Source organism: Glossina fuscipes, unplaced genomic scaffold, assembly GCF_014805625.2.
Source record: "Glossina fuscipes isolate IAEA_lab_2018 unplaced genomic scaffold, Yale_Gfus_2 111, whole genome shotgun sequence".
In the NCBI taxonomy this organism is placed as follows: Eukaryota; Metazoa; Arthropoda; class Insecta; order Diptera; family Glossinidae; genus Glossina; species Glossina fuscipes.
Window position 1 is genome coordinate 3,041,751 of NW_023998454.1, and position 72,089 is coordinate 3,113,839.

The 72,089-nt window shown below is 33.9% G+C and overlaps 4 protein-coding genes across 7 annotated transcripts in view; 3 read left to right on the top strand and 1 right to left on the bottom strand.

Moving 5' to 3' along the window:
- Window positions 1–23,543: 23,543 nt before the first annotated feature.
- Window positions 23,544–29,037, top strand: LOC119638909 (eukaryotic translation initiation factor 2 subunit 3). 2 transcript variants are annotated; one of them, XM_038036010.1, is made up of 5 exons: window positions 23,544–23,774; window positions 24,243–24,417; window positions 27,129–27,583; window positions 28,144–28,799; window positions 28,860–29,037. In XM_038036010.1, the coding sequence occupies exons 1-5, from the start codon at window positions 23,709–23,711 to the stop codon at window positions 28,936–28,938; spliced, it is 1,431 nt and encodes a 476-aa protein (XP_037891938.1). In that variant the 5' UTR covers window positions 23,544–23,708; the 3' UTR covers window positions 28,939–29,037. The 2 variants fall into 2 exon arrangements, with proteins under 2 accessions (XP_037891938.1, XP_037891937.1); XM_038036009.1 differs by lacking the exons at window positions 27,129–27,583; window positions 28,144–28,799; window positions 28,860–29,037 and adding an exon at window positions 24,869–27,096.
- A 168-nt stretch (window positions 29,038–29,205) lies between these two features.
- LOC119638908 lies at window positions 29,206–42,363 on the bottom strand. 2 transcript variants are annotated; one of them, XM_038036008.1, is made up of 8 exons: window positions 41,191–42,363; window positions 32,288–32,414; window positions 31,895–32,048; window positions 31,638–31,828; window positions 30,989–31,577; window positions 30,737–30,918; window positions 30,076–30,254; window positions 29,206–30,019 (listed from the first exon to the last, which is right to left on the bottom strand). In XM_038036008.1, exons 3-8 carry the CDS (start codon window positions 32,015–32,017, stop codon window positions 29,364–29,366), a joined length of 1,920 nt encoding a protein of 639 aa, XP_037891936.1. In that variant the 5' UTR covers window positions 32,018–32,048; window positions 32,288–32,414; window positions 41,191–42,363; the 3' UTR covers window positions 29,206–29,363. The 2 variants fall into 2 exon arrangements, with proteins under 2 accessions (XP_037891936.1, XP_037891935.1); XM_038036007.1 differs by lacking the exon at window positions 32,288–32,414 and having other exon boundaries at window positions 29,207–30,019; window positions 41,191–42,359.
- Window positions 38,273–40,970, top strand: LOC119638911 (nuclear transcription factor Y subunit gamma-like). Of its 2 annotated transcripts, none has more exons than XM_038036011.1 (3): window positions 38,273–38,615; window positions 38,686–39,937; window positions 40,005–40,970. In XM_038036011.1, exons 1-3 carry the CDS (start codon window positions 38,590–38,592, stop codon window positions 40,317–40,319), a joined length of 1,593 nt encoding a protein of 530 aa, XP_037891939.1. In that variant the 5' UTR covers window positions 38,273–38,589; the 3' UTR covers window positions 40,320–40,970. The 2 variants fall into 2 exon arrangements, with proteins under 2 accessions (XP_037891939.1, XP_037891940.1); XM_038036012.1 differs by having other exon boundaries at window positions 38,689–39,937.
- An 11,945-nt stretch (window positions 42,364–54,308) lies between the features above and the next one.
- LOC119639051 (putative transcription factor capicua) overlaps window positions 54,309–72,089 on the top strand; it is a 29,857-nt gene continuing 12,076 nt past the window's right edge. Inside the window, 5 exon segments of the mRNA XM_038036221.1 lie at window positions 54,309–54,745; window positions 69,957–70,767; window positions 70,825–71,209; window positions 71,276–71,422; window positions 71,497–72,089. The exon segment at window positions 71,497–72,089 is cut by the window's right edge and continues 432 nt beyond it. Of these exon segments, the coding sequence (XP_037892149.1) occupies window positions 70,145–70,767; window positions 70,825–71,209; window positions 71,276–71,422; window positions 71,497–72,089 (1,748 nt within the window). The 5' untranslated portion in view covers window positions 54,309–54,745; window positions 69,957–70,144.

Below are 72,089 nucleotides of genomic sequence, written 5' to 3' on the forward strand. Positions count from 1 at the left end.
ATACCTATAATTAACGTAACTAAATAATCGATCATTAGTTGTCCACAGACGGAACGGACGACTCGGCCCCTATATTGTGAGATCCTAACGGATGATGCCAGATCTTTCCTTACTTTCACGTCTTACCTCAACGGCGATTTAGTCAAAAGGAAGGAAATCGGAATCCAACTTCTTCTTGCCTATGCTTTTGTTCGAACACGAATTGGCGTTGCCAATCGCTCAGTTGATCACATTCGAAGTCAAAATTAAAAATATTCAATTATTTCGATTGTCTCTTTCTCATTCGAAGTATGTCAATTAAATTATTTCGATGTTCCCATTCCTTTTCGTTTTTAGTTATACCGTTCTTACTTATTATAGCATACCTATTACAAGAGAATAACAAACTATACAAGTTTGCTATGAAAGAAAAGAAAATAAGTGAAAAATAAAATATAGTTATCGTACTTTGAGTACATAAGAATAATTTATAACTACGTAATTTATAACAACTTCTGTTATATAATGTTATTTGCTTTTATTATATAATGACAATGATACCAATAAATTTGTTATGTTTTAAATGTACATTCATTACATAAGCTTATCGATTATTTTTGTCATAATTAGATAAACAAAAAACAATAGCAAATTAAACAAAGCTTAACAGCTTATTGATCTAGAACTTAAAAAACATTTGAAGCCATAAGAAGACAGCATATAAGGTTATCAGCAATTTTGCATTTAAAGCCTTTTTTGTCCGTTAAATTAAACCCTCATTTTAATCGTAATCATTTAGATTTCCATTTTTCAATTTTTTAAATGTGGTTCCTGGAGCATAAGTAATCAGGGGCATTGACACTGTATCATCTAGTTAAATAGCACTCATTTAAAAGACGTAGCTTAAAAGCTGGTTGGTTGAGTTATGGTTGATGTACGGCTTTCGTCAATCGAAACTTATTTCGAAAAAATAATGGAAAAATAAGTGACAAATTTGACGATTGTTTACAATGATACAATGAATATAAAAATCATACGAACGTATATAAAAACAAAATTATGTAAAATTTTTGACAAAACGAAATGAAGTGAAATAATTTATTTATTTATATTGAAAGTGCTTAGCACTTTTAATAGAAAAAACAAAAAAACTAACGTCAAAATCAAAAATTTCAGCCAGCGAGTTGCATGGCTTTTCGAACCGACGCACATACACATATTATACGGCATGGATTTACCTGGAATTCCAATGCAGCCATTTTGAATTTTAGTATCTATATATTTGTTTTATTAATTATATTTATACATTAACACAGAAAGTAGTATGTTTTAAAATGAATTGCAAAACCATTGTAGTTTTTTATTATATAAATAAAAGCAAGCGTTTTAATTTTCACAGTCATCTTAAAGTGGATTTATTTTTTATATCTTTTATTTGAGTACAGTTCAATTTGAAAGTGAATCATCTATGAAGAAGGAAACAAAAAAAGCAATAGCACAACCAAATCTGCAAGGGGATGCGCCATTCGAACCTGGAGATGAAAATATCGATGTTCCATATCTCCACAGAGGTCTCACTGTTGGACAAGTAACACATTAGGGCTGGGACGGTGTCATGCCAAGCCTCCCGAGACCTCAAATGTACAAACTGAGAATTATTTTGTTTTATACTTTCCGAAAACACGAACGCATTTCCGTATTTCCACAAGTGCGCATGGGATACTGAGCTAGAAGCGCGCTCTGTTCGAACCTAAAGGAAGTGCACCTAGAAAGCTGTCCTCAAAAAGCAGAGATTACACGAAAACCAGTCGTCTCGTGTAGGATATCTACTTTTCTGAATGCCTGTAGGAGACGAGACCTGTGGATCAGACGTTTCCAAGAAATACAAAGTTCTAAGTACCGCAGTCTCGCTAATAAGATCTTTTGCGCGGAACGGAGCCGAAACTAGCAGGGATAAGTCCACGCCTATTGCGGCAGGGCGCAGAAGCTCTGGTCCTACAACACGTTGGATTTTACAAAGGCAGCCTTCTAATAAGGTAAGTGATCTTTGACTGGAACAAAGCCAAAGTGGTCTTTTGCCTGAATTCCTTTCTCCTGAAAACAATGGAAAAAACCTTAGACGACTTATCAAAGAAGTCTACTTGGGATTGAGGTCCCTACACGAGTACCAATTTGTCTATCAAAGCGGCAAATCCATCACGATAGCAATTCATGGGCTCACTGGTATCATCAAGAGGGTAATAGGAGCCAAGCAAATGGCTCTCGTTGCCATCATTGACATACAGCGCGCCTACTATAATACGCCGTAGTCCGATATAGAAAGCCCTGAAAGACAAAATGATTCCAGACTTGATTATAACCTGGAAAATGAACATGCTGAACTCCAGGCTCATAACGACAGCGCTAGCAGGGACGTCCGTGATTACCAGGGCCAGGGCTGCCCTCAAGGGGTATGCTCTCTTCTCTAATCTATACCGCAGCCGTAGATGAACTGCTGATGGAACTAAATGACATGGGTTTTAATACACTGCGATAGGGAGACGATTTGATAATTTCCGGAGCGGACTGGCACGAAGAAACAACCATTGAACGCATGCAAAGAGTCCCGAGCATAACCCACAAGTGGCGATAAGACAAAGTTTTGCACATTAATCGTCAAAAAACCATCATGGTGCTATTCTCGAGAAAGAGAAAATCAACACTGGATAACAGTGACTTATATGATGTTGTCCTTGATTATTGTATGAGGCAAGGTATCCCGGGATCAATTTTGAAAATTCTAACTTGGAATCCTCGTTTAAAACTGCTAATCGAAAAGTCGAGCAGAGCATTCTTTGCCTGTCAACGCCTATACGTTAAAATATGGGGTGCGAAAGGATTCACTGGTGTTGTATAACCATAATTCTTCCTACGCCAACCTATGCCACCTTTATGGACGAAGTTTTTGCCAAGACACCAGGCCACTGCTTTACAGAGCTGGTACGGCCCCATCGGTTCAATGAGGCCATACCGCCTAGATCGGACTGAAACGAGCAAGCTTTGAACCCAGTGTAGAAGCAAAGAAATAGTACCCCAACGTTTCAAAATTGGAGAATGACAAAACTGCCGAAGGGATATACGGGTCGAGGTTACAAAGGGCCTCACCAATAGAATATCATACCTCCATATTCCAAGCGTATGTCTGTGTAAACTCCGCATGTGCCTCCGAATGTCTGAGAAGGCAATGCAGGGGAGAGCTGATCTGCATTTACCCTAACAGTCAAGCCGTCATAAATAGAGTGAAAATAATAATATAGGCTTGCCTTAAAGTAACTTCAAACATTGCATGAGTTAAGCAAGCACAATGACCCAGGCTTCTCTATTGCTCATAATTCGCTCAGGTACCACCTGAAAAGCGTGGGTATTTCTGATATCGATTCATGCAGATTTTATCAAGGGACGATTGAGATGTCCCATCACATTCTATATGAAGTGTTTGGAGAGCAATTTATAACGGCGGACAAAGCACGGTTCTCCGAACCAAAGCAAATAGCACGTTTCACAAGACGAGCTCGGGCGAGTAAAATAAATCTTTTAGGCTGCGGTATGAATTGCTTACTCTAAATCTTAATTTTTTGTTTTGGTTCAATTGTGTCTGAGTAAGCAATTTGTTTCGAATTTATGTTATATTTAATTTACACCGTTCTTTTTCATAAGTGCAGCTCTAAACACCTAATGAAAATTCATAACAATGAACACCAACACAAAACGCGAGCAATATTGCTTATGCTTAAATTGATAATTTTGAGACACCGTTTCTCCCACCACTTTTGTTTACATATAGTAAAAAAGTGGAAACTCGAAAAGCAAACCTAATTAGCGCCATACGTAATCATAAACCCTCGCATAGCAGCTTATTTAGATGAAAGCCAAAGCTTTGCACAGGTTTGTCGCAGGACTGCATTTTATAAGAGCTGCCACGAAAGTGTTTTCTAGAGTTCCATTTATAATAAAAAACAGCTGTAAAAGAAATATAAAAACAAATCAGTATTATTCGTTCGTTTGACGCCAATAAAGAAATCGATCATTTTACTAACGAACTTTGAACTTAAACTATTGTTAGCTTAAAATCGAAAGTCGTCTGAACGCATATATCCACTGAAGTTGTATTTGGTAATCTGGACCTATAAGCCGTATATTATTGCCACACTTACTGCATGACCAAAAAAGGTTAATATTATACGCCCGAAATCGAACCATGACTTACTTTTATGAAGTCACAGCAATGGAAGAGTCTGCTTATAACAGTATTGGAAATAGTATCAAAGTAATGCTTGTCTCCTTGATAAAAAGCGATATAATTTAAAGCAGTAAGTATCTTTATTTTCTAAATATTTTTAGGTGATAGTGGGTACAACATATCGAGTCCATATCAAATGCATAAATAAAAATATATAAAAAAAAGATGTAAAAAAAGTTCAAAAGCTGCCAACATTAACCAAGAAAAGCATAGCGTGTCTTCCTTCATGTTCTTTTGTAACAATTGGTTTTTCTCCCCTAAATAATTATAAGATTTTCTCTTGCAATTGTTTTTTATTAATTTTACCAAGGAACAAATGTTCAACATTTTAAATGTTGTAATAAATCCCGCAAGATTGTGTCAGACGTCACATCTATTATTTATGGTTACTAAATATGTAAGGAACAATCAAAAATCAACAGAAAATTGCACATTATAACTTTACTCATCTCACCATTCCGCAAGGAGAGGGAAATCACTCTCACTGGAGAACTAAATTGAAGCGTCGGCTTCACTTTATCGACGGCTATCCCTATCATTGAATTCTTTCGGGTCGAGCAATTATTTTTATTTATAATTACTTCACACATATCATACTTTGCCTGATATTTTCAAAACTTTCATAAAACTAGTCGATCGTTCAGTATATAATTTTTTCCACACGTCGATTTATTTATAATAACTGCTGTTTTGTTTGGTGTCAATTTTTGAAATTTAATAGCTGTCATAGCATTTATGGTAACTGCTTCCGTAAGTTTTTCATAAATTGTAGTTTTGATTTTATTTACTTTGTACTTTTTTAGTTTGGTTTGTTTCTTTATTTACCCAGAAAGAAATATCGACTATTATTTTTTAGGATTCAACAGCCACAAATAAACAAAACAAAATATGCTTACTTTTTTTACTCTTTCATTCGACGTACAATGGTGGAAAGAAAAGCGATTGCGAAAGCGAACGAATAATAACTTCCGTCTTCGTCGCGAAAGAAAGTTGTAAGCACCAAAGTCGCAGGACCACTTTTGGTCCGACACGTATTGCGAGGACGTTTCGCCCCTTTCCTATGGCTGGGACAGGCCCAGGGAGGAAAGAAAAACGCAAAACATTTGTATTCGCAAGGACTCTTTATATTATTATTAACATTACTTCTTCACTTTATGTTTTTTTTATTTACTTCACTCTTGAACACGACTCGCTTACTTCGACTAACTGACTTCGACTGTCTACCTTCGAATGACTACTCTGATCGAAAGTCTGACTTCGACTGACTTAACTAAAACTAAAGCTACCTTATTCTATTCTTATTCTATTCCTACGCTATCTTGATCTCTTCTTATTCTATTCCTATGCTAACTTAATCTATTCTTATTCTATTCCTATGCTACCTTAATCTAACACTCCCTTCCCCGCACCAGAAACGGTGAATCCGTGAGGTAAAAACGAGGGACGACTTTGGGTCCTCACAGTATATTTAAGTTGTTCCTATGTATTTAAAGTTTCTCTTATTTTCTTTTATAGCAAGCAGTTTGTTATTCTCTTGGAAGTATTATAGGGATGCTGTAATAAGTAATAACTGTATAAGCAAGAAAGGAATGGTATGGGACATATTTCGAATGTGGTCAAATAGCCGATTAGCAACGCCAATTCGATTCCCTTTCGGATTGAACCGCCGACTAGGGAACCCACCACCGTCCGAAATAAAATCCGCCATCATCCGCGGAGACTATACTATAGGTGCCGAATTAGGGGTATTTCAAAAGAAGACAGTCCGTTCTGTCCGGCGAGCATTAACGATCGGTAAGTTAAGTTAAATATAGGCATTTAAATATTCTTTTTTAGCGGCTAGGCTAGGTGCTTTGTGGGCAAATAAACCCTTTTCTTTTTTTGTTCAAATTACTTGTTTTAGTTAGTGTCATAACTTAATTAATAAAAGAAAATTAAATTATAATCTCTAAAGATATTAGGATTTTTATTCAGATGAGGAAGCCAAGGACGACTGGAGAAGCCGTTCAGGCATTTCCTCGCAACAGATGTAAAAATAGTTTTACCAAATAGGAAACATTACAAACCCCACAACATTAACTAAAAAATATGCAAATATCCCTCGCAGAAACTTTAATTAACGCAATTGGAAGAAAAAATACGCAATAAAGCATTTTGTTTTTAACCAGCTAATGTTACACTTTTGAAGATACCGAGGTTTTCACTTCTGGCAATACCATCAATATGAACGGCTGACGTATAATATGTGAAGAAGCCGCTGGCTTATAGGATAGTATATAGCAAACATATTGTTATAAAATTCGCTTTTGTAAGATACACTCCGCATCACTAGATCGTGGATATTTTGATCAAGAGAAATACATGTCTTTTCTTTACAGTTCTTTTATTTACAACTATATTGCTTAACTGTAGGACTATTCACAATTCATTTCGACAGAACTCTCGTCTCAAATGTTCTTGTCCGACTAATTCTGCCTTCCACAAATATTCTATTTATATACATTTTAACAATCATATTACTATAACTTATTTTATAGTTTCATTTTTAATACGTTAACCTGCTTTTCTAGTAGTCGTTTTCCTCGGCCGGCAGCTGCATGACGCGCTGCGAATGTGTATTTAATTTTTCCCTCTTTAGGAAGTTTATTATTAAACTGGAATGAACAGGATTTGGGATTTCCGTAACAAGTATTAATTTAAAAAATCAATCTAAAAAGAATACTATAATAATTTAGATAGAGCACTAAATATGTATGGTGTTAACTAGGTTTCACCTTTGAGTTTCGAGCTATTTAGTTACATATATGCACGAGAAGTGTAAGAAATTTTCTCCCAAAATTCTCAAAGCCGGCGTAAGCTAAATTGCTGACGCTTTAGCAGGCAGACAACAGCTGTAAACTGAAAATAAAATAAACGAACGAAATTGTTATTGAATTCTTTTCACTTCAATTGTCTTATTAATATTTTTAATTCGACGAAGCTTGTAATCAATTGTGTTTCATCAGTCTTTAATACAACATCATATAATGTCGCTACCATTGTTACATATAGATGTCTACAAAGGCGTCGAGCGTCAAAAGAGGCCTTTGAATATGTTTTGGGAAAAAGTCATGTGAGTGATAGTATAAGAAAAAACAAGCCTTCAATCATCCATTTAGCCTTTACTTTGGAGTTTCTGCGGTCTGGACGGTTTGAAAGACTGGCGAGCAACCCTTTTTACTTAAGCGTTACACAAAGCATCATTTCTGTTGTTGTATCAAAATGGATTCGGTGGAGTACTAATGTCAACACAAAAGAGTTGTTGTATAAGAAGTTTGGTATACCTGATGGCAAATAACCTCTTGTTGTGCTTTTCTTGTTCTTGTGACACGTTGTGGTACAATAAACGATGATCAAAACATTCTTGATATTTATTGACGGGATTGGACGCGTGGATGAAATCCACTAATAACGTAGGTCCGCACAAAATGAGGTATGTTTCAAAAAACCAAAGAAGCAAGCGTACCCAGAATTGTGTGGAGAGTTAATCTACATACACATATGTTTACATTTAATGTCTACATATAATTACATGTGCACAATATATGCATACATACACAAATTTTGTTCGTAAGGTTCACCTGCTCGCGAAATTTACGGAAGTAAACTTTTAATTTCCTCGATCAAACCGACTTATTTTGCCGAGGGTGTTGAAGTTTCGCTAGAGATCTCCCACTTGAGGCGAATAACTGAGGAAATAAAAAATGGCAAAGTATTTGCTCTTTCAAAATGTATTGTAATGAAGTAAAAAGTAATAAACCCGTTTTAAGATGTTTTGTGAAAATTAAAAAGTTGAGTGTTATTTGTATAATGCAAAAATATTATACCACCTTGATAGGTAAATTCATAATTTATATTACATATATTATACAAAATAAAAAGAAATGTGATATGTATTGAAATTCATTGTTCAATTTCACAATTCAAAGTTTTCCTAAGAAATGAAAATATGAAATTATATGAGTTAAATGAATTATTTTACTTCGTTTTATCTCTTAAAGAATTTTACACAATATTAAGTTTGTATGATTATGTTATTGATTGAGTTATTCTAAACAAACAAACGTCAAATTTGCCCCTTATATACCGATTAATCTTTCGAAATCAATTTCAAATAATGAAAGCCATACATAACTCTTAACCAAATGGTTCTCAAAATCCGATTTTCAAATAAGAGATGGCTAACTAAAAGTTGCTCAGTTAATACTCAGGTTTTGCGGAATGTCTAAGAACTATCGACGAAAATAATACATATGCTGCTATATATAGCATATGATTCCGCACTTCGCGCTACAATTTCTAGGGGGTAAGCACGACGAGGTCGCACTTATACTACCAGGCCTGGGAAAAATATTAGTTCATAACATCTAATTCTTTTATGTATAATATATATATAATTTATTAATTTTATGAGTTTTATATACGTATACTGTGCATACATAATTTAAAAAGATATAAAAGTTCTAAATTCATAAATTAATTTCTCTCTCAGACGTAGGAATATGGGAATATTTCTACCTTTTCGCTAACAAAAAAAAAAATATTATTTTTCCTAGTCTCTGCTGTATGTATTTGTCCAATTTATTGGGCAATTGTGTGCTATTTTCCATGGAAGATTCCAAATAGTTTCGAATTCAAGCGCGATTTATTGAGCAAAGACATATAAAACGGAGCAAGAACATCCCATAAAACTCGCGATGTTTCTTGAATGATGGATCGTACTGTGGACGCTCCCATTTTAAAGGTAAGTGATAAATATCTAACACTTTCTCCTTTAGCCAAATATCTGCTAACACCACAAAATAAATTTTGTATTGAATTGACCAACCAAAAAGGAACTTACAGCAGCGTTAAAAACAATCTACACTTGGCAAATATAGAAGGTCTACACGAAGACTTGGTTAATTTCTCCTCGGTCAAATTTAAAAGAAAATCAAATATTACGAGATTCATTCGAACATTTACTTTAAATTGCTCAAAGTCTTTATTGTACATATGGTTAAACGCAGTGACAAAGAATCCATTGACATCTCGGTTTTTATATAAAGGGCTTACCCAGAATCTTTTTTTGTATCTGCGGCGACGATAATACTCGCACATCATTCCCGATATCATAACCAAAATAATTAAATCGTCGTTATTCATCATTTTTTATTGCTCAAACTTACAAATCAACAAACATGGTATTAAAGATTGCTAATTAATTATGAATACTATGTTATTAACTACCGTGTGAAGTTATTAAAAACATTCACGAAAGAAAGGTCGAGTTGGTGAAAACGCATGACTTTCGCAACCGAAATTCGATAAAATCAAAAAATAGTGATTTCATGAAGATTCTTCTTTGATTTTCACTACTGATCGATTTATGTTTTAACTATTTAAGTACTTTTAATAAAAAAAACACAGGGCCCAATTTGCTCCAACGGACAAAATATTGGCAAAAATTGACAACATGACACTGACGCCTTTAATCCATTACTAATTACAAAAGCTGACGTATATTTGAACGGTCTTTGTAAAAAAGCCATCGATGCGAGTATAAGCGTATATATTCTCAATAATTTGCATACAAATTCCAAACAACTGAGAAAATAAAAATTCTATACAATTGAGAATGTTTGAATACGTTTGTTTACAATTCTTGATAAGTTTGCATGGATTGTACCACTTTTAAGAATAAGCGTATACAATTATCAAGAATTTTGCATGTATTGTACGACTTTAAGGAATAAGCGCATAGTCGTTCTCAATAATTCAACAGGTCTTTGTAAAAAAGCCATCGATGCGAGAATAAGCGTATATATTCATTATAGATAGTTAAACAGTGTCTTAGTTATTTAATAAAAATTCACATAACACAAAAACTGAAGCCGGCTGACAATACAATGCCTAGAAGATACGCTGATTGGTTGCCCGAATAACAGGATCGGATCGAATTTTCTTCAGCCATGAGGTGAATTTTTCGCTTTGTGGATAGCAACCAAAATTGCCGCACCTGGAGCAGTGAAAATCCACAAGTAAGCGTCGAAAAATAGCTCTATTACCAAAAAGCCACGGTATGGTGGCATGAAATTATGGATATGCGAGAGCGAGACACCCAACACGTATCGTTTTGATACTATCAAACGGAGCGATTTCTGGCTGGTATACTTTTTTGTGGGATTATGCAAAGGTTCGTGTTTATGGGAACAGTCCTCAAGCAACAGTCCTTGAAGCATTGGAATCGAACATCCGTCAAATTATAACCCGAAATATTCGCCGCAATATCAAGTCAAAGTCGTCAAAAATTGTCTTAAAAATTCAGTCATCTAAGATGTCCTGTTGAATGATGCTGTATTCCCCCAGCAATAATGACAAGGTCCGAACAATGTTATTATTATTATTATTTTAATTTTAGACTAATGAACTGAATTCTTAGACTAAAAAAAAAACATTGAGCACTAGCAACACAGGCTATCGGATCTAATTTAAATAAATGGATATTAGATAATGAGCTTAGTAGTATTAATAAAGTAAAATATTGAGTTGATATTCTGTTCTGAATGTTCAAAGGGTTAATCGAGGAAAAGTTGAGGCAGTCGGAGAGAATATTCTTTATAGTAAGAGTTTGTCCACAACAGCAGATTGGGGAAGAAGACTTCTTCAGGATCCATTGGTGAGTTGCAATTGTATGACCAAGGCGAATTCTCGAAAATGTTTGGATCTTGGTTTTCTCAAAATTTGTTGGATAGAGAGGTGGAGTTAATTGAGGGTTAATGCAAGAGTAGTGTTGATCATAGTATTGTAAATTTTCTTCTGCAATTTTCTCTTTAACTTTTCTTCCAATGTATCTTTGAAGATCCAACTTTTCCATGACATCATCCATAATTAGAGGAGCAGAAGCAGCATACTTTGCCGCTCGATCAGCCTGCTCATTTCCCAGTAAACCGATGTGACTTGGTACCCATAACATTTTAATTTTTCCGTCGGGTGTAGTAATTATATTCCTTAATTTGTTGATGGTGCTTCATCTCGAAGTTGAAGGGTTCCGGGTAGCTTGTAATACAGACAAACTGTCAGTAACAACGACGGTTTTGAGTTTGTTTTTATGGGCAAGATTGGCAGCGTGAAGGATAGCTCTGGCTTCGGTTATGAAAGTTGAAGTACTTTCGTGAAATATGTGGTTGAGAAGAACCTGTCCTGTAGCATCTACCACCGCACAAGCAGGAGGCAGACCAGGAGATTTTGAGCCGTCTGTGTACAAAAGATTCCAACCAGTACTGTCTAATACTTGGGTTTTTTCAGCTATTAGATTACTGAAGATGTAATTTGGAGTATCTTCTTTCTTGAGCGGAAAATTTTTAAGGGAATGTTCAATTCCTTTGCGATGCACAAACAATGGTCAATTGCAGATGGTGACTTTGGAATTTTTTTCGCAATAATAATCTTTCTTACGTCATCACCGAGAATGGATTTGTTTGAATTAAGAAGCTTAGGGACTATTTTAGCTTTTAAATCATACAGTCTATTTTCAAAAGTTGGGAGACCAGTTTCAATTATAATATTATTTATGGGCGTCGTCCGAAAAGCATAACAACTTGCTCTAACGGCTTGGTGATAGACCGGTTTAAGGATGTTGATATTAGATTTGCAGCTATTGCCATAAATTATCAAAGCATAGTCAATCTTGCTTAACACAAGCATTTTGGTAAGATAAACAATAGTGTTAATATGCGCATGGCTTCTCCAAGCAACGTACTGTATGAAATTCACCCTTGTTAAAATACAAGTTTTTAACCGAAGATAGTGTGCTTTCCAACGATATTTGTTGGAAAACGTGAGCCCGAGAATATGCGTCTGCACGTTTAGTACTGGTAAGTCGTTAATATGCATCAGTAGGTTTCCTGCATCGCAGATTTTTGTATGGAAATTGTAGCTCCTGACGAGTTTCCCCATGTGGAGATCTCACATGCAATAGATTCGAGGATGTTGATTGCTTTCGTGTTGTCTTTTTCTTTTGTAAAAATGTATACATCGTCCGCGTAGAGACAATGTTCCACTCTTGGTACACGGCAAAGAATTTCGCTAATTTCGTTGAAAGCGATCTGGAAAAGCGTGACAGACAGAGAAATGTTAAAAAATTAAAATGTGAGCCATATTGTTACGGCATTCTAACTCCACATAATATAAAAAAGTATATTTAACTCCATATATTTTCACACGTATTCCTATATTAAAATATCTTTAGAAATACACAGTATAATATAATTCATTCACATGTTAAATTATTCAGAATCATAAACGCAATTTTTAGACAAACACATGTTCAATTATTGAGAAGTGTAAACAAATGTGGACGCTTACTCTCAGATAGACGCAATTTTTATACGCTTACGCTCAGATGGACGCAATTTTCAGACCAATACATGTTCAATTATTGAGAAGTGCAATCAAATATATACGCTTACTCTCAGATGTTGGACTTCTTGATAAGTTCGTCTGAAACGAAAAGAATAAGAACTATAATTAAAAATAAATTATTACAACCTACTGATATTTTAATATTATTATCCATAGCGCCGAACTCAGAATGTGTTGCCAGAATAGTGCATTCAGATTGTTGCTTTTCATTTTTCTGCTCAAATCTGCATGCATAACGGTATTATGTAGTAGTACATACAAGTATATAAAAGTAAGGCGGCGCATATCGTATACAATATGAACTATCGCAAGAGTTGTAAATCTAAGTAGTAAAAAAACCAAAAAAAAGTTATTATTTAGATGCATTATAAGATCATATTTCATTAAATTTTTTATATTAAACATGTTTTTGCCAAATAAATTTATCAAAAATAAAAATTATTATTAAAGTTCATATAGTACGATCATTAAGATCATCATTATTCACGATGTTTAAACGCAATTCATACATAAAGTAGTGAGATGTTATTATTTATAGGAAAGCAACTCTGTGCTCTTTTCATATATGCTCCTTTTTGTATATCTCTTGAAAAGAAAAAAACCATCCAACGACTTTCTGTGAAATTTCACGTTTACAACGAATCGAAAAATTTTGCAAAAATATCGAATATACAAAAAGAAATTACAGAAAAATTCAATTTATTGAAAAGTTAATTATTTTAAATTCACGAAAATTGTAATATTTAATTTTGAGATTCTTATAGTACTATTACAACAAAATTGTGAAATATTTGATTTACTAAAATATTAAATTACAACATTTCAAATATAAATAATTTGTTTAACATTTAAATAAATAATAAATAGTTTAGTGCATTAAAGTCATTATTTAATTTTGACTTAAACATTGACAAGTAAGTGATTTTTAAAACTTCATATATTTTATTTTCGACAAGCAGACCCTCCAGAGATACGCATAGTTTTTCTTGGGATCTCGTTGTGGTCTCCTTGATTATGATAATGGAATTAGAAGTTGTATATATTATATTTTGCAAAATTTATGTTTCTATCATCACAAACATTTGCGACGGATTTAGTATGTGTGGTATAGTTTCTTCTTTTTTTTTCATTTAGCCGTCATATAATTTTTTTCAAGTTTCCATTTTTCATATTGGCGGCATACAACAACAAGTATGTACAAGTGCTTCGCGATACTTGTACATACTTGTCCATACTTGTTATATTAGCCATTTCTTTTTTGAATTCTGCAGAAAGTTTTTCTGCTCGTGGTTGCAAATGCAATAGGTACAGATTTTATCGATAACATCTTTATACATAACAGCTTACTATACACATTATATATTGTCAACACTGAATTATCGAATATATCACGTAGAGCAGCGCTCGTTCTTTTTTATTTTTTTTTTCTCAGTACTTTTTGTTACTTCTTTCGACATTTGCTTTTATATTGATTACATGTGACACACAAGTCATCCTATTTCTTGTATATAATATTACAACGCATTTGTGACGCATATTCCAAATTGATTTCAATACTTTGCCCACAGTGTTTATGGTAAAATGAAATTTTCTAACACAACGGAAAATATAAATTTTCTTAAACAGGTAAAGGGCTCTTGCTGCAATGTAATGTAATAAGTTTATCAGCGCACGATTTGAGAGTGACTAATGCATTGCCATTAAGACTGGCAAGCCTCAAATATTTTATTTTCTAAAATGACTTTTAAATCAAAGTAGAAAAGTTGCTGCAACGTTAGGTAAGGAAGCGAGGAGAGCACAAGCCACAACATGATATGTCTTCATTTTTCTCCACATTTTCTTGTAAACACGAAGCGAGTTCTCAAATCACTTGCCACCCATAAGCGTAGCGAACACATTCCTAAAGAGAACTTCTTTTACACTACGGTTATAAGGAATCCGGGATGATGAGAATTTAATTTTAAAACCGTGTTTATTGGAGTTCAGGCCATTAACATCAACGTTCATTCACGGCAACGGAATCTTTACTCTGATTCTTAAAGAATTTATTGTTATTATTGTTATTATTAATTACGCCAGAGAAATAAATTCTAAGACTAAACTCTTAAAAGCAGTAGCATCTAAGGCTATCGACTTTTATTAAAAACTCTACCGCACTTGAGATTCAAACACACGACCATTGACTTGCTAGTCGACATTCCTTGCTTTCGGCTCAGGCGGACAAAAGAAACCTTCTAAAGCCCCCCAGATATATAAGGAGTATGTTGAGATTAGCAAAAAATTGATAGAATCGGGCATGCCTGCTACGGATTGTCGTAATTTCTATCGAAAACAATTTAAATTAGACGGCGTCGAAAGTTATGGGTTTACCTCTTGGATCCACCCCATATAAGATTTCTCATGAATTCTAAGCCCTTCAGGAAAAGAAAAAGAAAGGAAAAATTGGTTCATACTCGCAATGCAGGAAAAGAATGAACAGTGGGCTTGGATCACATAGATATATTTTTTAGACGCGTTAATATATAAGGAAGTTATGCTAAATTGAGAGCACGCCGTGTGATGTTTTGGGCATGCTCCAATAGAAGGGCTTTCATGAAAGGTATGCCTTTGCACGAAAATAATGTGTGTTTTGTGATATCTTATTACCAAAACGAGCGAAAAAACTATATCACGTGAACTGTTGTAGGGTATCTAAAAGTCGGCCTTGCCCGACTATACTTTTCTAACGACCAAATGTAATTATTAGCTCATTAAAATGTTCCTTATGTTACTTTCTGTGCTTAAGCTTGGGCGGAAGAAACTATATTTACCCGAAAACTATCGTATTTGAGTTGAAAATATAAACTTCATAAGATAACGAAATTTATTTTTGATGATTGTCTACGAAATCGAATCGATAGGTGATCACACTAAACGCCGTTGCAGTATGATGATCAAATTACTTGTGCGTAAATAACTAGATAGTGATATGGACATGGCTCACAGCCCAAGGAGAACACAACTACAATGCCCACACGCCTATTGCGACAAGAACTAGGAACATCTTTTCTTTCCAATTTTATGGAGTATAAAAATTCAACCCTTTTTTTTCTTTTCTGCCTTTTTAAGGTCACAACCGAATGTTATTTGCTTATTTGTTAATTAATAACTTGTGTTTTCTATCAACTTCTTCTACCACTACTTATTGCGTGAATTTTGGACACATGTCGCTTTGTTACGCATTATTGAAAATATGGAAACAATAGCAATGAGCATGTGGTTCTTAAAAACATTAGCCAATAAGAAACCAAATTAACTATAGTTTGCAAAAAAGTAAACAGGAAATAAATCTTGATTTAAAATTGGACTCAAAATCGTTTGCTTTAAAGGGAGCTTTTAGAGGTTGATGATAGTTCTCAAGTGTTCCTTTGAAAGCAGAACAGTATTTAAAAATTAATAAAAAAAGAAAAAAAAACAAAAGACGCAGTTAATATCATTTAGTTGATAGTTATTATTAATTTAAAATTTATATTTAATTTAGTTATAATTTGAAATTATTAATTATAATTTGAAGTTATTGTAAAAAGATATAAAAAATATGAATTTAATAAATTGAATTTAAAAAAGTAAGGGCGTTTTTTCATTTTTCAGCATATCAAAGACGTCATTAATAAGATAGCAAAAGCAAAATATCATTGTTTTGTGTAGATTTAGAGCTTCACCTTGTGAATTGGTCAAATTTTTTAAAAAGACAATGGGAAGTCATCAGTACCCCTATTGATCAAATTCAATTTGATGAGTAAGGAATATGAAATTTGCTTATGTTTAAAAGCGGTTTGTTCAATTGTTATGAATAGAATAGAAACAATAATTTCAATTTTATTAAACAGAGATATGCATTCGCGTGTGAGAGAAAGTTCTCGACTAACTCAAGGAACTTATAATTGTACGTAATATCCTCCGGTACGAGGTATCCATTGCCGTGTTACGTAGATAAACCGGTTAGACTATTCAGGTCATAATGACTCACTTATGCCTGCATCAATTAGCCGACACATGTCCATCTCAACTAGCATAACACTGATGTCATGCCATTCTAGCGAATGGTATATGACATCGTTAATTGTAGACCCATTTGAGCATTTTCAAACTGGGTAAATGGCCACATCAGATGTGTGTTTTATATAAATAGATTTAACATTTGAACGGATTTTAAGAATTTCTCCCTCTTATGGAAAGTTGGAAGATAGACAAGTGCCTAAAAAAAGTGGTTCAAAATTAGGACTTTATTTGATTAATTGTGTTAAGATAGTGTAGCATACTCAAAGGGCTTTTAACAAAATTAGATTTGCTCGCCGTGATTGGGAGTCCATACGATAAATTAGCCCTAGAGAATTTTTATAATTGTTATGTGTTGTAATTGGAAGTGTGTGTATTAGCGTGTAATGAGTACACGTTGTTTCTTTTCTCAAGCTGCAATCTGTCACTCTTTCAGATAATTCAGTTTTTTTTCTGAATATAATTCACTTTTTGCGACAGCTTTCTCTTTCTATTTTCGTCAACTTTCTTCTGTTTCTTCTTTAACCAATTTTCTTTTAGAATCTTGAATTTCACAAGCCCCTTTTTGTATCAAATTACTTTTTCACTTACTTAGAAATTATTCCAACACTCAAAACAGACTTTATGGTTTTCGTCGTTTTCTATGGCTCTGAATCGTTCTGGAAAAACCACTAAATCTTTGCAATTCTTGAGATCTGCTGCGCAGATCCGCGCAGTCGTACAGGAATTTGTGGTGTCCGCAGACCCTCTCTGAAGAGTTTAAAACGTAACGTTTTTCACAAATTTTTCAACCCTTTTTTTTATTTTCTTATTAATTGATATGAATTAATTTGAAAATCTTTTTATGCAAAAAATTACTAATAACAATGTATAAGTTTTTATTCCAAAATTGTAAATGTCCAAAATTTTTCTTTTCTTCAGCCTTAAACCCGCCGTAAACCCAGATGGCCAGGAAGCAGAAAAAGGCGAGAGAGTGGTGCTAGACGTTGAGGCGACAAGATCGTGCAATTACACTTCGATGAAGTGTACACCGACCAAACATCAACATATTGCAGAAGATAGGCTCTATAGATGCGGGTACTTCCTCAATCAAAAATTAAAGGAGGTACGATGGAGTACCGGACGGTACTCGTATTCGAAATGCGGAGCTTGCTCACGGCATTTAGCATGACACTCAAGGCATATCCCATCACCCGCTACAAAGGGAATCCAAAACTATTATTACAAAACGTGAGATTCGCAGAGGAGATCGGGCTCGATGTAAGAGCGGTGGTCTGCGACAGGAGCAGTCAAAATGCCAAGATAATAAAAAATTCCGCAAACAGCGTATTTTTTAGGCAACGTGCGAATGGCAGCAAATATAAACTTATACAGATGTACGACTATTTACATATTTTAAATGCAGTATTTAAGAAATCTCAGGACTTAAACCAACGATACGACGCCAAGATTGTCACGAAATTGACTGTGAAAAACTCACCCATCTAGGAATATTGGAAGCGGAGAGGCGCCATCTTGCTAATTACCTCAGTTAGAAGTATAGGCGATTCAGCCCAATTTTTTACACCAGCTATGCCAGCAATGTTGAAAACGGGAATTGAACGAGGAATCATCGGTAGTGAGGTAGAAGTTCGGACGTACGAACTCTCTGCCGCCATTATAAAATTCAACTCAGTTTTCCATGACGGCGAAATCAACAGCACCAAATGGCAGGCCTAAAAAGCGGTGCTAGAAGAAGTTAGAGAACACCTCAACACCACCCTTGGGGCGGACCTGCTAGCGGGAGACACCGTGCAAACAATCAACAGATATATGGAATTAATGGATGGGCTGCTGGAGGAGTACCCTGGTGAAACGATTCAGTCCTACAGGACAAACCAAGACATGCTGGAATATTTTTTCTGTAATTCGGCGCGAACGCCCAAAAAAAAGGACTAAACCAGTGATAAAGCTTATCAAATGTCTAATTGAACTTCAAAAAATTTTTTGGGAAAGCAGACGATCTACCACAGACGATTACCATTTTGTAAAATTGTTGGACTACAGCACGGAAGACCAATCCGAAGAAGATTTGGCCTAGATGGTGTGATATTCAACGATGTAGTCACTGGCCAACTAGCAAGGAGGAGGACTACATCTGTCTACTCACGGGCTATGCACTAGACCAGTACATACGCGAGCATCTGCGTTGTCAAGAATGTTTAGAAGACCTCACCAAAAGAATAGAAGATGCAAATAACCCAAGAGACTTGGCCAGCGAAACCCACCAATATCTAAAACCAGAATTTGCAAAGCCCGAAGTATATCAGGCATTTCGTGACGCCTGCAACATATAAAAGTTCGTGATGATGTAGCATACGGTAGAAGAAAACATCGACAAGCGCCTGCAGGAAACAATACTAGCACGGGTTGCCTTCTTCAGGGACGCAGGCTCCTGTCCCGACGGAAGAAGCCACCGAACAAATCTGCTAGGCTTGATGATCAATTTGCAGCTGACGGGGGTAAACTGGGTGCAAAAAACTGTGAAACATGTGTCTTCGTTTTAAAGGAACATAGGGCGGAAAACGTAACAAAGTAAAGATAATTAAAATGTTATATGAATTCTTGTAAATTACTTATTTTTTGTTTTCTATTTCAGAATAGGATAGGTACGCCCACGAAATCGGAATGGGATGGAGAATCGGGCTCGAAGAACCGCAAGTAAAAGGTAAATCAAATATAATAGATATATATTAATATTGTTACGAAAATGCCAAATCCAATTAATTTCAGCTAAGTGACTTTCCCTAATATTAAATTCCCTAAAGAAGGAAAAACCAAATAAGCGTTCGCAGGCGCCTCATGCAACTACAGGCCGATGAAAACGATTAGAGGAAACGCAAGCTGGGATTAGAAATTAAACCATAAATTTAAATAAAAATGTATGTAAATAGAATATTTGTGGAAGGGAGAAATAGTCGGGCAAGAACATTTGAGATGAGAGTACCGCCAAAATAAATTGTAAATAAATTATCCTACTGTTAAGGAATATAATTGCAAATCAAAGAACTTTGAAGTGTATTTCTCTTGAATAAAATATCCGCGATCTAGTGATACGGACTGTATCTTAGTAAAAGCGAATTTCATAACTATAACTTACTTACTTATAACATGTAACTTACGCTCAAATTTTTTTCTTTAGACTAAGATGTCCGCCATCAAAATGAAATCAATGGACAATCGGGCTTGAAGAACCGCAAGTAAAAGGTAAATCAATTATAATAGAAATAATTAGTATATTTGTAACTTGCATTCAAAAACAGAAGAAACCGAAGATCTTGAAACAACCAAAAATGCTATTGAAAAGGATTGCGCAGACGATGATTACACAAATGCTGAGAAACTAGAAATGCTTACAAGTTCCTTAATATCCTCGGTAGGCATGCGATCTTGTGTTCGTTTTTACTGCGTTGCTGAGGAAGTAGGTGCCACCAGTTTATTAGAATATTACTCGGGTTTACTTTCGATACATTGGGATGATTTGACGCCACAAGACTTTGAACATATGTCCGGACCTTTGCTATTTAAAATGTTGAAGAGTAAAACAAAATATCCATTGCAAGCTGCCGTACGTTTACAGAAAGAAGATGTTGTATTTTTGTGTTTAGTGGAAAATGAGGCGAAGGTAAGTAATCAAAGTTGAAATATGCATGCAAGCCGAATCCAAATATCGCTACAACATTACACCTTATAAAATATTTTATTTTATTTCAATTGTTTATTACTAGAAGTATGGAAAATGTCGTAAGTTGGCATAACGGTATTATCAGCCGTTTCGCTGAATTACATAAATCGCTTCCGCAATAGCAAAGTGTTTTTACAGACGCCGTCAAAACATTTTCATTCCATTAGCATAGGATCCTTTTGCTTCAAAAAAGTCACTATGTAAATGCCTTATTATGCTTACACATGTAAAATACAATAAGTTAGTTTTTGAACCCATATGATTTTGCTAGAATAGTACGATGCAAGCTATGTGTATCTTGTTTAAGGGGCTGCCACAATGGCAGCTGACGCAATCTATTTTCGGTTTAAAAACTTCCAAGTGGAAACACAATGATCCGGCTTTCCTACTGACAGCAATAATCCGCCGATACAAATTTTCAACAACATATTGATCGTACAAAGCGAAGAAAATATAGGGCGGGAAAATGTCCTAGAATACGTCGGAAGATAGCTGAACTAACAAAAGCCATAACGAAATTTGCTGACACTTATTTTAATCCCCACGGAAAACCAACTGGAGATGCTCTTATCGCAACGTTAACGCGTAAGGATAGGGAGCTTAACGATCCTGTACCTCAATGTGAAATGGTTACATTCTTGAAAGGAGATGAAATTCCACCATTGGATATACACATGTATGAACCTGAAAACGTGGATCTAACTTATGATATATATGGAGTAAGTGTACAAATGCTTTAAGGATAAAAATTCGATTCACACAATTTCGCTAAAAGTAAATCGCGAGTCCGTAAAATCAGTAGAATTTCAAAGGATAAATGAAAATGAGGTTTCTTTTGACCAATTTTACCTAATTCAATGCAGTTTTAGCATGCTTTTTAAATCACTCATAGCTGCATCTATTTTAGCGCAAGCGTACAATCCATCTTCGCAATCCTTTTCAAATTAATGCGTAGTAAAGATATCGCCGTCGTGGTATAATCCTTACGAAGCAAAGCACGTAAGTTATCTTTAAAAGTACAAGCCCTTCTATCTAGTATTTTATAACTTTTATTTCATTTTTGAAGGTTTTCCTGCAGCAATGGCTAACAGTGTTTGAATTTTGTTTGTGAACGAAGTTGATTTAAAGCAAGAGAGCACATGTTAGTTGAAATTTCCGTGATTTGAAACTTTTGAAGAAATGAAAAGACGGAATGAAGAGACAAGCAAGCACTGGTTGGAAAAGGCAGAACACTTACCGATCTGACACACCCCTACTAAACTCCGTCTATTTCCTATCTCTCATTCTCTCTCCCACTTTCTTCGCGTCCCTTTGTGACCATCAACGCATTACACGACAAGTGGACATCCCTTAAATGATTTGGGCTCATTTTTGTTTTTTTTTCCTTCTAAACGGAGATCAGTGTGTAAAGATATCCACACAGAATGCAACGTTCTTTAAGCAGTAGTTCAACAACCATACATACAATGTTTAATGACCATTTAGCCGTAAAAAAGATCATTTCTCATAATATGGAGAATAAAGCTTCGTTTTAAAAAGTCGTTGCATGAAAAAATAGTCTAACGTCTTAGTGGAAGCTGAGTAATAGTGTTTGAGCAACTGGAAAACGTTGGATCGCATGGAATAATTTTTTGAACCTCTTTTGGAATGGTATTAAAATGGTATTTTTAAATGTTCTCAATATTTTCTTTATTTATTAAATTGAACTTACCACAATTTTGTAATAGTATAACATTTTTCAGAGCGAATCTGTATTTACAACAATGATAATATAGTTGGATTTTTCGTGTTTTTGATAGACATCTTTAGATATTCATTAAACAGTCTTAAACAGTTGTAAACACTTTGTTAAAATAGCGAAATTCTGGATCGAAAGTATATAAAATGTCATTAAAAAGTCTTATACAGTTGGAAACAGTTGTAAACACTTTGTTAAAATACCGAAATTCCAGATCGAAAGTTTATAAAATGTCGTTAAACAGTCTTAAACATTTGTAAACACTCTGTTAAAATAGCGAAATTCCCGATCGAAAGTGTATAACATGTCATTAAACAGTCTTAAACAGTTGTAAGCACTTCGTTAATCTTTTTGCCATATTTTACCCTAATTAAGAATATGCGTCCGCGTATTAATATTATTATTTCAATAGTAGATCTAGTGAGATGCGTGTAAAAAAAAAATTTCCATGTCTCTGGAAAAAGACTCTTTCAATTTTTTAGCTCGATTTCTGGCGATATGAAATACCCATTATGCTATCAAATACTCTTTATGCTATCAAACTATGAAAATTTATGGTATTTTTACAAAATCGAAAGTGTACAGATCGTAATGTTTTTAATTGCATATGAGCAATAGTGTAAATGTGTATGTAGGTTAAAACGATCATATATGCTTCGCTCAATGCGATCATATATGCTTCGTGTATGCTATGTTTCTTTTCCTCAACACACACAAAAATTTGTTTTCATAGACGGCTTCTCAAACATAGCGCCATACGGAAATTTAATGGTCCTTATTACTTGCTTTTCATTTCTTACATAATTTTACACGGTATGAACCAAAATTGGAAATCGCTTAATATAAAAAAATTTACATAAGCGTAAGATAACCATAAATTAGATAAATAACATTAAAAAGCAAAATGATATTTTACTTACATTGTTTAACCATTTCATTAATCCAGGTTATGTAGTAGAAAATCCAATAAACAAACCTTTTCGCTTTGCACCGAATATAATGAAATGACCTACAACATTTTTGCACGTGAGTTTATTAATAAAGACCTTTTTCAACTTTACTGCATTAATAAACAAAAAGTAACAACTGACATCCTGACTGCTAAATGCTCAATGCTACTAAAAGTATACAATATTAAGATTTCCAAGGCATGAGATTTAATTACAAAAAATGAAAAACCATCTCAACGAAATCGGCAAAAAAATATTATTATAAAATTAGCGACGTTTGAAAGCGTATCGTTGCTGCAATGCGACATGTTTTACTTTTAGCGAAGATTAAATATTATTTAATAGGTAATTAGATTAGGTTTGGCAACCCGGCTATTACAGGCAATAAGTAAAGAATTGGCAACACTATTTAACTCGAATGCATAAAAAAAGACCTAAACCGCTCTAAATTCTGTTTCAATGGTCTGTAAATTTTTATATTGTAGCCTGTAAAGTTTGATTCTAATTTGGTTAGTTAAAGTCATTAAAAAGAGGAGCAAAGGGAAAGGAAAACGTATAATGGCGACAACAGAAACACAAATTGTTGTAAACACGAATTTGCAAAAGCAAGACCTTAACAATTTGGTAAGTTGGATTGTTGCAAGAAGAAAGCCAGAAAATACTATGAAATGTACAGCCAACTAAGCAGACATTGGCTGAAAATTTCTTAATGGGAAAACTTAACAGATATTTTAAATGTTGGATGTCTTAAGAACATTTCATGGTGATAATTTTTAATAAGAGTCGCGATACTTTTTAATAAATAGGTTTTCTAAGTGATTTAGTGACGATATAATTAACATACAATAAATAAGATTGTAGCACGTGGCGTTTTCATGAAGTTACTCTTATGAAAATAGACAAATCATGTCTCTAATGATCTTTTTTAAGACTCTTGGCATAAACAGATTTTCGCTTTTATGTGCTTAAATCATATTCTGATGCAATCTGTAAATACTAGACGTACTGGTCTAACCTCAAAAACTGACATTCGATACGTTTTCCAATGAAGGGTAATAATATCTCTGGTAACTTCTTTCGTGTTCTTTGCAGGAAGTTAATAACTTGACTCCCTTGTCGCCGGAGGTAATTTCACGGCAGGCTACAATAAATATTGGCACAATTGGCCATGTAGCTCATGGTAAATCAACAGTGGTCAAAGCCATTTCAGGTGTGCAGACGGTTCGGTTTAAAAATGAACTCGAAAGGAACATTACCATAAAACTTGGTGAGTAACATAAATAACAGGCACAAACGATAAAAATGTTCTAAATCCATATCAAATGTGCTTCCGCTTCAAATACAAGTAAAAAAAATAAGAAAAAAACCCATTAATACATTATAACTTTTTCTATCATTCATATTATTACTACTATGTCAATATTAACTGTTTCACTTTTCATCAAAATTTGATGACTACAATAGCGCACAGAAAAAAGAAAGTTACTATGAAAACGGTAGACAAAATGCGTTCTGTAAAATTATCGATTCCTAAATATAATAAATTGCTGGATTTTTAAAAGTATGTGAAAAAAGTACAAATCATTTTTTTCTTATAACAATTAAAAGACGGGTATAAATGTTAAATTGATTTCTCTTGTATTTCCCAGCAATTTAATTTTATTTATAATTTTCTATTTTGTTTCTCGTTTCTTTTGTGCCGCGCGAAAATTTTGCAGAACGCATAAGTCTCCAGCGCATGAAAGCTTTGCTGGCATCGCCACGGTTATTGCGTGAGTTCGAGGAGAGTCAGGAACTGAAACAATTGCAAAGACAACATCTTAATCGGCAACAATATAATTATAATTCTTTTCACTGGCTGGCGTGCCCATTACCGCGCACACCACTAGACGCGACGCAAACACGACTTAATGCTTTAACTCCCAGTAGTGGTTATGAAAGTTTCAATGATAATTCTTCCACACACAGTGGTGAATCAATGAAAATATCCGCAAGAGAATGTTTAGCTAAAAAACAGAGGAAACCAGTCAAACGCCATAATAAGTTAAAGACACCATCGCAGTCACTTTCGTTGAAAAAAGGTCTTTTCAGTAATGCCACTGCCATCCGAAAAAGCCAACAAGAATATGTGATTGAAGAAATAGAGTGCGTTGAGTCTCTTAATGGCCAACCAGTATTTTATGTGAAATGGCTCAATTACTCAAGGGACCAAAACACTTGGGAAGACCTAGACAATATAAGTGAGTGCTCTTTATTGGATGATTTTATTGACCACTATACATCGTTATACCGTCATAGCATTGTCTGCATTATTAACGAAGCGCAGCAAAATATTATCAAAGAAAATCTTACCTTGGACCCTAAGGAATTAGACGTCCGGGAATTGGACAAATATGATGAACATATGATAAAACTGGAGGTAGATCTTATACTGTTGGCTCAATTTGAAGCATCACGTTCTCGTAATTATCGAGATTCGCAAAAGATACGTAAACGTATATTGCGTGCTTTGCTTCTGAAACCGTGGTTTATTCAACGTAAACAACAGCAAATTTCATTGCTGCAATGGCAAGATCATGCAAACTTAGTAGAAGGTAATGCTCCTATAAAGGTGGAAAACAACGTCGATTTGGATGTCCTAGATCCAAATTTCAAATATATATGCGAAAATCTTGCAGGTAAAGGCGTTGCAATCGGCAATGAACCGCCGGTTGGTTGTAATTGTCTAGACGGTTGTAAGCCACTTGCAACCAAATGCTGTGCTCGCATGGCTGATGGGTATTTTGCCTATGACAAGAAGGAACGTTTGCGCATCAAACCTCGCGAGGCGATTTACGAATGCAACAAAAGCTGTCAATGTCCAATAGATTGTCCCAACCGAGTCATACAACGTGGTCGTCGAAATGCCTTAAGTCTTTTTAAAACCAGCAACGGGTGTGGCTGGGGAGTACGTACCGATAAGGCCATGTGCAAAGGCGAATATGTTTGCGAATATGTAGGCGAAATTATTACTGTCGAAGAAGCAAATGAAAGAGGTAAACGTTATGATACGATTGGCAGAACATATCTGTTCGATTTGGATTATGATACCAGTTCCGATACCAAATACACTATCGATGCGGCACAATATGGTAACATTGGGCATTTTGTCAATCATTCCTGCGATCCTAACCTAGGGGTGTACTCATTCTGGATTGATAATCTTGACATAAAAATGCCGCGTTTGGCGTTTTTCACATTAAGATTGATCAAAGCTGGCGAAGAGTTGTCCTTCGACTATATACAAAACGCGCCCGACTTGGATGACTATGAAAACCTTTCAAACGCTGAAAAAATTACTTGTCGTTGCGGTGCAGACAATTGCCGCAAAGTTTTGTTTTAACTTTCCTTAAATAGATTTCACTCTTTTTTTAATTTTTAACCCACCACTTGCAGACATATTTATGGATATATTAATTGTGTCTTTTAATTGGGTGCCCTCAAACGTGCTGTATATTAAAAATGTGGCCACAGTCACTCTTTCGTCCGTTCGTCTTTTCACATGACCGTCTTGAAGTGTCTCAATTGGAAAAATGTGATTGAAAAAAATTTACTTCTCCAAATTTCGACATAAATTTCCACAAATTTAACGCAATCTATTGTCTGACACAGACAATACGATATTAAGCAGACATTTTAATATTTACTTAAAAGTGGCGGATATAGATATTTCACGGCACAAAGGGAATATAATTTCCATGTTCTGTATCATAAAACTACGTATCATTGTTAATTTCACTCTTGTAAACTCGATGTAGATATTTAAATAGAAAAGATTATTATACATAATTTTTAAGCTATCATCTGGTGGATTTTGGTATTCTTATTATATATAATTGTCATAAATGTTACAAATATATATGCACACTGAAGGCACCGCTCATTTCGTGTTGTTTAATTTAAACTTGTTTCTAATATTCCACTGATTTTCACGTTAAGGTTATGCAAATGCGAAAATTTACCAATGCGACAATCCGAAGTGTCCTCGGCCGGCATGCTTTATATCTGATAGCTCGAGCAAAGATGATAATTTTCCTTGCAGTCGCCCATCCTGTACGGGGCGTTTCAGACTGGTACGTCATGTCAGTTTCGTGGATTGCCCGGGTCACGATATTCTTATGGCCACGATGTTGAACGGCGCCGCCGTCATGGATGCCGCTTTGCTACTCATTGCTGGCAATGAATCATGTCCGCAACCACAAACATCCGAACATTTGGCTGCTATTGAGATTATGAAACTGAAACAGATTCTAATATTACAAAATAAAATCGATTTGGTGAAAGAGTCGCAGGCCAAAGAGCAATATGAAGATATTACAAAATTTGTAAAGGGTACTGTAGCAGATGGCGCTCCTATTATCCCTATATCAGCTCAATTGAAATACAACATAGATGTAAGTATTAAAGCAGACAGGTTTTCATGCACAATAAACACTTTTTCATCGTTGCCTTTGCGTTTTTAACAAAGCAACAACAAGATTTGAATATTACTGGGGAATTGATTAAGGCAATGAGATAGAAAAACCTATATTTTTATCTTGGGGCGAATTTTTAAACCCATCTTCACAAGAAAGCGTAAAAGCAGGAGCATATCGTTTAATTCCACAATTCTCTCTTTTGTGCAGTATCGTATTTACTAAGCGAGCCACGATTACAGGGGATCCTCCATATGTTTTATTTTGTAGATGGACTGTGTCCAAATTAGATTTTGCCCTTCTGTACGCAATGAATATAGAAAATTTTAATCGATTTTTTTGCCTGTATTGATTATAAGAAAACTGAGGATGTAAACATTGACCCGTAAACATTGTTTTCGAAAACTAATTCAGTCAACTCATACTCCCAAGTATTATAACAACAATATGTATAAATATTTTTTTAAGCGCAAAATTTTTCTTCAAAAGTGTTACGTTTGATCCGTTTAGATGTTATTTACTATCATTTTCTCTTTCAGGTTTTGTGCGAATATATTGTGAAAAAAATTCCCGTGCCTCAACGTGACTTCAGTTCACCGCCCAGGTTAATTGTTATACGTTCCTTTGATGTTAATAAACCGGGGTGCGAAGTGAAAGATTTAAAAGGCGGTGTGGCTGGTGGGTCTATACTGTGTGGTGTTCTTAAAGTAGGACAAGAAATTGAAGTACGTCCTGGCGTGGTTACGAAGGACGGCGATGGCAACATAACTTGTCGTCCCATCTTCTCCCGCATTGTATCCTTATATGCTGAGCAGAATGAATTGCAATATGCCGTCCCTGGAGGCCTGATTGGTGTGGGTACAAAAATTGATCCTACACTGTGCCGCGCTGATCGCTTGGTTGGCCAAGTACTTGGTGCGGTCGGCCATTTGCCCGACATTTATATTGAACTAGAAATTTCCTATTATCTACTGCGTCGCTTATTGGGTGTACGTACTGATGGAGATAAAAAAGGAGCTAGAGTCGACAAACTAAAAAAAACCGAAATTCTGCTCGTAAATATCGGTTCACTAAGTACTGGCGGTCGCATTTCAGCTACACAAGGGGATTTAGCAAAAATTGTCCTGACCACTCCTGTGTGCACGCAAAAGGGTGAAAAGATTGCGCTAAGTCGGCGGGTGGAAAAGCATTGGCGGTAAGTTGCTTTTAATAAAATGTAGAATTATTTTATTCCATTTTTCCTGTTTTATTTCAGTTTGATTGGTTGGGGGCAAATCTTTGGTGGTAAAACTATACAACCTGTTATTGATAGACAAGCTCCAATTGAAAAATAAATTCAATTTTACTAATGAAATTTTTATACCTAAAACGTAACGTTATACATAACGAATGTGATTAACATTCGGAAAGTAATAATAAACGTATGAAATTTATACATTTCTTATATAAAAATAAAGTCCCAGTGTCTCAAGAAGAAACTTTCATACAAGAAGGCCATAGCCCTCAGTTAAGGTATTGATTACACAATTACGATGAAGTTTGAAAAAAATTCGAGCCTTTATTGATTATTCATAATGTTTCTTACGAAAATAAGAGAAAATTAGCTTAAAAATTTGTTGCCCGTGGCTAACACATCAATGTCAAACAAACAAAATGAAAGAAATGAGTGATAGAAGTAACAAAGTTCGACATCCATATCGTCATTTGTTAACAGAATGTGCATAAAATCGAAACAGCAACTTGGTCCTGCTTCTATTGTTCATGGTGTTTCGCCCTGTTTCTTACAATAGCAGTATTTTCGCAATTCTGGGTTGCGTTTGTAAATGCAATTTGCTTGAGATCCGTACTTGTTTATTCGAGAGATACCTGACAAATTACTTTCCATGGATAACGAATTAAGATTATGCGAGACACTAGCTTCAAACAGCGAATCCCCAGGGGAAACTACAATTTGCAATTGATAAAACACTTCATACGGCTCGCCTTTATTATTGAAATCAGGCACATGTCCATCAGTATCGCTGCTTTTCTCGAAAGCTAGCAAATCTTTATGTGGGCTTAGGCGCATGGCCCAGTTAATGTGTTTTAACTGTAAAACGGCGCAATATGGACGAAACGTCTCTGTAACGTTGTTAATAACGTTTAAAATAGCTCCTGCTGCTTTCAAAGCTATTCCCATGTTCGAACTAACGTTTAAATTAAGCGGCTTCCAATCCAAGCAAGCGCACCAATGTGGTTCAATGTAGGCTTCCGCGCAAGATCGATTCCATAACAATGGCTCAAATAGAGATTTTGCTCTATTTCTCGCTAAATCTGATAATTCCACTCTCATGGTGGCAAGGGATTTTTTGGTTTTCAAAAATTCGCCATATGAAGATTCGTCGAACTGAGTAGACACTTGAGCTGATTGTAACTCTGCAAATTTAAATAATTCGTATGATTATACCACCATACTGTATTTTTCTTTTCACCTAAAATGTGTGTCAGAGTGGCGTGGATATCGAATGGCGTTGTTAGTCGTTCACTGTTATTTACAAAATTTGCATATTCACGAGGAAAACGTTTCTTAAACGAATCGGGGAAAGCAAAACTAAAGAAGGGCAAACGCTCCTCCTGCTTGCCTTGTACAGTGTTACGTACATCCGCAAATCTAGAAATAAAGCCGTCATAAACTCCATACAAGGCGGTTTAATTCTTTAAAAAGGAATTAAAAAGCAACTGCATTCAGCTTGAGCCGAATTTTATAATATTGTTCACCAGATGTATGGTGCGGTGTATGGCTACAAAATTGCGATGCATTTCATCGTTATACGTTTGTATGACTTGGCAGCACTTTACTGGTGATTGTGCAATCTTAGCATCTATATATTTTATATATAATTATGTCAATTGTAGACGAGCAATTGAAATGATTTCAATGATTTAAGCTGAAGAGAATGAGAAGAGAAGATTTGGACCAGATTGCAAAGTTTTGACGTCATAATCGTTATATCAATATGTAATCGAACAGACGGACATGGCTGCATCATTGATTAAGAGTGCATATACCTTATCAAGCGTAGAAATATACATTGTACAAATTGAATAGACGCTTTCTTTCCGCGGCTAGTGCAAGCATTAGATCATACGTACCTATTTCCATGATCTGACATAAAAATTAAGATTGTATTCTCCAATAGTTGTTTCTGCTTCAACTTATCCAGCCAAGCAGCAATGTCATCATCTGCGGCTTCTATCAAATTAACAGAATCGTGCGAAAGTGATCCGTGAAAGCTAAACACAAATCTTGGTGTATCACTATACTTGACCATGAACTAAACGATACGAAATAGTAAAAAATAAAAGGTTTTCGTCGAATATCTTATTAAGAATTTAGAAACTAACATTTTTGGTATATTCCATCATAACCAAATGATTTGCTTGATGACTTATGCAAAAATCTTCATTAAAGAAAATGTTATCACTTTCTACGTAGAATGTGCGTAAATAATGATGAACTGGTTGGTCCTTAAAACCGTTCAAACGATACGTAAAAGTTCCCAGTTGTGGCACATCCTCATTGAAAGAAGTGACGTAGCCTTGTCGTTCATAATCGCTCCAAATGAAAGGATATGCCTTGTCAACCGGTATTGTATTTGAAATACGTCTCCGCGTATCCGGTAATTCAAGTTCAGTATAACCGGTCAAAATCGGTATCAGAGCTTGCGGAGTACCATCGCCGACAATGTTATAACTCCCGAGAACGATGCTATGCAAAACTTTGGTAAGATAATGGTACGTTTTTGGCAACTTACGTAGAACAGCGTGATGACTAAGGGAATCATAACCGTACATAAGTATATTGAAATGTGAAGGAAACTTGGAGGCATCTAATACTTGTAACAAGTTGCCGTTATTTAACGGGGGCGGTACAGGTTTGTGTATTAAAGTGTTTTGTACACCGTCTCGTATACCATAAGCCATACCCATCCATCTACGTTATGTAAAAAAAAAAAATTTTAGATTATTGTTGCATAATATTCGCACAGCGCACTTTTTCTGATTTTCCGCTATACAAGTAACTTTAGCGAAATCGGATGCTTGCAAAACATACGGCTCCCGCGAGTACGATGTGGATTTGCTGAAACGAGACTTCCAATCACTCTTCCGTATTATGTCCGCATAAGAGCACATCACTTCACCGTACTTCGCCATTATTTCCGGTTTTACAAAACAAATTGATTTCTATTTCACGAAAGAAGAATTTTTTGTAAAAATATTTGTACAAAAAAAGAAAATTATTTTACTTTCCTCGCACATAACCCAATCGTCCAAAGGATCACCGCAATTAATTGGTTCGACATGGTGATAAAATTTCATTATCTCTGGATTATTCACAGGCAAATTCGGCATACGACATTCTGATTGATTCATTACTGAGCGTATAGAACGTTCAACTGTTTTTCTGTAACAACGATAATAATAATAATCAATTAAAAACAATATAATTGAGTAAATTCTAACGTATTTGATATTTAAGCTTTGCAAGGATGTAAGTATTTCTATATTTAAATCATGAACCTATCGCATGTTTTCCGGCCTGTCTCGTCGGATGGGATGGGTAAAAAAAAAATTTAATTAGTTTCATGATAATTTATTTGTTACGCTACAAATATTTCATTTTTTTTTAAAAAACATGCTTACTTTTAATTTTAAATTTTTTCCCGGATAAATACAATACTATGCCCAATCAATACTGCCTTTCCTTCACCCCTCAGTCACCCTCAGCTCTTACCAGCTATTCAATACTTTTAATAATAATACATTTTTTCTATTTTTCCAAAAAAAAGAAATCAAAGAAGAAATAACAAAATTATTTAAGTTAAATATAATTAAACTAATTTAAAATAAAAAAAAAAATATCATTTATATTTTATTTTCTCTTTTTTTTAGAAGAAGTAAATCATTTACAATTTATAGAATAATAAAATTATTTTTAATTAAGGCTAGTCAGATTTATAATAGAAAAGATTATTCTCAAATTTAGATTAATTTAACTTAACAAATAAAAGCAAACTTATCAAATCAAACAACCACGTCGATGCGCATCGCCGCAGCTAAATGATTTTTTATCAGATTATAAATTTTAAAGTTTTTAATTAATAATAAGAATAAAAATACAAAAAAAATAATTGTCGTTTATTGATTCGATGAGACACGTAACCGCTTGGAAGATGGATATTTTCAAAGCCTTAGGGATGATTGATAAAAAATTGATCCTTAGAGTCACGCAATTATTTCAATTACTGGCGTGTGAGTGGACTAACTGGACAGAACTGGAGTTTTTTGTGTATTTTCTGCTTTTGAATTATAACTTACATGTTGTTAGTGTCGAAATTCGTAATATAGATTTATTCACAATATAGCTATATAACTTTTCACTTTTTGTAGTTTTTTCAGCAAGAAGTTTCTGTTATCTTTCCTTTTGAAAAAAAATATCAATGCAATGATAGTTCTCTTTAAAAATGTAAGGAAAAAACAAATTTCAAAATCTTTGTTTCAAAAAGCTGTTCTTTCGAATAACTCAATCCCTCAACTGCCTAATTTTCTTTCTCTATCCCCCAAGAAAACTCAAATTTTCTTCTTTTTTTTTCTCTGTGAAAGAATGTAATCAGAAGTCAAGCGCTATTGAAAATTTGAAATTTTACTTTAGCGTGGATATAATTTCAGAAGACTTTTTCGTGCGATCTAATTAAGTAAATTTTTATATATGGTCTTTCGAAGATTTTCAAAAGAGCAAAGCCTTAAACCCATATTTTCAGGCGCCCTTGTGGAACTACGGAATGTGACAAGTTCGAATAAATTCAAACAAATGTCGCTCATTTAATTACTCTCTCAAATTACCAAGTTCGAAGTTCAAATACAAGAACAAAGCAACTTCAAATCCCACAAACAAGCGACTTACTCTGTAACGATGCATTCTCATCATAATTATGTATGATGATGATATGTGATTTAAAGATTAGATGTGGTAACGAGGAGACTAACTGGAAGACTTCTTCTAAAAACACTTGTATGAAGTTCTCCTATGAATATTCACCAAGCAGATAGAGAAGATTCCCTATGAATGCTCTCGCATAATTATTTCAAGATTTATTTCTGTCTCGCTCGTCTCCAGGAAGTTTGCCAAAGAGTAATTTGCGGTAATTAAATGAAAGTGCGGGTATTAAGTCCATCGACTCAGAGTTTTAATGTGCCGATAAGGCAGTGAAAACATTTCCAAAATATAGTAATTTAGCATCTTCGCCAATAAGGAACATTATCTCTTCCCATTTTATTTACTTAAAAAAGATCTTCTTTCCGTTAACAAAATTTTTACGAAATCAATTATATTTTAAGTTTTTATTATTATTTCTTATAAAACTATTATTTCTTACAAGCAATACGGCAACAAATTTGGTTCTAGTTTTAACGGCCGTGTCTGAAGTTATACCAGAATATTACCAAATATGAATAATTTTTTCTTCTTTTTCATCTCATGACACAGCTCCATATGTTGACGTGGTGTTACCGTATTTGACGGTACCTCTACTCTTAACGTATGGTATTTTGCATCAGCATGATAACTTGCTGCTACAATTAATTGGTGCCTAAAAACTCCTCTTCTTCTTTACATTATTTTGTTATACATACCAGGATGATAAAACAAATATTCTTCAAATTCGGAGTAGCAATTGGAATCAAACAGGTGGTTTTCAGAGTCGCTCATTTAATTACTCTCAGATGCTTCTAAATTAAGGTAGATTTCAGGCAATTATCTTTTGTTTGTGCGCGAAAATTTTGAATTATGTGAGCGCCAAAAATTTTGAATTATGTAAGAGTATGGAATTTTGAATTATGTGAGAGTATGGAAGTTTGAATTATGCGAGAGTACGGAATTTTGAATTATGTGAGAGTATGGAATTTTGAATTAATTTAGCGTCAAAAATTTTGAATTATGTGAGAGTAAGCAATTTTGAATTATTATTTTTTTTACTTATTTGAAAAATCCGTAAATTTATGTTTTCTCTTTCCCTCCTCTTCAAGCTCCCTTGCCGTATCTGCAATATTCGACGAGTTAGAATCTATTTCAACGTAACGAGGATTATTTTTAGTTCTGATGTTTTTATGCAATAATAATGATATGTAATCACACTGACATCGTGCGAGCACATATATACCGAATCTTCTTTCTCTATCCTCAACACATATATATTTTTTTAAAATTGAAAATAAGCAGAAATTGTCTGATTATTTTTAACACACAAGAATATTGACAATGCATGCATTTTGACAGTAAACTCTAGAATTTGAACAGAAAACTATAAACAGATAAATAACGGTCTTCATTTTCATAGCAACTGTTTAATATATATTGAAATAAAACTTTATAAACATTTGATGCTATTGCGGATGTTGCTACTTTAAAACTGCCAAATATTGGAAATCTACTACATACAGTTTTTAATGATAGCAATGTCGCGTTGTGGATTAAAAACTTTTTATATACTTTATATATTTTTCTTATTTACAATTTGGCCTGGAAATACCTAACATAAATATTTATAAAATAATATAAATCTTAAGTGAACACAAATTATTATAAGCAGCAATAATAAGTAAAAGTGATAATGTAAATAAACGTAAGAAGTGCGCTTGTATCTTTACTTGTCGTTTATTAAAGTTGCAATTTGACACTTCCGAAGTGTGTCATTAGTCCTCCGCTTCACTATTTGTTAATAATTTCTTTTTTTTTTTTTGTTTATATTCCATTTGGTAAACATTGGTATTTCTGGACTTTGAACATTCCACTTTTAACATTTTTCAGATATTACCTGACTTTTAACTCAAGATTAATTCGTAATTCTTTTAGCACGTTTAGTTCTGTGGTTTTTTATACTTAATATATAGCAAGATCAAGAACTTAAAAAAATTCTCGACATACCTCGGTGGCACAGAATATTTTGATCACCATTTTCTAGAAAATTTTAACATATTCTTTTCGCTTGTCGCCCTTATATTTTTTTTATTATTACCGCAGTTAGGTAGCACAACTTTGGTGCTAAAAAGCATCAAAAAGGTAGTGAGAAACTTTTAGCAAAAGATCAGCGAAGTTGTAATATACTAGAAGGCTCATTGAAAACATTCGTGCAGAAAAAAGGAGTCGAAAGATTGAACAAACAGTCCAGAATATGATGTTATGTATTCAAAAATGAAGCCGTAAGCAAACGACAACAAAACGTTTCATAAAGATAATAAAATAAACGGATAAGATAAGAGAAGAGGATAAACAGATTCAAATTTGTAGGCTTTATTCCACGTAATCAGAAATATGTTGCAAGCTCCGTTTTTAACGTAATTATCTTAGAAAAATCCTTGATAAAAATTACAATCGGAGGCTAATAAAAATTACAATCGGAGGCTAATAAAAAGTTTAGTATTTAGTTCATAGAAGACGAAATGAAGTGCTTACAATTGTGACCAAACTCGAAAACTCCAATAAGATGTACACAAACTCATCTACCGAAATATCGATTTAATGGACACTTTATCAGCATACATATAATTTAGAGAATAGGGGCCATTGCATAAAATTTGCAAAAATATTAGTTGAATAAAAAATATATTTTACGCATTGCCGACAAACAAAGAAAAAGTAGTAAATATATATCAGAACAAGGTGGTACAAGCTTGCATTAAGTTCGCGGATGTTTGTGCAGATGTAAGCAACATCCAAAAGGACTTGAAAATCTGTTTCTGTATTGATCTAAGCTTGTCTGTTTGCTTATCCATATTTTGCGCAGTTAACTTTTATGTCAGATTACTATTATGAATCAATTTTCACTAAGAAATTTTTCTCTTTTGCTGTATAAAGCTTGGATTTCGTAGGAACGGTTATATAGAGATGGTTTCAAATAGATGGCCATTCAATCAAAGCTTTTCATATCAATTTAGTGTTCCAAAGAATTATTATTCAGCGAAAAATTTTGAATGTTGTAATTATTTTTATGTAATAATTTTTTCAAAATAAATGGAGATTGACCGTAAAAATGATTATAATCAATTCAATGTACATGATTGTATCGAATTCCGTCGAAATATTTCAAAAATTATATTCTGCAGATTGAACACAAAAATTCGTAGATGGACTATCAAGACAGACAGACAAGATTAAATCGATCGTTGTGGGTATGTACGTACAATATAAACGGCGTAGGGCACAATGACATCAAAAATTTAAACAATGGAAAAATTTCATTCGTTTTAAAGGACACATTTTAATATTAATTATTTACAAATATTTATCGCACATGTAAAAATATATCGACTAGTAGATATTTTTGAGGGCAATGGGTAAAAGAGGGACATGTTCGTCCATCTTTCTCCTTTCTATGTGTCTGGCTGTCGATTGTCGATGGGCTGAGGTCACTCAATAAATTTTTCATTAAATCTAATCACCATATTTTCGAAATATACCCATGATCCGCCCACAATTACTAAAATAACAATAGTTTATTCTTTGCCTAACTTATGGCCCCAAGATTGCATTGCTTTCAATAAAATCCCTTTATCTTCTTCCCTCTTATGTTCATAGACGCGTAAACTAGTAATAAGCATAAGCAGTAAAAATTCGAATTTGAAGACATTAACTGTACCATGTATATCCACCAAAAAAATTATTTGTTATTATTATTAATAATTAAATAATATAAAATTCAAAAAATTATTATTATAATTTATCATATTGATGAGATATTTTTTGGATACCAATTGCATATCCACGATAATCACAAAATTATTTATGTAAGTGGGACTTTGTACAATTACCTAAAAAGTACTGCCACAACTAATGAAATGTGAAATGTCCAACACAATTATATTTGAATAGATCTTCTTGCTTAATTTGCTATCTATAAGGAAATTTTACTTCTCCGCTTTTACCGCATGTGTTTTACAACAATGACATATTATATGCTGCAACTCTTTTATGTGAACATGTCGCTTTATACAAATGATTGTGCCTAAAATGTTTAAAACAAAACAAGCACAAGAGTACGTCACAAATGCCATCCCATTTTTTGGTAATATTTTCCCCCTATTCCACATTATCAATAATTTGTATGATATGACGACGAGCAGAGTTGCTGTTTTGGTCTGTACTTTGCACACTCGGTACCCAATTTTTACGAAACTTTAGCATATCTGGTTTTGAATTTGTTTTATATTTTTTAGCTTACCAATCATAGCTTATCAATAATATCTATTAATATAATAATAATTGTATACGCTCATTTTATAAAGTTGCACAATACATGCAAAATGAATGAGAACGAATATACGCTCATTTTATAAAGTTGCACAATACATGCAAAATGAATGAGAACGAATATACGCTACTCAATTGATAAAACACCCATCATATGATCAGCCACTTAATCACAAATCCTGTAATGTTTTTACAAAAGGGTTTATATATAATATATATATTCTAAATGTGAATACTGGTAGTTGTCGATATTAATATTTTTTATTGCTCATTGCAAAATTGCATTCACATTGGTAAGTATTTTCTTATTATTTCATTACATTTCATTACATCTGGTAATTTTTTGGTAGAGTGGCCATATTAGTTAAATGCCTAATCTGTAGCTTTTAGCACACACAAATTCTGGTTGACTGGTATTGTTTGACAACTAAACACTGTGTGTAAAATTGTAATTGTGTTTTGTAGACGATAAAATTAAATTTATTGGAAATAAAAAAGAATCTGTGCATAAGAATTTGCGAAGTCAGTCTTAATTCGATATCATGCAATAAACCTAATTGGGAGATAGATTTTACTCGGAGCAAGTCGCAGACAAATGAAGAAGGAAATCCGCATTAATTGAAGCCAACAGCGCAATCACCATTGTGAGGAAATTAATTGAAAACAGTTGTAAATAGTTGCTATTTTAATTTATATAGCAATGCATAGTAATAAAATAACAACAAAGTAAGTAGTACAAGAAAAGTTCAAGCATTTATGGCCTTAATGAAGTAATTTTTTCGTTTTCATGTTCTAGTAGCTCCTATGAGAACACCATCAAAATGGATATAAACGTATCACAATCATATGAACGATCGTCTAGTACGAATTGCAGCGTACCACCGACGAACCACGGGGGAGGCTTAACAATTGCGAGTGTCACAAAAGGACCCGCACATTTCACTTTGAATAGTCCTAGTGCTGGTTGTGTTGGCACGACCGCAATCACCAATGCAACAATTGTTCATAGCGGCCCTATTGCCAAAGATAAGCCAGCTAGCAAAAGCATTAAGCAACCGATACCGCGAAAACCGCCTCCAACATTAGACAATTTCTGGCCAAATATTTTACATGAGATACAGAGCACGCAAAATGTTGATGCCAGACATCAGGCTTTACCTTTAGCACGCATTAAAAAAATTATGAAACTGGATGATAATGCGAAAATGATTGCCGCTGAAGCCCCGCTTCTATTTGCCAAAGCTTGCGAATTTTTCATCCAGGAGTTAACTATGCGAGCCTGGATTCATACTGAGGAAAGCAAGCGACGTACCTTACAAAGATCAGACATTGCTCAAGCTATAGCTAACTACGATCAATTTGATTTTCTCATTGATATTGTGCCACGAGAAGATATAAAGCCTTCTGGTCATCACCGGAAGCATGAAAGCGCACAAACGTCTACGTCTACATCTACGTCTGCGAATGGACTAAATGCAACCTCATCGGCATCTTCGTCGGCACCAGTAACACACAGTAGCTCAATACCAGCTGCTGCTAGCGGTGGTGTTGTAACTGGCGAAATGATTAACGTAACTACACTAAAAAGTGAACCTTTAAATACTATAGCAGCTGACCAAGTGACAACAAATGCCGCATTGGCCACTACTAATAGCACCCAAACTGCGCAAGTAGTAACTGCGGGTCAGCCTACCCAGCAGCAGGTTCAAATCATACAACAAACTGGTCATCATTCAACGCCACAAATGCAATACTTTATCACAATGCCCGGACAACAACCAGGCCAACCACAGTTGGTATATCAATTGCAGTTGCAACAACAGCAACTGCAGCCGCAAAATTTAACAGCGGCAGGTCTTAACTTGGTAACTCAGCAACCACAACAATTGATATTAACAGCAGCTGCACCCACCAACGCCAACGCAACTCTAACTAACCACCAGCAACAAAGCGGTTTATTGCAGAATTTGGCTCAACAGCAGCAACAACAAGTTCAGCTAGTGCAGCAAGTGGTAGTTACACCTACCGGTGAATTAGCCAATGTGCCGGTAATGTCTAATATTTTAAATAAGTTTTTCAAGTATAGGTTTTTAATTAATAATTTTGAACACCCAGATTGCTATCAACGCAAACCAAATAAACTTGTTACGTTTACAAATGCAACAACAACAGCATCAACAGCAATCCCAACAGCAAGCACCCCAGCAGATAATTATACCGACCCAATTACTCAGTGCTCAACAACTCATACAACTGCAATCGCAAAACGCTGCTGGTGTGCATCACCAACATAGTTCACAACAACATCAACCTCAACACGCAGGACCCAGTAGTACATTGTATATTAGTGCAAGTCCATCTGTTCAAAACGCTGTCGCAACATCCGGCGCGGAACGCAATCTGAACGGTGGTTATCGCTCGAATTGCTAGCCTGAAGATAACGTCCGAAGCAGCTGCTATTGGGCCGCTGAGGATATGCTTAACTTTTTGTAAATTTCTTAACTGCCAGCTTCTTAGGCAGGTGTTTAGGTTTTTATATATCAGTTATGTATGTATATATATATATATACCTGCTATTAGGCGATAATTCCAGGATCACCACCGAACTTAATCAGTATAAAATTCTCTGCCCGTTTAACAATGTTCATCCTTTCCTGCGTTTTCTGTTGCATGCCAACGGGGGCATAAATTGACCACTGCAACTTTGTGTAAATATAAGATCTCAATTGCTTCAAACTTAGCTCGGAAATGAACAATAGACCACCATAATGGAATAAGCTCAGCACTATAGACGTACAAAACAAAATTCTAATTTATTGTTACGTCGGCAATTGATAACGTATTTTAGGCAATTTCTATTTACTGGTTCAAGTCGGTGGGTATCAAAGGTTTGCCTCCAAGGCGGATACAACTTTCTTGTTTGTTCTAACTGTAAATTTGTAGAATTACTTCTTTAACCCCATCAAGACTTGTATACCATTGATGTATTTATATTTATAGATTATTGATTTTAAAGAATAAAATCCCTTCTTGTGAAATAATGTATAAGTAATAAAATGCATAACCATATTTGAAAACGAATCAATATGTCTGAATTGAAAATGAAAAGTTCCTTTTAAAAAGAAGATTATTAGAAAGTTTATCTTATATGCAAGACGCTTTTTTCCGAGCTTTTTTATTTCTGGTGGGAAAGTTTGAAACAAACATTTCGTGGGTTTTTCAAGAGAATATGAACATAATGAACTTGATAACATGAAATATGTAAAATAAACAATAAATATATATGGCGATGCATACATACATTTGCTCTTGTCTATCCATATCTGGCTGCGGCACAACGAAGAAATAACAAAAACCACCGATTATTGTTACGAGAATAATAATATTAAATAAATTTCGTGGCCGTATTTTACGCATTTTAACAGTTTCGTGAGAAACCTATTAAACAAAATAATAATGCGGTTCGGTTCCTGCTCCAAGTCACGTTAATAATAAATAAATAAAAAATATTTTTATTTATTATTGAAGCCCTTTTCGATATAAATCTCTGTCTAATACATTTTTTATTTCTATTACGTTTTTATTGAACGATTTGAAAATTCAATAATGACACTTTCCGGCACTTATTACACAAGTATTATTCATGTTAAGTTCGATCTCTTAGTGAACGCACGCGTTAATGTTTGCTCCTCTAATTGATTTTTCCTTGCAAGAACGAGATGTCTAAGATATATAAAATCACAGATAAAAATGCGAGGTGTCTTGCTAAAAACAACCAATGGATAAATAATTAAATATTTGCTAAAAAAATCTAAAGTGTCTGTCTACGAACTGGTCAAAGGTTTCATATCTAAATAAAAGTATTTACAAAAGAAACAGCTGTTTCTTTCCTTGTGTGAGAGGCGCGTTTGATGGCAGCTATGTAAGTTTCGCGGATATGTTAATTTTTGGCAATAAATATGGTAGAGTGCAGTTAATGTAAATGTAGAAACGCCACAAGAGGAAAATTTGTGGTAATATGCAATATAATCTGCAGAAAATATACCATTTTGCTCCTGTTTCACCATACCAACTTCAAGTCACGTGTTGAAATTCATGTACGATGATTGCACGCAATATGTCCAAAACATTGACCTCGCAGTTAGAGAAAAAAACGAAACGGAAATAAAATTTGCTCCTTGAGACGACTGAGAAGAGATTTGCCGAAAGATAAGTGGCAAGAAATCCTTTCAAGTGGTATTGCAAAATTAAGAAAGCTTAATAGTGCCATCAATACAACATAAGAAATCATAAGAATTGCCGAGGGCCGTTACCGATCAATTATAGCCATTCATACGCTCTTACCTTGGTGATCGGTAATTTTTCGATATAATTACTTGTCCTTTAAAAGTTAAAGTATATCTTCATATTTTTTTGAAAGCAAAAACTGAATTATAAAAGTTCCGATGCAATAGGAACTAGTTCTAAAAATCTGCTATAATGGCTACTTGCCAGCGCAGAAATATGGGCCCATCACATCACCTCATATTATATGAGCTTTTCCTCAACTTTCTGAATGCTTATTAAAAAAAGAGAAAGAGATATGCCACAAAGTATTGAGTCACGTTGCGAAAATATTTTTAAACTGTGATAACGTATAAACACATTTAAATTTTAATATATTGAAACTGTTTTCATAAATATTTGAAATCGATCGAATTTTCTAAGTACAAACTAAGGTAATATAAGTTGACAAAAAGTTCCTAGAAAAATATTAAACAGGAAATGGGGAATCTAAAAAATATTTGTAGAGCCTTCAAGATACTTTTGTCAAAATAAAAATAAGCCCAAGTATTTATCATACTGTCGGCGTGTTTTTAAAAGGATTTAATAAAATGTAATGTTAATTAAAATGCCAGCCTTTTTCTAAGAGAGAGTGTAAGCGGATTGGACGGACATGAAGTTCGGAAAGATATGAAAGCTTTCACTGTTTCTGCAAAGAAAGTGAAAAGCTTAAAATTAAGTTTTTATGTTTACCATCAATTCTAGCATTGAATTAATTATTTTTCATTTTGCAGCACATAGAGCATAAACAAGTGATCTTATTTTTGACGAATATGGCAACTCCAATCAGAAAAGAAAAGTTTGCAGGTTAACTGCAGAAATTAGCCAAGTGTTGAATATGATGAAAAAGCAGCCGTTCCCAAGTCTTAAACGCGATCTTTTCTCAACACGGTTTTTTAAAATGCCCACGAAACAGCTTTTATAATCTTCAATTTTTTAAATCAAATTTTTTACAATATCTTTAAAATAACATTTCGAAGAGCAGTACGTAAAAATTCTCCTTTCACTTTTCTCGTATTTCCGTAAATAAATAAATTAAATGTTTCTTTGTACTCAAATATATAGTGAAAAAGGTATAGGCGGTAGAAAATCCTTATAACGAAAGAAATCGTCAAAACCACACAAAGCTATTGAGTGCAAGAGCAAAGAAATATTTATATAGTCCCACCTTCAAATTGACTTACGTTTTTGTTTTTCGGTTGGTTTGGAATCAGCTACGTGATGGCATCCAGCACTGTCTTTTTGGCATCACGTATGCACAAGAGGTATTAAGTACAGCTTTCGTATTTACCAAATTGCGCGAAGGCTTATTGTTTCTTTTGAATTAGGATCGGTTGTTTGGTCTTGCATTTATAAGAGAGGACAGATTGCAAATTGGAAACAAAATAAATTCTAAGCAAAGTTGTTTTACTTACAAACAGTTGAAAAAAACGAAAAATTGGAAATATGTTAAACGTCAGTTAAATTATTTCAAAAAGCTTGCACACGGTATCGTCAATCTTTTCATACATCGCCTTATGCAGGTGCCATCATTTATAAAATGCAAAGGTTCAACGATTAAAAAAACTCATCGTTATGTTGGATAAAGTGGTCTCATAGCAAACAAAAAGTAAGTGTAATATTGTAGATAAAATTAACAAGTAATGTTATGATGTTTGGCGTAATCCGAGGATCAAAATTCCCGGAAGAAAATCCTTATGAAGACTGGAAGGGATTTGTGAGACGCTTCCAATCCATTCACGTTACCTGAAAATGTGTATGTACATTGTTTTCATATTTCCGGACAACTTATATATTTATGTACATTAATTGTTACATGTACATATCCGTAGTTTTGTGTTTCGAAAACGGCTTTTAACTACATTTTACGGAAACTTAATACGAGTGGTTGTTTGAGGAAAACGTCGGTGATATGTTGAGTCATGACTTTGGAGTTGTTGGAGTTTGACCTTGGCTATCCGGAAACGTAGTGCAGAGTAAATTTATGCGACCCGAGTTCTTTTTGTTTGTAATGCTTCCATACGTATCATATTCCGTGGGTTTTCTTCTTTGTTAGCTCCTATGAAATTTCCATTAAATTTTTATCAGTTTTTGTTTTGGCACTGCTTCTAATTAAAATTGCTTGTACTTTATAAGTTACATTTTAAAGTAATCTTTTCAGTTCCCAGCCGCAAAATGCACCTCCGGTTTATGGCGGAACCCATAAAATACTTTGATTACATGCTTATATTATATAACACTATTTGCCTTTATTAAATAATGACGATGATATTAATAAAATTGTGGTTTAACGTTTTTATTATTATGTATATTTACCAATTAATTTTCCCATAGTAAACTAAAAACAAAACACTTTTTGTTGAAATAAAAACTGAAAATCTATATTAATTTACGAGTATATAAATCCTCACTTGTTTTAGCTTTTACTCACATGTTTATATAAAAGGGTAAGTTTCACCTGTAGGGGAAGTTGCGGAGGACAAATTAAATTTAATGGCACGTAATATCATTTGCTTTCGGTAATATTTTCCAATTTATTCGATTCCAAATAACCCAGAATACGATAAGTGAAGAGAGTCTACGGATGTTGACCTCATCATTAACTTATCATATGATACGCTGATTACTCAATTTTCACCGGGTATTAATATGGCGGCATTGATATCATCACCGCTCCCTTCTAGTTTCCTTAATCATTCAGGCTTTCTGGTCCTAAAGCGATTATTGTTTAGTTGGGCAGGCTTTATTTCCTCAGCCATTGTTATCACAAATTTTTTCTGTTATCAGTTTCTCTTTTCAAGTACTTGGCTTTAAAAATTGTGAACTGATACAAGTACCATATGTTCAGCATATAGTTGTCTTTAATAGGTTATTAATACTGAGATTTTAATAATCATTAGCAACAAGTTCTTCTGTGAATCTGAATAAACACAGCCCACTCTGAAAATTACCAAAAACAGACCACTCTGAAAATTACCAAAAATCAGTCCACTCGTGCCTGTAAATTTAATGACTTTATATGGCTTCTATCGAAGATACCATAACATGTGTCTTTAATATGTTCTGTAATATGCATTTGCACCAAACTGGTCATACACTGACCGGTCAAATGTTCCAATAATTCCAATTGTAGAAGTTTCCCGTTAACGCGATTTATGGTTATTAACCGTTCTTGACACTTGCACTTATATTATGTAGAACGGATCACAATATTTGTAACGGTTAAGTTATGCATCAGTTTGAGATATCTTTCCTTTCTAACGCAAAAGTATTGAATGCTGATGGCATTGTTTTCCAAAAGAAAGCCTTCAACCATCGTAGCACCAGAATCCTGAAGAGTACTTTAATAAATAAAATTGTGAGTTGCCCCTTTAAATATACTATCCGTGAGCTTTATGTAATACCATAAGTCATGTCGCTGATTTGTGGATAAAATCTACAAGTGGTGCAAGGGTAAACTAAGTTTGTGCAGATGTATGTGGTAGTCTCGACATCTACGTCGACAGTTATTAAAAATGATTAAGATTGGATCTTATATTAAAAAGTCATTATATGAGTTGTAGGGTTGTGTAAGGCATGTAATGGTGGGCCCTATGCCTGTACAATGGCTTCGTATGTTCCTTTAAACTTCGAATATGTCCAGTTCTTTGCAAAGAAAAACCGCCAAATGCAGGAAGTATTAATTCTAACGGGTCTGGCATAAAAGTCATAAAATATAATGAACAATGGATGTCCAATGATCTTCAATCCCTAATAGCCATAACGTGGATTGAAACTCCCCCCTTTACGAAGCCAGCTGCATGCAATCTATTATAAGTTACTACAACCAAGCAAAAAAAAAACGTAATTAAAGGACGATACATACATACAACGATAACCACTATCCTAATTAACCTGAGCAAAAAGTGAAAATGAAGTGCTTATGGTTTTCAAGCATCTCAAACTTAATTTCCGTTGAAGAGACAGATCAAAATCGAAAATAGGCGTGATTCGTATGCGTTACGATTTAATAAACTCCGTTAGCTGCTTGAGACGTGTTTTGCTGCGAGCAATAAAGATTTCGTATAGACGATTATAGCTATTGAAAAACTCAAACGTATATCTAGTGTTTTTAAGTTTACTGGACTAGACCAGATGACATGCACTTTAGAGTTAGTTAACATATAACGAATTTTAAATACCTACATGTTGTACGTGCATGAAGAGTCAACTGCGAAACTGAAAATTCTTCTTCGTATTGAGTATTGAAATGGCTACTAATGTTTAGATCTTCTTCTTCTATTCAGCAATCAACAACCGAAAATTCGTTGAGATATGTAGAAACATTTAGATCTATTTTGCATTTGTTTTGTACAGCACTTCAGACTGGGATAAAGTTGACCTTGTCGAAAATGCGATAAAATTTTTGATAGCAGCTTGCGTAGCTACTGGAGTCTTCGCATTGCTTGAAGGCTATCTTCCCGAAAAACGATGGTCCAATAATTTTTATTTTCAGTTTTTCTTTAGCTGTCAAAAGTAAAGCCATCTCACAGATTCGCGGCTCATTAAGTATGACTTTTAGAAAGGGACCTGGGGTAGAGAGGAAGAGACCAGTGCATTGTCTTAGCAGTTTATTTTGAAAAGTCTGCATTGTTTTGGTAATATAGTCCCGAAGGCTGCAAGTGGTGGAGAGGGACTATTCTATTTTTGAGCGCGCAAATGATTTATAAATTATGAATTCCTTCTTTCTCAAGCTCCGTTCGTAGCTAAACAGATTATTTTACTAGAAGATTTTGGAAAATAAATTGCGTTTGTTTTGTTTGGTTTGAAGTTGAGGTTTAGGTCAGTAGAAGCTTCAAAAAAGAGGTTAGTTTTAGCAGCAAGCTTTCTTAAAAGTTCTTTCAACAGAAACCAATAGAAAGTCACCAGTATATTGCAAAATGTGTGTTTTCCATTCTGAAGTTGATACAGTTTGGTCGTATATAGATAGAAAATACCTTGCGGGAGGTTGACTGAGTGCGGGAGGACGGTTGAACAATTGACAATTGACTCAGATCACGACAATCACAGGCTTTGTTGATGTCAAGAGAGAGCATCATAACTTTTTTCCATCCTCTTTTTCCTTTGAAATTGTGAAAGTTTTGCACAGTTTGATGAACTTGCATTTTTCATATGTAAAAGAACGATCGGATATGAGATTGCAGGTATTAAGAAAATGCATGAGTCTTTCCCTTACCACGGAATTTGCGATCTTCATAAGAGCCAAGATGAGAGAGACGTGTCTATAATTAACCACCTTATCAAGATACTTGACGGCCTTTGGAAACGCTACGATTTTTATGCGCCGCCATTCACTTAGAACGCTGTTTTTAGTCCAACATTTGCTTATGCCATCCTATAGTGCAGGCAGGCTTGGACCAGAGAGAACTTTGTTCTTGCAATATTTAAACCATCACATCCCGCAGTAGATTTTTTTCCTGGCCAAACCACGATCAGAGCATCGAACAAGAAAAGTGACATGCTTTCTTCAGAGAGTTGAAAGGAAGGAGTGGCAAGGTGAGTTCCAGTCGATGAGTTGTTCTTAAGCATATAGTCTATTCATTAAGTATTTTAATACGATGTGTCCACTTATTCCGCCCTTGGCCATTTAAGAATTGCCGGAATGATCTCAAGTAAAAAAGGGCTATGCTTTCTTTTTGTTTTTCTTACCGCCAGTCACCATTTTTTTGTAACCCCTTAAAAAAGGTAAATTTTGTGGAATTAGAATATCTTGAATATCTTTCAATCTTTGGAAGACAGCCGAAAGCGAGGCGCTCTAGAAGAGCTTAAGAGAAAAAGTGTGTTATCTGTAAATTTGTTTGGACATTTTTGATTTCCTCGTGAAGTCTGTTTTGTGTTAAACAATATTCAGTATGTGATTTTACAATTGCTAAGCGAAACAATAATATTTTACGAGACATCAAACCACTATTTTTTGGATCACATTGTGAAAGATTGTGGAAAGGTGGCGACTTTTATCTAGATGGATATTTTCCATAGTATTTAATTGAGTTGAGCTTCAGAAAGTAGAGCTCTTGCTAAAAATAATCCTCTTCCAATGTTCGGACCGCGTGTAAGATCAACATCTATTTAAACAACTGAAGATAGTGCAGGGGTTTTTTTTCTTTTTCGAGATCATATAACCGAACCTAGTGCGTCTCAAGTTAAAGTCTTCAGCCAGAACCACATTTGAAAAACCGTCCAGGAAATCACCGTCTTTCAATTTCTCTCATCTCATTTCTAAAATATTAGATCGGAATTTTGGGTGGAAAGGAGACCGGTACTATTAGTATATTAGACCTTCGAATAGTTCTTTTTATAATGACTACACCACCCAACGATTCGTTTGGTATCTTTTTGAAATTAATGTCTTTTCCGATTAGTACGGTAACTGCGCTGGAAAAACCCGTTTTTTGTGGTATGACAGATTTAACCTTGAATAACACGCAGTTTGTTGAAGCTAATCGAAGGAGCATTTGAGAGCAGATAACTTTTCACTATATTTATAATATCATCTGGCTTGCCGATATCAGAGAAAGTCTTTAAATTTTCACTAAAAAGTCTTTCGATTTCCGGATATAGATGCTCTCTATCAGAGCTTTTTGAGAAAATGTAGCCTGGTCTAGTTCATTTTCTCGCAATATCCGCAGCAAAAACTGTTCGAATAGAGAGTATTTCACTCCATTAATATAAAGGAAAATACACTAGAAGTCCTTTCGAATGCTTAGACAATCCGAAATTTGAGAAAACTTTAAAGCAATCGAAAACACTTCTATTCCAAAAAAATTGGGAAATGTAATTGCTGATATCAGCAAAATACTGACATAAAAATTTCAGTGAAGATCCCAAACAAAAATACCAAGTGTCAAAATCCATAAACTTTTATACTTCTTTTGTTTATTTATTTTTTTCTTACTTTTTCTTTTTTGCATTATTTTGTTATACATACAACGATGATTTGACAAATATTCCGTTACAATTGTAACAAACGAGAAGTTTTCGCCGACACGAAAGAAAGCTGTCGAGCAATTTATAAACAAACATTTTGTCGTGCCCAGGTTTATTATCAATTTATAAACAAAAACTTGATCGTGCAAAAGCATGATCAGCTGTTTTTCCAAGAAAAAATATTAAATTATTTAGGAAAAGATGTAAAAATTTTTTTTTGAATAAACGCAATTATTAAAATCAAGTAAAGAAGGTGTAATTTGAAGAACCATTTCGAATTAAAATTATAAAATTGCATTTGTGGTTGAAAGGCGGAAAAATTGAAACGATATTAATAGAAAAAAAAACTAGTGAAAATTGCTTAAAAACTCGAGAAGAAAAATACTTCGTAGTCGGAGTTATCTTGAGAGGACTGTAAACCGACCCCATTTTCTTTTTTTGTAACCTTCTTTCATAAGTCTTAAAGGAATATATGTCGACAATATATATAATATATACGTACATAAATATATATTTTCAAATCAGAAAAAATAAATGAAAACTATATTAACTGTGTGTAAAAAAACTTATATTAGAATTTTATATATTGTAATAAACATAGTTAAGTAATACAGTAGGAAGAGATGATGGGTGTGTCGGTTTGTTCTTGCTATTAACATGAAAGATAGTAGTTGTAAAATGTTTGATTTTTTGATCTTTACATTTAGGAAAGAAATTTTGAAATGGATTCAGAAGCAATTCATACGCAAACTGATAGTAAAAAGTAAATCAGGAAGTATCACCATGTCGTAAAGCAGACTAAACTTGTTGGCGAGTAATTACGAGAATGAAGCTAACGATGGGAAGATTGTAGCGACGAAGACAAGAAGATAACAATCTTTCGTATAGCTTGCACAAGAATGGGTTTATGTATGACGATGCACTTTATGACGATCGCGGCTACAATTATAAAAATAGTCAAAAAATAAATCCCTCTTTTACGGTTCTGCGTATTAATTGCTTCCAAATATTTTTCGTTTCCTTAACATTTCTTTTACAGCCTTATTTATGTTGCATTTTGTTTTTTATGTTTATTTGTGTATGTAATGTTTATTTGCATGCTTATTTGTCCGCGTTTTATTTTATAACACTCGTCACTTCATCATCGTCATCATATCTTATAAATGAAACGAATGCGGACAAGTTCAAAGTTGACAGACGAGGCATTCAAATCTTACAGATGGATTTCAGGCCCGCTCATTTAATTACTCTCAGATGCTTCTAAATTGAGCCGGATTTCAGGCAATTATCTTTTGTTTGTGAGCGAAAATTTTGAATAATGTGAAAGTATGGAATTTTGAATTATGTGAGCGTCAAAAATTTTGAATTATTCTGGTACAGTCAGTATTCGTTCCACCTTCTAATAAAATTATAAAAATTTAGTCAAAAAGAATTCATTACAAATGGCAGTAGCTTTCAAACTTTTACAATCTGATTAGTAAAAAATATTGCGCTTTTCAACTAAATAAATTTACGTAACAACCGGTGTTCATATAAGATGATTGATCTATCCCGTTTGTAATATATTAAATTTCCAATAAAAAGCTCCGATAACTACGCCAGTGACAGCTAAATATCTTTCAGCCAAAGTGATTTGAGTTCGCATTTTTCAACGACAATGCCGCTTGCTTTAATTTTTTGACAACTATTCACTGTAGTTGGCATTATAGGACTTTTTGTTGGCTTCAATATTTAAGCCCTTGCAAGCAGAATGTGAAAATGTCGTGTCAGTCATTCATATTCATTTTCATTTATAAGTAGACTTTACAATATTTAAGGTATAAAGAAATTTTCACAAGCATAGCATTTTTACGGAGAGAAAGTTAAGATTAAGTAGTAGTGCAAGTAGTACAAGTTTAATACTTACGTAGGGCAAGATCGAAAAATAGGCGTAGAAGGTCTAAATTTTGTAGACCTCGTTTTTTAAAATTACTATAATGTTATCAGTCAATTTCGATCACCACATATTAAAACTTATACTTTTCTACTCTACAAAGGATCAATTTTCGTAAAAATCGGTATTAGAGTATGACCCAAAAAATAGATCGAGATGGTCCAAATTGGGCAGACTTATTTTGTTTATGTTAAATTAGTATTGTGATATAATTTTCATCGTTAAGCATTGAAAATTATAACTTTTTGTCGTATGAACCTCTGTTTTCGTTATATGAGAGGAGGTTCAAAAATTTCGCCATCCTGTCCAAAGTTTTCATATCAATTTAGAATGCCGAAATACTACTACTTAGTCACTTTTGCCGAGAAATTTTGACAATTACAATTTTTTTCTATATAACGACTTTTCAAAATAGGGCCTTATAGTGGGGCTGTCCGAGCTGTTTCAAAAGCGTTCATCCTTGAGCCAAAACTCTTCCTTGTACCAAATTTCATCGAAATATCTCAAAAATTGCGAATTGTAGCTCGAACACAAATCATCAAACAGACATCAGAAGTACAGACGGACAAGTGGACAGACGAGCTTAGATCAAATCAGATTACAATTCTGAAGCGATCGGCACAATAAAAGATGGGTCCATCTTAAGCCCTTCTGCGTGTTACATACGACCGCACTAACTTAATATATCCTGTACGACAAGTGATGTAGGGTATAAATATTTCAAAAGCATATGTTAAGACAAACAAACGAAAAAAAATTGAGCAATACTGAAATTTAAAAATTAATGTATGGCGGATAATCGCAAAAGTTTAAGACATCAGTGTAATTTCTTTAGTAAATGTTCTCTGGCAGTAGCCAACAGATGCACACGACAAGAAACTTCAAACATGGTCGTCCCTAAAAACAACGATTAAGACTTTTGTTTTCATAACAAAATAACGATTGAATTATAACGGTTGAAGCCTATTTGAAATTAATACAACTATTTCATTACGTACGAAAAGGAAGGTATTTATTGAAGATATGAAAAATTTTATGCATAGAAAAGTTGCCTAAGATAAAGTAAAATTTAGTTTATTTAAAAGGTAACGTGTTAGGGAGTTGCTATAAGGAGTAGTATCCTATTATTGACTTATTGACAACTTAAGAAGGAGATGAAGACGGAAGGAGGTGGGACGTACCGATGTCAATAAAGATTTATTTTTACCATCGAACGAAAAATCTTTCTATCATAAAATTGTTTTCGCGGAATATGTTTAAAGGGAAAATATAGCAAAATATCGTCACGGAATCCACCTATAATGCAATTAATGCTTATAAAAGTTACATAATCTGGCTAATAACGGAGATTTAAAAATGTTAGGAATAATAAACAGTTATTTTCGATGCTTCTATAGATCGGCGCCATAAAATAAAATGAAAAAGAACTTAACAACATTTTTTTTCGGAATGAATGAAAAAGAAATGGAAGGTCATTAAAAACTACTCATCAAGTAGTAACAACATGTCTTGGCAATTCAATTGTCATACTAAAGAAGAAATGCCAATCAGATCCGAAATAAACTAATGATAAAGGCAAAAGGAAAGCAAACATTTCTTTCAACATCGAGATTTTATCATATAACAAATATTACACTGACCGAAAACCTAACACAAACCTTACGCCCACAAATACTCTTATCTTTTAGTACCCTCCATGGGATGTTTGCATTTTTTGCGTAGTTAAGGTACATTTTTAAATTTTTTTTGCATTTATATTTTATATATTAGATAATTTAAAAATAATTTGTTTGGATTAACGTTTTCCTTATTTGATTGTTTACCTTTTTCTTCTTTTCATTTGTTTCCATTTACATTCCTATCGACACCAATTATATCACAACTATTTCGCTGTGTATGCAATGGGTAAAAAATTTCAATCGATTTGATAGCACTCGACTTATATAACGATAGTATCGAAAAAGGTTTTCAATTAAATGTTCTTTCGATTTTGACTGCTATAAAATGGTATTTACGTATTCGGCGGTGAGGCCGAACTAACGATATATTTTACATTGTTTTTGTTAAGTCTTTTATTCCATCTCTAGAATGCAATTAAAACACGACACTGTCATAAATTTGCTTTTTTTAATATTTATATTCTTAGAGTTTTTTTTTGAACTGGCAATATTCTCGCACGGTTGATGTGTTTTTGTATATTTTGTATTCTCCTCAATTCATTGAATATTATTTCAATTTTTGCTGGGTAGGTGCGCGGAAGTGGTCTTAATAATTTTTCCAATTTCTTTTTTCCCATAGCAATTGGAAAAACAATTGGTGAGAAATGATTTTAGAAAAATTTCTTAAAAGAAAGCATTAAAAGAGGAGAAACTAAATTAACGTAAATGAAAATATTAGCGCACTCAAAAAAGTTTTAATAAAATTTTATTGAAATCCTTTAATAGAAGGATTGTATATGTGCATCTATGCATTAATGACAAGAAAAGAGCAGGAGATGTAAGAATGTGTATGTGATGTTTTTATATGAGTGTATGAAGGAATTTTTACCTTATATACGATTGTGGCGAGTGCAATTATATGAAAAATTACGTACAAATTCTAATATAGGAGAAAAATAGTGCTGCCTTAATTAACAAGTACAACAAGTAAATGTGTTGGAGTAAAATGTTTGCGATTAACAAAGAACAGTTTGTCTGGCGAAGAAGACATAATTATACTTATCGGTTGTCGGTTTATGATTCGCTTCGTGTTAGTCAATAATGGAGACCGATAGTGTGGGTGAATTCAATTTTGAAAGCGTAAAAAACATAGCGAAATTCAGTTGGATTTGGATTATCAATCGTTTCAATGAATGAACATTTTTTTCCTCGACCATTTGGAAAAAGAAAGCTATTTGTTTTCTAGTTGTATTATTGTTAGCTTTATTTTTCGGAAATAACTCGTAGATTAAAATATGCTCTCCGGTTGTTCTCTTCTACCGTTCTTTTCATGAAACGTTCTCTTCTGCACATACGTCAACACTGGCGATGCGGTTGTTGTCATCGTAATCGTTGTTCGTCGTCTTTTTTCCTCCGTGATTTTGCTCTTCATATTCAACGCTTCTGTCGGGTCAGTTCATTTCAGTTCTGTTTTTCTAATTTTATTTAGCCAAGCAATCGTGTGAAATGTAGAAAAAAAAATAGTTTCAAATGCAATCTAATTTCTTTGAAAACTTAAAAAAAAAATAAGAAACAAAAAAAAAATGTGAAGCGAAGATTTAATATTGCAAAATTTGCAGTTGTGTAATAAAATGTGTGAAAACGAAAAGATGAATTCACATCATTGTGAAGCAAAGAAAAAGTGAAAAAATGCATTTGTTTAGTTATGAGTAGAAGTTTGTATAATTAAAGGCACACAGTCAGCAAATTGTAAAAATTTTATTCACAGTTTATTAAAAGAAGGAAGGAAAAAGAAACGGCAGACAGTCAATAAATGTGAAATATCTTCTAGTTTTAGTCTTGTTGCCTACACACACTAATGCACAATCATACAGGCGTACTTGGTGTTTTGGAAAATTATGTGTCTGCAAAATCGAAAACGTCTTGGTATATTTTTATTTTTAATATATCAACATTACGAGCATCTATCACGCCCGGTAAGTTCAATTAATTTGCAATTTTTTAATTATAAATATGCGCACAAATCATGTACATAGAAACAAAAACGCATTCATGTGTATTTCTGCAATAACAACAATGCAATAGCAGCAAACTGCTAATACAGACATTCAGACAAAAGATTACTTTATATTCATTCACTTATTTTAGCGATGTGCTAGTTTGTGGCTCCCACTGTCTCATTCTCTCACCACATCGTAGTACTCGCTCACCAGCTTAGAATCTATGTAAGGCTGGATTACTCAGAAGCGTACCATGTCAGCTGTTTTAGTCACTTTTAAGGCGACAATACGAATGGCTGGCATATCAGGCAGTGAATTTGTTAAATTTTTATTATTAAAATTGGATCTATTAACTAAGGCAATTATCAACACTTTGGGAAAAATTTGACTGTTTAATAAGGTTTCTTTGTATAAGAAAAAGGAACGACCGTTAAGTCAGAATAAGTTTGAGCAAATTAAGTTAAGCAAATTTGATCCTCTTATTCGCTCTCAATTGTTTAAAACTAATAATTTGTATTATCTTAAACCGTTCCCCGTCTCATAAATTGCAAGGAGCTACACTCTGCAGAGTGCAGTTCTTCAGGAGGCCTTCAAAGAATACATATTGTTGAGGAGCATCAAATTCCGAATCTGTTTACGCCCGCCTGTCTACGGCTTTATGCAACATCTCTCGCAAATATTCTTCTGATCGCAAAAATGAAACAGTTTACTTCATTTTTGGCAAAAACACGTTCAAAAATCACCCACGCCCAGCCAATAGTGTAGACTACCGAAATGTAGTTTTTCCGTTTTTATTTTTAACCTTTTCAGTAACAGTTGAAAATAATGTTCTTACCTGTTAAATTATGGTTTTAAAAATTCTCTTAGTTTAGAGTATGAAATAAAACAAGGATTCCATATAAAGTTAAATATTTTATTATTATTTTTATTTAGTACATAAGTGTACGTCCGGGCTTTGTTCATATAGGAACGGTAATATTACAAAATTAATACGAAAACAGGTAAATAAAGAATTTGAAATGTATACAATATGTATGGCACGATATCCAGTAAATGGGTGTACCATCAGTTTGCCATCGAATTTTGAGCACAAATTAAAGGTGTATATAACAAAAATAAGCCGAATAGATACAGTTTTTTCCTATTCAGTTCTATTTGAACGATTCGCGATATGTCTGTCTATCTTTGGTTGATCCGAGCAATTTTACAAGTACGTTTCTTTACATATTTTATATATACATTTTAACTAAAGCGTAATAGTGTAGGCGTCCACAATTATTTTATGCAGCGCCGCCACAATCGTTTAAAGCGCCGTGTGATAGTATTATTTGTAGACGTCTTTGTAATGCTACTCATGTGTATATATTTACATTATTCACTTACTATTCATCTTCATATATATATTTCAATTAATTTTAATCTTTAGTTCATGCTTTGAATGATTAATTTTTATATGGATGATTTATTTACAATAAGCTGACCAGATGTGCGTCTTTTCGAGTCCTCTTCTACTTTTTTTGTATTTTATAGTCCCTTTGCGCTACTTTTCTACTAGTGAAAGAAAATATACAAGATACAAGTGAACTGCGCTTAGTACATTCCTTCTGCTTAGTATGCAAAACTAAGAAACTAAAAAGGCTGCGCAAACTCGGAAGATGATAATACATTTCATATTTGAGTCGATTTCGCTTGGTGTCAAGTGAGGTTAAATTTTGAAATCAATAACATTTTCTTTCTTTTTTGTACATTGACACAACAGTTTTTTCCAATTTTGTAAATTTGCAAATATAATTAACTGATTGATCTTTGTAAACACTGTTTGCGTTGCAACAACAAAAAAGTAGATAAAAGAAACCAGTGGGAAAATGAAAAAGTTATTGAAGATTGTTGTTCAGATATTTCGTTTAGTTAAGCAAAATAATTTTTTCAATTTTACAAATGAACAGAAGGTGTTACTAGTTCGAAGCAATGGTAGCCAATCTGTTAATGCTTAGATTGTCGCAAGAAAGTCCAAAAATTTTTAAGAAATAAAGCAAAAGTTATCGACTTGCAATTGTTTGAATATTAAATTGCTACATACATTGGTTAGCATGTAACAAGGGTAAAAAGCTGGGATGCAATTTTATGTAGGCGGTGGCTCCATTTGAAATCTAGGGCAACTGTAGCATATAAAGCCTGAACGCATAGGAAAGCTTCATTAATCTGTGTTGCAAGTTATGCTTCAAACATACAATCTAAACACATTTCTCTCTGCTCGAAATATAAATACCGTTTGCTATAAAAAAAAGAACCTTTAATTCAATATGAAACCATCTACTTGTCTATGGAACGTCATCTTTACCTGTTACAGCCACTAAAACCGGTGCCAGTCGCGAATTGAAGTCGAAATGGCTTCCCACCTTGCTGTGATATCACTGGAGTTAAACATTCGTGGTCTAATTTTATGTAAACAAACGTAAACGCCATACTCAGCATTTTCAATGGCTGCAGTTTGTAATTTGAAGGACTGCGAAACTTTCCGTCAACCTTGTCTACACTATAGTTTTCGCTGCACGTATACAATGGATCTCATTTCTTATAAACAAACAAGCGTTCGTTGATTTGTTGTAGCATTTTATTTTAAATCAAATAAAAAAAAGTGAGTGAAAGACATATATATATATTCAGTTCAGATCGAATCTTATATTTTCAGTATATTATAACATACAGTGGGCGTGATCGTCCATTTCCATTTTTGGAAGAAAATGTACTACTCCCAATGCTATTTCCAACTCGTAGCATTTACGCCACTGGACGTCTGCATATCAAGCTGCATGCGACAACTTCCAATCTCTATCATCGGTTTTTCAATTTTATAGGTATTTTATTCAAAAGAAATCCGCCTGAGTGGCCAAGTAGGGCAACAGTCTCGACTAGCAACTCAATGGTTGTGGGTTCAAATCTCAAGTGCGGTAGAGTTTTTAATAAAGCCGAAAGCCTTAGAATGCTGGTGCTTTAAGACTTTAGCCTTAGAATTTATTCTCTGGCTAAATTTTTAATAATAATGATAATAATATTCAAAAGAAGTTTTGTTGTCTCAAGTTTGTTTAATTTTTTTTTTTTGCGTTTAATTTTTAGCCCAGTTTTGAGAAAGTTTTTTAACAAAATTTTTCGATAAATTAAAATTTTCCGATTTCATGAATGATTTGCAAGCGTTTGTTTCTTAAAAACAAAAAAGGGGATTTTAAATTAGATTTTCAGACAACTGTTTGCTTGTTGTCCTAGGTGAAGGATTGTTGTTACCTGCACAGTAGCAGTAAAAGAAGAGATGTAAACGAAGAATAAGAACTATTTTTCGAAAATATTGCTTATTATAAGCTGATCCACACGCGCAGATGTGCGTACATTTCGTCGCGATTTATAATTAAAGCCATAAACTGTTCTATTTATGCCTTTTCAATAGTTATAGGTTGGCCTACTCGCGCTACTATTGTATAGCCACAATGCTTACGTGCTTTCGCTTTATCATTGTATTCAAATTAAGTACATTTTTTCCTTATTTTTTGTGTATATTTTTACACTCGAACATGTTCATACTTGCACACCATAAGTGCACGCGTACATATTTTCAATTGTTTGTTTAATATTGTGGGTATTTTTTTTTTTTTATTTTTTTATTTCATCTATAATGAAATGCAATAGAATTTCCATGAAATATATATTCTGTTCACATACGATTAATAGTAAATTAGAGAATCGCCTACTTGTGTATGTGTGGACATTTAATAGCAAGCTCAGCAACATTTCTTAAAAATTTTTATATACAATACATACACACCATTCATTCGGTTAATTCTCCAAACCTATATCCGTATGCACATACTTAATGCGTCAAATAGAACAAAAAAAAGCAGAAAAAGCAATAAATAACTAGAACTGCTCAGCTTCAGCAGACTCCTAATAACACTTATTGAACATATATCCATATGTGTATATGTGCGTGCATGCGTATACATGTGTGGCTTAGTATGCCCCCCATGAGTAAGTTTAGAGAGCTTCTTGACAATTAATTCCACTAAATTAAAAGCCAATTTTTAAGTAACATAGCAATCATTATGTTATATAACACTTCAATTAATTTCATTGTAAGCACTATGAGGCGATTCATAAAAAAGTAAGCGTACACATTAACAGTGATTGTGCTTGATGTTGTTGCTCTAGTGTGTGAATAAATATTTCAAGTTAATTGAATAGAAAACTGGATTTTTTTTTAACATTTGTATTTTTCTTTTTGTTTGTAATCTGAAACACTTTTGGTTTTCGCGTAAAACAAATACATATACAATCTTATTTTTTTTTGCTTTGCTACGGTATAGTAAATAAACATTCTTGGTTATTTATTTAGAATGGGAACCTGTTTTATATACTTGTAGGAAGTTTTTCTAGTATAGGTATCCATAAATGATGCGATAGGGAATAGAGGGAGGAGGAGGAGAATGTCGTCATCATTCCCTTAATAAAATTTCTGAGTAATGAGAAATGCCCTTTTATGCGCTCTTTCATTTAGTAGTGATAAAATATACTCAGTTAAATAAAACGAGTAGCGTCACTTAGATTTCCAAAAACCTCTGGATGGGAGGAGTATCTGGAAAAAAAACAGATTTGGGAAACATCATCCATTAGAAAGTTTTTATGAATTTTACCCGAAAATTAAGATAGAATTTTTTTTTAAGTCATTAAAATAGAGGAGAATGGGCCCTGTTTCTGAGTCCCTCTATATACTATAGAGTAGTCTTATATCCACTATGATTTAGCCAAAATTTCAATATTCCTTATCTTATTCTTATATAGTTTTGCCCGTTATAACAAGTTTAGCTAGGATTTCTAATTGCTCCCGCTACCTTCAGCGCTACAGAGTACCCCTATCGAATGATGACGATCAGTATAAACAAAACTAATCCGCAAAGAGACTACAAAATAAAGAAGAAGAAACTGGCTCCCACCACGACATCAAAATATCAAACATGTATTTCCCTGGATTTTTTTCAATTGCTTTTTGCTTTTAATTTTGTCGTTAACGGAGAGACTTCGAGAATAACTTTGAGAAATAATTTAAGTTAACTGCAATTTTTGAAGAAAATGTGTGATCCCCATTATTATTTTTTGAATATATTTTCATACTCTACATCATTTGTGGCACAAGGCTATATTAAGTTTGCGCGAGTGTGTGCAATACTAAAAAAGATTTGAGACAGACCCACATTTTATTATTTATTATTTAATGGTGGACCGTGACCCACAATAATGTTTTTAGTTATTTTTTATTAAAGCTTGAAGCTGTCCCTTTTATCATTATTATTACAATTTATTTAGACCAATGAAACTAATTCTAGTACTAAAAGTAGAATGATCACCAGCAATCAAGATTGTCGGCTTGTCTTTTTTTAAAAAGGTACACTAAATGGTCAGTCTGGTCGCTGCAATAAAGTTAGATATTTTATTGGTTTTATGTTTCCATGCATTTTCGAGATACTTATAGACATGCTGCGAAAACAAGTGTTCGAACATTGGAAGTGGTTTTGACTCTTGCAAATGTTTTGACCTTGAATATCTAGACGTTGGATATGCAGCGCCGTCATTTTCATTTATTTGTACACTTGAAACGACATTTTCACCTGTCATAAAATTTTACATCTTAAAATTGAATGAATAAAAAAGTTTTTTATAATAAGGTTTCGATACGGTGCGGTATGAATTAAGGGTGTTACAAAAAGACGCCTATAAATTTTTTTTTTATAGCACACAAAGATTGATTAGCGTAAATTCTCATGTTATAAATCCTTGCTTGGAAAGTATGCAAAACATAATACTTACTTTGCAACATGTTTAAGCGATGTGCGATACTATGTTTTTCTAAAATTGACTCTCGACTTCAACGTGATCGGTGGGGTTTACGCGACAAGTTGTATCTTTCTGGTGCTGTTTTGCAGCGCCAAAAGTTTAACAAGAAAACAACAGGCGCATTGACTCGATTGCGACTGTCCTCCTCCTATTATATGTAATATATATCTATTTGTAAAGTAGAAATATTTCCTTATTGTAAAGTGGTTTTAAAATTATGTTCAGTATAAACAAAAACTTAAAAGAAATTCAGTTCAAAAATATCGCATGTTTCCAGGTGGACAATAAAATGGGTGAATATACAAAAAAAACTTGAAAATAACCCAATATTTAGTACTTAAAAGTAAAGTATTTTACAGATATCAATGCAGGCAGTCAATAGCCATCGTTTTTAAGGACAGCTTCTATTTCTGGGCTATTGTACCGTACCGTTTGAATATTTTTCCATAATTCTTTTTTACTGCTACAGGCAACATGACGCGTCTTTCCGAGAAAGTGATTTCGTCATTCAGCGGCATCCAAGCTATGCTCCCGAAATCAGGCGTTCACCAACCTGGATAAATGTTTTTCCGCCCACCTCTCCCTATATATATATATATGCTGCGGGTCTAGTCCGTAGGTGATCTCTGATAAGCACAATGAATGAGCTGAAACTTTCTGATTGCAATTTTCAATAACATAACGCAAAGAGTTTGTTGAACATATTTATTGCTAGATTCTACTGATGGGAAAGAATATCAATTTTGCATACCTATGCTTCAAAAAGTACGATCTTCAGAAGATTAAAGCTATTATATTCATTTTCTTGAATCCAAACCGAGATACATTGACGTCTGGAGTTAACGAAATATTAATTGGTATTGTCAGCTTTAGTACTGTGTAGACTATATATAACATGTTATGTTATAGTTAAAAAATAAAAGATTAATGCCAATTGTAATTTTGGAAGCTTCTGTTTTATAAAGCAGAAAAAAGTAGAAAAAGGTGGATATATGCACGAAGATCATTCCTTTACTATTTGGCGACTCGATCCCGATTGGACTTCTTAAAGACAAATAAAAAATATAATAGTAGCTACCTTTTCTGATATTGCCGTTTTTTTTAATATGTATATATATATATGTATATATTTAATAGTTTTTATGCGTTAACGTTCCGTCTGCAGTGTTTTAAGAACTCGTGAAAAAGAGTTAATATTAAGCGAGAGGAGCATTTAGAAGAGCCCATGAAAACCGGTTTCTCTCACCATTCCATCTATATAATAAGCAGACGTTCGACACGAAAACATTTAACTAAAGACGGTTGCAGATTATTGTAAATGTAATAGAGATTTACTAGAACTATTTAGTAATATAGCATTGTCGTAAACTTATTGCAACATTGCAAATATGCGGTTTCTTTTTAATTAATTTAAAAAAACAACCATCGTAAAAGTCGATCATTATTTAAATTCACGATGAAGCAGAAAGATCATCATAGTGAAAATCGGATTTACAATGATTTTGCTATTGTGTGTATTTCTTCTCAACGTAGGCGTTCATTAATAAAAGAAAAAAACCATTGAAAAATAACTGGTATTCTCTCTCGTTTCGATCATTATTAAAGTTGTTTGTGTCCAAGGCGTACAAAATTTATAAATAAATAGTAAAAATAACGTAAAAGAGAGGAGAGAGACAGAGAGAGCGAGAGAGCGAGAGCAACGTGAAAAAAACCGCACGCACAACTACATCAAAATAAAATATCAAAAAGTAAACATAAAATATTTACGTTATACACACTCGTACAATGAAAGAATATAAAAAACTGGAATTGTAAAAATAAAAAATAAAAATCGTGTTCATATGATGGTGGCTACTGGTCTTGAGCATGTTGGGGCTTGCGTATGCATGCTTCTTTGTGTATATCCCGTGTACACATGTTCAAATTGTCTTACGCTAGATATATGCTCGTGCATTTATGTATAAACCAGAATTGTTTATTTTTTATTTTTTTTTCTTCAATTTCCTTTACGCGTTTAAAATTTTATCGTCTATATTGAATATACGCGAATATGGAATATGATTGTTTTAACTTTACATATATATGTCTGCTGTTCGTTCCTTTGTAGGTTTATTCTGTTTTGCTATTTAAGGCATAAAACTTTTGTTTCTGTCAAAATACTTAAGAGAAAATATTTAATAATTTCGCTGACCAATTGCTTTTGACGAGGGGAAGCGACAAAGAGAGAAAGAGAGCTAATATATTTCTATTTACGGCCTCCTCTTTAGAGCCTTTTTCTTACCGGCTTTTTTTTGAAATGACTTCGTCGTAATATTATCGGTGAATATATGTAATTCATAAAATTGTGCTAAAAAATCCTAAACAAACACACACACTAGAAGAATTGTTTCTTTAGTTCTGTTGGACAAGAATATTGGATTTCGAAAAAAAACCATTTTACGTCGATCGTATATGCATTCACGTTACAATGTGAGAACTTTACCAAGTTTTTAAAAATAAAAATGTATCAATGAATTAACTGTTAAATTATAAAAACATCGGACATAGGCGCGTAAAACAAAATAATATCGAAAAAATTACTGAACAGTCAGAATAGTTTAAGCAATATAAAGAACAGCTCGTTTAGAAAAATCGAATAACAGTGAACGTTACGAAAGTTATTTTCCATCTCTTAGTTCATTTATATAAAACAGTATTTTAAAAAAATATTTTTTATATAATATATTATTTATTTTGTCTACATCTAATATAGAAAAATGTTATTTGTTAATTTGCTTGAAATTAATTTCTCGCCTGCAAATTATGTACTGTTTAGCGTCTAAATGTGCCTGCACTTGCTATTATCTCCGCAATTTATTTAACAGACAACTGTATTACAAAAGGAAGTGTTGGAGGCAATAATAACGGTTTTATCACTCAATTTAGTTTAGAGGTCAACATACTGCTTTGTGTGTACTTTGAGCTGCGAATTAGTGCTGGGTACACACTTTGCTATGATGGCCTTACCTTAAAAGCGAAAAAGAGAGATGAGGTAAAAAATCTTCAATGTTTCTTTTAGACAGAAAGCCAATGTTAAGATAAAAAAGTCAGAAAGCTTTAATCGATGGAATAAGCTAATCAAGTTCGGAATATATATTTCAAAGCAAAAGTAAACGTAGAAAATTCGGTACCTACGTATTAACGCCACCGCGGCAAAATATTGTTATTAAAATATTATTATTATTATAATATTATTATATATTATATTACATTATTATATTACTATCATATTTAGAAACGAAAAAAACTTTCTCTAAAAGTTTAAAAGATGGCTTTTTATTGATTTTTTAATGGAATTCTTCAAATAATATATTAGTTAGGCCGATTGGCTTATAGGAACAAAAATTGCAAAACTTGTGGCAGCTGTTACAAATATTAATATGCTCCGCTACCTCGAATATGTTGATGAAAAGTAAAGAACACTTATTAAGCTTTAGCTATTCTTTAATACGAAATACTATAGAGTACTGGAAGAGCCCTTCCATATCAATCTATTCCTTTCAGGAGTTCCGCCACAACCCATATGCTAGAGTTGAAGGACTCGAGAAAATCCTTTTTTTTTCTTCAGGTCCTATTATGCTATAAGCCAAAGAATACCAATTTCGGGAAGCTTTATTTCTTCTGTGCAACTCAAAGTGATGTGCTACTGAGCCGTGCCGATGTATTTGCTGGGATCAACGGAGGACAACCAACTCTTTCCTTGCACGGTAAATGCATTTCTAGAAATTCGTGCAAAAAAAAAACGCTTAAGATGAAAAAACTCCAAATATTTTCGTAGGAAAACTGCAGTCGTTTTTATTACAAAAAAAATTAAAAGTAGTACGCATTGAAATGTCAGTCCATAGGTACAATATATAAAAATGTAAATTGAAGTTAGTAATAAAAATCAATTTCTGAACTATTAACTGCTCCTTGCATGCACGCTTCTTATGGATTGGATCAAAAGTCTTATCATCAGTAAATACGTCACATATGTCAGATTTGTGGCATAACTGTCCGGCTTGAAAAATATTTCGTTCGTTTTTGATATTCAAGTACACGAAACTTAAGGTTGCGTTGAAATTTTAATGCACGTCCCATTTCAAGGTCATGAACAAGAAAATATGGTTCCACATTTGTAGCAAATTTCAAGCCTTCGCAAATTATCTCACCCGTTTTTTTATGGATTCGCGCTAGAACAAGAAATTCGGATAAAAAAAGTGCATTTGCTCTCACTGGTTTCATTTCAAAATCGTGTAAAAAAAAAATTGAGTGTACATATAACCCTACAAAATGCTACCAACAAAAATATAGGTAATTGATTAGAACATCCATAACACGTGAAAAGGAATGAGAACGCCCCATCATATATATTGCAAAACAAGTCCAGAACACTCTAGATGCGTTCAACTCTAATGTACTGGAAGACAGTATTAATAAATCGATAAAATAAAATTGCGTATACAGATGCCTGAAGGCAGGCATCCTTCAAAAAAATTGTAAAATAATTACAATGGGATTTAACCATCCCATAAAGTTTAGTTAATATATCAAGTGCATATACACGTACATCTATATAGGAACAGGCAAAACTAAAACATCATCTACAGCAATAACATTATGTATATGGTGTCTGTTAGCTGACCCAACTTTGCAAAATTACTAAATACGACGAAATAGTAAGGGTTTTACTAATCCTCCGATAAATTTTTTTCATAGTACATAAATAATTCATCTAAATACTTTATGACATGCTAACATGTACATACACGAGATGCTGTAACGTACGTACAGCGGAGAATTGTAAAGAAATATTAAAAATAAAAATATGAAAAAAGAAGAAAAAACAACTCACATCTCCGTCAACCATTAGTAAGTAGATTGGCAGAGCAAAAGAAAATATACAAATCACAGTAAATATCTTATGAAAAGCTGGCTGACTAGCTAGCATACGCACACAGCTACCATTTCGTGGCGTAATGTGTACATGAACTCTACTACAGAGGTATACATATGTACATTGTACATATACCCAGGGAACGGTTATTGTTACTCTGTAGTTGATTTCTGCGTTCGTAGGCCCATCAAGTATGGTGCTTTTGTTGCTAGGCGGCAAAGAAAGAGGAAGAACAAAACGAAACATTTTTCTCTAGCAAAGTGCTGAGATTTTCTGTTAAACCATACCACGTTACTGAATAAATAACTTTTTTTTTGTTGATTTTCCTGCCTATTCTCTCTTGTTGGTCCTTCTACCCGCTAGTCGTTCTCTCGTCTCTCAAATGGCGCAAAGCAATCACAACATCGTCAGTGAAAAAATGAGGGAAAAAAGAACAGAAAATATGTACAAATGAACCAAAGTACACATATATATGCGTTCCATATGTACCAGCACAGAAAGGCTTCTATAGTGAAGAAAATAGGAAATTTTCGCATAGTACCTTTCCTTTACTCTTTAATTCGAACAGCATTCGACAGAAAAGAAGAGGAAGGCGAAATGTGGTTTAAGCCGAATACCGCGTGCAGATCGCGAAAGCTATACCTATCAGATAATCAGATGATAATTTGGGACTGGCGTATTCCTTTTTGCATCATTCATAACCCTAGAACTACTTGAATTTGTCTCATTTCAAATTACGAGTCACAAAAAGCGCCTAATCTTTCAAAAAATGTTGCTGTCTTTAATTTTTAACGAAAGACATTTAAAAATGACCATAAACAATTTTTTTTTCTATCTGATCTTGTTTTCGATATCTTTTCTTACCAAAGGCTGCAAAACGGAGTTGAAATTTAGTACGTGCATTCCTTAATTGATGAAAAACGCAATAATTGCGTTTTGTCCGCAGGCGCACCCACAATAGCAAAATTGAATCACCTTGAAAAAATAATTGTCACATGAAAGTCGCTATCCTCTGGAGAAATATCCGAAAAATTATTGCCGAAACTGTTACAGATTTTCTTTCACAAATGGTCTCGATCGCTTTGCTTACACATTATCAGGTAACTGTTAAATGGTTGACTTCGTAAGCACGTCTATCTACTTTTACATTTTTTGAATTATTCCCCCAAGGATCCTTTTAAAATAAGTTTTTTTGTAAGTCTTTTGGGAATAGTCTTGGCATTGTAGTCATTTCCACTTACTATAAAAAGCGCAAAACATCTATTAGACAAGCCAAAAAAATATTTCCAGTAAAGTTAGAGTGATGTTATCCTTCACTAAAATTTTACTTACATGAGAATTAAAACTCAAGGTAATTTTAGAAAATTTAGAATCATATTCGTCCCTAACAAGTATTTCAATGCGTTGTGCCTAGTCGTGTTGTTGACTCCCTCACTATTGTGTTTCCCTTAGGCCCATTCTTGAACCGTAAGGATATTTTCGAACTTTCGTCAATATATATTGGTAGCAAATAAACCAGAACAGCATGTATGTGTACATTAAGAAGAAAGGGACAGAAAGGGAGACTTGTGTCTGTCAAAAAACCTGAGCATCTTTTCCTTTGTGTATACGTTTCACTTTCTGCTCATTTTCTTGCACTCATAAAAAAGAAGTGCATATCGCAAAAATAGCGTAAGGACTCGAGAACATAACCCATCATCCGTTAATTAAAAGTTCCAAATTTCAAAAAATAAACCTACCGCTTGATAAACGAATAAAAAATTTTTTCGCGGTGGTTCTCAAAAACTTTTTTTTAAGTAAGAAACGCTTCTAATCTAAACATTGCCTATGTAAATCTTTGCAAAATGCAGGCGAATCAGAGTTCCTTAACTGTTCACTAACAGCGTGATGGTAAAACGTTGTAAAATTTATTTAGGCACATGTGGAAGAATGATGGGACATTCATCACCAATGCTTCCTACGACGAGCATCCTGACTGAACTGAATTTGCACGATGAACTTCCAACAGAATTTCTACATATCTCTTTATAAAATCTCAAAGAGATGCATATAGTGAAGAATGCCCTTTGCTAAGCATGCATATTATATTCTAAGGAAAGAATTTCTCGGGCAAGTAAGAATTAAATCACATTCGCCTTAAATGATTTATCGATCGTTACCAATTACGGTTGTATTAAAGTAAAAATCTTGAGCCTTTTTTCCTTAGGGCCTAGCAACGGTTCTTTTGTACGAACAATATGTACATCGTACCCCCGTGTTTTCAAAGTCTACTTCTACGGCAGGCAATAGTGGCGAAGATCCCTTGTTTTAAATTGCGAGCTCCTCAATAGAAAGATTTTGTATATCACTATTTTGGGCCCTTTTGAAAATTACCTTTAATATTATCGGTCGTTCCCTACACCTGTATATAAAAGTTTCTTTTGTTGATTATGCGAATTTGGCTCAATTATATATAAAACACAAAGTTTATCTTTTTGTTGGAGATAATTCATGAGTACAATCTGGCAAACACCTTGACAATCACTAACCGTGTAGAGCAACTCAAATAGCCAGCAGAAGACTTTGTAGCGAAGAGGTGAAATTGAAAAAAAAAGGTAGAGCGCTGGGTGCACATAAAAAGTATATTTAGTATTACGAACGCAATGAAAAAATAGTTTGCCCTGTTCCTTAGTAGTTGGCATAAAGGGCAACTCAGCGTAGTAGTAGTGAATGCATCTTCTCTTCTCTTCTCTATATGCATATATTTGTATATATGTACAGCACTTGTAGGCGCAGAGTTTAACCGCGCGTTTACCCACAAAAAAAAAGCAGAAAAGAAAAAAAATCACGCAACAATCACAACACCATCAAACCGCCGCCATTGCCTTAAAAGCACCTCGCTTATATCCTAACGCGTGTGTGTATGTCTATTGGGTTTGTCTGAGTATGCTTTCTGTTGTTGAACAGGATAGGATGGTTTTGTTTGCCAACCCTTTGAAAAGCACTTCCACTTTTTTACATTTTTATTCAATGGTTGTCGGGGTAAATCTCTTGCCTCTTTCCTTCGCGTTTCACGTTATTCCGCATTTGCATGCATTCAAGTATTATTGTGTTGTATGTAACTCCTACGCTGATAAAATTTAATTCTCCACTTTTGAATTCCTCAGCTCTTGCCTAGCCTTGTGAGCAATTCTCATAGTGCCTAGATTGTTAGTTGCATTAATATAATTTTTTGTCTTACATATCCACACATACGCACGCGATGGATATGTGTGAGTAATCCAACATACACACATATGTATAATATTATACAAATCGCTTGAATGACTAAGCAGTCAGAGTACTACTATACATTCATTCCTGTAACACTAATGTTTCCTTTCTCTTCTCTCAATTTATGCTCCCCCTCGCCCTACACAGAAAAGCATTGACTATGAGATTTTGTTTACAATTGCATCTCTCCATCAAGCATACACTCAGGATCTCTCTCTCTCTCTCTCTCTCTAATTTTCTCTCTCTTGTTTTATTATGTATTCCACTTTTTTATTTATGTTTTTCCTCTTTTTATTTTCAGTACACTACTCGCATTGTTTTTGCTTTGGTTGGTGATAAGCATGACTATATAAGAAAGTCATAATCAAAAGCTACGGCTTTTATAGTACATATTAGACGGAAAAATAAAGAGGGGAAGAGCAGAGCATTTTTTGTTTTTTCTTTAATTCTAAATAACATATGAATATTTATTTATCCATCACATCGTCGTCATCAGCAAACAGTAAAACTCCGCTTACAGTATCGTGGTGTCAATGTATAAATTAAAATTTATGTACGATTATGTAAAGAATATTCGTGTGTACAATTGTTTGTTGGTTAAACCAACAAAAAACGCATCAAGTCAAAAATCACTTTTTCGGAGTTTTGCTTAATACCATGAATAATATGATGGCAAAATTGTAAAACTGTTCGTATTTTCTGTTTTTGCATTACATTTCATTTTTAAACTTAAGCTTTTTATAATCAATCAAAAATTGCTTTTTCAGCAAATGTCGAAAGCAATTTGAACGTACTAACATTTAGTAGTGCTTGTTGAGTATTCGAAATTCGTTGTTATCTGCATATGATTTTTTTTTCACTGTTGTATGCTGCTCTACACTACGGGGTTAATAAATAAATCATAATGCACAACAAACTCTGGGTAGTAGTATTATCCCAATTTTGTATTTTGTTAATTATAATGTAATTGTATTGTGCGATGTGTTTGTCTAAAAGGAAGACGACTTGTGATAATTACAATTGCTATAGTTTACTACAACTACGAGAGGTCAAGCACCTTTCTTAAACTGTACTATAATTCTAAATATATATAGTATATATATATATATATATATATGCATCTAATTAATTCTTTTGCAGAATTTTAAATCTAAGTTCGATTGGTTGCCAATGTGGTATAATGTTTAACACAAATAAGGACATGTTGCGTTTGTCATTTATGCAACAAATGCTGAATTTGCCACAATATACCTCTTAACAGTATTAGCGCATAGTTGTAATAAGAGAAAACGACGCGAACAGTAATCCGTTGCTGTTGTGGCAACAAAATGGTAACACCATCCACAACGGTAGTGAAAACTGATAACACGTCAGCACTAGCCAGCGATAACAATCAACAGCAAACGCATGGCATCCAAACACAACAGCAGCAACACAATTCATCCTCTGCAAATGTTGCGAATGCTAATGTTGTTGCTACACCGCCGCCGCGCCAACATCCTAAAAAGCGTAAGTTTGATCCGTCCGAACTCGATCAAGCAGATCAACTTCGTCACCATGAATCACCGCCAGACGCTAAATCATCATCGATATCGTCTACACAGGCAGCTGCAGCAACAACAGCGGGTGCAACGCACATAGCAACATTCAGTTTAAGGAATGGTATGTCCTCGTTAGGAACTTTCATTGCTTCATCCAGCAATAATAACAGCAACAAATTTATTTTGTCACAACAACAATGTAATGCACCTGTCGCTTCGACTGATTGTCCAATTACGGTAGCATCGACCATTATGGCTAATAGCACCACCGCTTCATCTACCGCAGCACCTGTTTCGACTGAAATAGCCGGCAACAGTATGCTTGATGCAAGTAGTGGATCTCTAATGTCTATGGTAGGAACTGGGACCCAATGTCGAGAGAGTCCTGAGAAGCGTACAATTATAACGAGGTACGATGTGTATAAAAAAAAATTTTGTAACCTTTTTCACATCTATTTTCATCACAGAAATGGTAGTGGCAATCGCATTCATATACCAATTGCCTCCCAAAGTACTATCGCCGGACAACGTTTGATGTCAGCACAAAATCAACCACAACAAATTGCTACTGTTTCACCACCGAAAGCAAATGCTTTACTAGCGACCCCGAATAATGTTGTGAGTGATGATGTCGTCTTAAATTTGCGAGATTGGGTTAATACACGAGTTCTAGCCAAGCTAAGTAATTATTATGCACCCGGCATAACACGTTCGTTATCAACGAAAGATATGCCAACGAATTCTATTTTCGTCGAATTTGATCCACCGGAAAGAGGTACCCATTTATATACCGATGTGCTTAACAGTGGACGTTTTAATGTGATATTGGACGCTAGTCCACCAGCTGCGGATGTAAGCTATTAAATTATTAAACTAAACATTTGCCATTATATAAAAACAATTAATAATGCTTTTTAGATAATGGAAGATGCCCGTGTTTGCGTGCGTACTCAAATTGAAGGTCGTGATGGTTGTGTTTTCATAGAAGGAACTGTAGTTGATATAAATTCTGCAACAAAGCAATTTACAGTTCAAATAGTCACTTCAGAAACTGGTGCACCGATTGTAAGTGGCTGCAAAATATTTAAAATTACGGCATCTTTTAGCTGTTCCCTTGTTATTGTTATATTCTTTTACAGCTAAAAGCTGTAAAACGAGCAGATTTACGATTGTTGATACCTCCTTGGTGGGATGAACTTAATGAAGTCTCTCCGGTTGAAAACATAGGTCCAGCAACGCCTAAAAAATCAGTTTCCCTGCATCCGAGAATTTTGCCTAGAAATACGATTACTACACATTCTAATGTAACGCACTCACAATATCAAAGCGGACGTTCCTTGCTTGCTAAAGGACATCAACAACTATCGTATCATCAGGAATCACAACAGCAGATAGCATACACAGTCAGCAGTAAAGTTATGGCCTCAGGCCCAACTGTATTGCAACGACCACAGACGAGTTCACACCAAAAATCAGATGACTTCTACCGTACAATAGCGACTTCACCTTTCCAAAGTTCAACAACAGTAATTAACAGTACTACCAGTCAAATTCAAACATCCTATGGAGCAGGTGCTTCTGTTGGATTTAATGAAAATACAAATTCAGAAATGGTGTGTAATTCAGAAATTGCTTCAGATACTTTCATAAATCAGCAACAGCAGCAACAATCAACTGCAACAAGTAACAATAGTTGTATAGTGACAGAGTCAAAAATAATTTCCGAACGACA

What these genes read in the sequence shown, in the direction of transcription:
- LOC119638909 (XM_038036009.1), top strand. Translation starts at nt 23,709, where the DNA reads ATGGCGACAACAGAAACACAAATTGTTGTAAACACGAATTTGCAAAAG. An exon ending in AGCAAGACCTTAACAATTTG is followed by an intron (nt 23,775 to 24,242) that starts GTAAGTTGGATT and finishes TGTTCTTTGCAG; the next exon opens with GAAGTTAATAACTTGACTCC. An exon ending in GAACATTACCATAAAACTTG is followed by an intron (nt 24,418 to 24,868) that starts GTGAGTAACATA and finishes AAAATTTTGCAG; the next exon opens with AACGCATAAGTCTCCAGCGC.
- LOC119638911 (XM_038036011.1), top strand. Translation starts at nt 38,590, where the DNA reads ATGCATAGTAATAAAATAACAACAAA. An exon ending in AGTAATAAAATAACAACAAA is followed by an intron (nt 38,616 to 38,685) that starts GTAAGTAGTACA and finishes TTCATGTTCTAG; the next exon opens with TAGCTCCTATGAGAACACCA. An exon ending in GTGAATTAGCCAATGTGCCG is followed by an intron (nt 39,938 to 40,004) that starts GTAATGTCTAAT and finishes TTGAACACCCAG; the next exon opens with ATTGCTATCAACGCAAACCA.
- LOC119638908 (XM_038036007.1), bottom strand. Translation starts at nt 41,306, where the DNA reads ATGCGTAAAATACGGCCACGAAATTTATTTAATATTATTATTCTCGTA. An exon ending in TGATGGAATATACCAAAAAT is followed by an intron (nt 30,919 to 30,988) that starts GTTAGTTTCTAA and finishes CGTATCGTTTAG; the next exon opens with TTCATGGTCAAGTATAGTGA. An exon ending in CACTCTGACACACATTTTAG is followed by an intron (nt 30,020 to 30,075) that starts GTGAAAAGAAAA and finishes TTAAATTTGCAG; the next exon opens with AGTTACAATCAGCTCAAGTG.